Source organism: Salvelinus namaycush, chromosome 1, assembly GCF_016432855.1.
Source record: "Salvelinus namaycush isolate Seneca chromosome 1, SaNama_1.0, whole genome shotgun sequence".
NCBI classification, from domain to species: domain Eukaryota; kingdom Metazoa; phylum Chordata; class Actinopteri; order Salmoniformes; family Salmonidae; genus Salvelinus; species Salvelinus namaycush.
In genome coordinates, this window is record NC_052307.1 from 61169756 (window position 1) to 61241844 (window position 72089).

The 72089-nt window shown below is 42.8% G+C and overlaps 3 protein-coding genes across 5 annotated transcripts; 2 read left to right on the plus strand and 1 right to left on the minus strand.

The window, feature by feature from the left end:
* The first annotated feature begins 9564 nt into the window (after positions 1 to 9564).
* Positions 9565 to 11179, plus strand: LOC120046620 (trans-1,2-dihydrobenzene-1,2-diol dehydrogenase-like). The gene is made up of 3 exons (XM_038992006.1): positions 9565 to 9707; positions 9866 to 10016; positions 11035 to 11179. The coding sequence occupies exons 1-3, from the start codon at positions 9597 to 9599 to the stop codon at positions 11142 to 11144; spliced, it is 372 nt and encodes a 123-aa protein (XP_038847934.1). The 5' UTR covers positions 9565 to 9596; the 3' UTR covers positions 11145 to 11179.
* A 237-nt stretch (positions 11180 to 11416) lies between these two features.
* LOC120046606 (pyruvate kinase PKM) lies at positions 11417 to 32156 on the minus strand. Of its 3 annotated transcripts, none has more exons than XM_038991989.1 (11): positions 32031 to 32156; positions 26446 to 26624; positions 25752 to 25843; positions 19347 to 19478; positions 18629 to 18815; positions 18170 to 18440; positions 17879 to 18029; positions 17578 to 17730; positions 15784 to 15950; positions 14137 to 14318; positions 11417 to 12569 (listed from the first exon to the last, which is right to left on the minus strand). In XM_038991989.1, the coding sequence occupies exons 2-11, from the start codon at positions 26600 to 26602 to the stop codon at positions 12463 to 12465; spliced, it is 1599 nt and encodes a 532-aa protein (XP_038847917.1). In that variant the 5' UTR covers positions 26603 to 26624; positions 32031 to 32156; the 3' UTR covers positions 11417 to 12462. The 3 variants fall into 3 exon arrangements, 2 of the variants coding, with proteins under 2 accessions (XP_038847917.1, XP_038847908.1); XM_038991980.1 differs by lacking the exon at positions 15784 to 15950 and adding an exon at positions 16291 to 16457 and having other exon boundaries at positions 32031 to 32155; XR_005476828.1 differs by lacking the exon at positions 11417 to 12569 and adding an exon at positions 16291 to 16457 and having other exon boundaries at positions 14209 to 14318.
* Positions 32157 to 40103: 7947 nt separating this feature from the next.
* Positions 40104 to 54438, plus strand: LOC120052457 (protein mono-ADP-ribosyltransferase PARP6-like). Its single transcript, XM_038999383.1, has 21 exons — positions 40104 to 40214; positions 40810 to 40904; positions 41097 to 41157; positions 41256 to 41346; positions 43023 to 43089; positions 44130 to 44279; positions 46982 to 47132; positions 47979 to 48032; positions 48431 to 48526; positions 48731 to 48823; positions 48929 to 49054; positions 49239 to 49304; positions 49482 to 49549; positions 49683 to 49731; positions 49850 to 49962; positions 51182 to 51254; positions 52917 to 52986; positions 53633 to 53712; positions 53821 to 53884; positions 54011 to 54095; positions 54310 to 54438. The coding sequence occupies exons 1-21, from the start codon at positions 40104 to 40106 to the stop codon at positions 54410 to 54412; spliced, it is 1866 nt and encodes a 621-aa protein (XP_038855311.1). The 3' UTR covers positions 54413 to 54438.
* Positions 54439 to 72089: the final 17651 nt, after the last annotated feature.

Here is a 72089-nt window from a genome sequence, read left to right on the forward strand (position 1 = left end):
ATATTACTAGTGCTTTACCTATTGGGGATATATTACTAGTGCTTTACCTATTGGGGATATATTACTAGTGCTTTACCTATTGGGGATATATTACTAGTGCTTTACCTATTGGGGATATATTACTAGTGCTTTACCTATTGGGGATATATTACTAGTGCTTTACCTATTGAGGATATATTACTAGTGCTTTACCTATTGGGGATATATTACTAGTGCTTTACCTATTGAGGATATCCTACTAGTGCTTTACCTATTGGGGATATATTACTAGTGCTTTACCTATTGGGGATATATTACTAGTCCTTTACCTATTGAGGATATATTACTAGTCCTTTACCTATTGGGGATATATTACTAGTGCTTTAACTATTGGGGATATATTACTAGTGCTTTACCTATTGGGGATAGCCTACTAGTCCTTTACCTATTGGGGATATTTACTATGCTTTACCTATTGGGGATATATTACTAGTGCTTTACCTATTGGGGATATATTACTAGTGCTTTACCTATTGGGGATATCCTATTAGTGCTTTACCTATTGGGGATATATTACTAGTCCTTTACCTATTGGGGATATATTACTAGTGCTTTACCTATTGGGGATATATTACTAGTGCTTTACCTATTGGGGATATATTACTAGTGCTTTACCTATTGGGGATATATTACTAGTCCTTTACCTATGGGGGATAGCCTACTAGTCCTTTACCTATTGGGGATATATTACTAGTCCTTTACCTATTGGGGATATATACTAGTGCTTTACCTATTGGGGATATATTACTAGTCCTTTACCTATTGGGGATATATTACTAGTGCTTTACCTATTGGGGATATATTACTAGTGCTTTACCTATTGGGATATATTACTAGTCCTTTACCTATTGGGGATATATACTAGTGCTTTACCTATTGGGGATATATTACTAGTGCTTTACCTATTGGGGATATATACTAGTGCTTTACCTATTGGGGATATCCTATTAGTGCTACCTATTGGGATATATTACTAGTGCTTTACCTATTGGGGATATATTACTAGTGCTTTACCTATTGGGGATATATTACTAGTGCTTTACCTATGGGGGATATCCTATTAGTGCTCTACCTATTGGGGATATATTACTAGTGCTTTACCTATTGGGGATATATTACTAGTCCTTTACCTATTGGGGATATATTACTAGTGCTTTACCTATTGGGGATATATTACTAGTGCTTTACCTATTGGGGATATATTACTAGTGCTTTACCTATTGGGGATATATTACTAGTGCTTTACCTTGGGGATATCCTATTAGTGCTCTACCTATTGGGGATATATTACTAGTGCTTTACCTATTGGGGATATATTACTAGTGCTTTACCTATTGGGGATATATTACTAGTGCTTTACCTATTGGGGATATCCTATTAGTGCTCTACCTATTGGGGATATATTACTAGTGCTTTACCTATTGGGGATATATTACTAGTCCTTTACCTATTGGGGATATATTACTAGTGCTTTACCTATTGGGGATATATTACTAGTGCTTTACCTATTGGGGATATATTACTAGTCCTTTACCTATTGGGGATATAGTACTAGTGCTTTACCTATTGGGGATAGCCTACTAGTGCTTTACTATTGGGGATATATTACTAGTGCTTTACCTATTGGGGATATATTACTAGTGCTTTACCTATTGGGGATATATTACTAGTCCTTTACCTATTGGGGATATATTACTAGTGCTTTACCTATTGGGGATATATTACTAGTCCTTTACCTATTGGGGATATGTACTAGTGCTTTACCTATTGGGGATAGCCTACTAGTGCTTTACCTATTGGGGATATATTACTAGTCCTTTACCTATTGGGGATATATTACTAGTGCTTTACCTATTGGGGATATATTACATAGTGCTTTACCTATTGGGGATAGCCTACTAGTCCTTTACCTATTGGGATATATTACTAGTGCTTTACCTATTGGGGATACCTACTAGTTGCTTTACCTATGGGGATATATTACTAGTGCTTTACCTATTGGGGATATATTACTAGTCCTTTACCTATTGGGGATATATTACTAGTGCTTTACCTATTGGGGATATATTACTAGTTGCTTTACCTATTGGGGATATCCTACTAGTGCTTTACCTATTGGGGATATATTACTAGTCCTTTACCTATTGGGGATATATTACTAGTCCTTTACCTATTGGGGATATATTACTAGTCCTTTACCTATTGGGGATATATTACTAGTGCTTTACCTATTGGGGATATATTACTAGTGCTTTACCTATTGGGGATATATTACTAGTCCTTTACACTATGGGGATAGCCTACTAGTCCTTTACCTATTGGGGATATATTACTAGTCCTTTACCTATTGGGGATATATTACTAGTGCTTTACCTATTGGGGATATATTACTAGTCCTTTACCTATTGGGGATATATTACTAGTGCTTTACCTATTGGGGATATATTACTAGTGCTTTACCTATTGGGGATATATTACTAGTCCTTTACCTATTGGGGATATATTACTAGTGCTTTACCTATTGGGGATATATTACTAGTGCTTTACCTATTGGGGATATATTACTAGTGCTTTACCTATTGGGGATATATTACTAGTGCTTTACCTATTGGGGATATATTACTAGTTCTTTACCTATTGGGGATATATTACTAGTGCTTTACCTATTGGGGATATATTACTAGTGCTTTACCCTATTGGGGATAGCCTACTAGTCCTTTACCTATTGGGGATATATTACTAGTGCTTTACCTATTGGGGATATATTTACTAGTGCTTTAACCTATTGGGGATATATTACTAGTGCTTTACCTATTGGGGATATCCTATTAGTGCTTTACCTATTGGGGATATATTACTAGTCCTTTACCTATTGGGGATATATTACTAGTGCTTTACCTATTGGGGATATATTACTAGTGCTTTACCTATTGGGGATATATTACTAGTGCTTTACCTATTGGGGATATATTACTAGTGCTTTACCTATTGGGGATATATTACTAGTGCTTTACCTATTGGGGATATATTACTAGTGCTTTACCTATTGGGGATATATTACTAGTGCTTTACCTATTGGGGATATATTACTAGTGCTTTACCTATTGGGGATATATTACTAGTGGTCTACCTATTGGGGATATATTACTAGTGCTCTTACCTATTGGGGATATATTACTAGTGCTTACCTATTGGGGATATATTACTAGTGCTTTACCTATTGGGGATATATTACTAGTGCTTTACCTATTGGGGATATATTACTAGTGCTTTACCTATTGAGGATATATTACTAGTGCTTTACCTATTGGGGATATATTACTAGTCCTTTACCTATTGAGGATATCCTACTAGTGCTTTACCTATTGGGGATATATTACTAGTGCTTTACCTATTGAGGATATATTACTAGTGCTTTACCTATTGGGGATATATTACTAGTCCTTTACCTATTGAGGATATCCTACTAGTGCTTTACCTATTGGGGATATATTACTAGTGCTTTACCTATTGGGGATATATTACTAGTGCTTTACCTATTGGGGATATATTACTAGTCCTTTACCTATTGAGGATATATTACTAGTGCTTTACCTATTGGGGATATATTACTAGTGCTTTACCTATTGGGGATATATTACTAGTCCTTTACCTATGGGGGATAGCCTACTAGTCCTTTACCTATTGGGGATATATTACTAGTCCTTTACCTATTGGGGATATATTACTAGTGCTTTACCTATTGGGGATATATTACTAGTCCTTTACCTATTGGGGATATATTACTAGTGCTTTACCTATTGGGGATATATTACTAGTGCTTTACCTATTGGGGATATATTACTAGTCCTTTACCTATTGGGGATATATTACTAGTGCTTTACCTATTGGGGATATATTACTAGTGCTTTACCTATTGGGGATATATTACTAGTGCTTTACCTATTGGGGATATCCTATTAGTGCTCTACCTATTGGGGATATATTACTAGTGCTTTACCTATTGGGGATATATTACTAGTGCTTTACCTATTGGGGATATATTACTAGTGCTTTACCTATTGGGGATATCCTATTAGTGCTCTACCTATTGGGGATATATTACTAGTGCTTTACCTATTGGGGATATATTACTAGTCCTTTACCTATTGGGGATATATTACTAGTGCTTTACCTATTGGGGATATATTACTAGTGCTTTACCTATTGGGGATATATTACTAGTGCTTTACCTATTGGGGATATATTACTAGTGCTTTACCTATTGGGGATATCCTATTAGTGCTCTACCTATTGGGGATATATTACTAGTGCTTTACCTATTGGGGATATATTACTAGTGCTTTACCTATTGGGGATATATTACTAGTGCTTTACCTATTGGGGATATCCTATTAGTGCTCTACCTATTGGGGATATATTACTAGTGCTTTACCTATTGGGGATATATTACTAGTCCTTTACCTATTGGGGATATATTACTAGTGCTTTACCTATTGGGGATATATTACTAGTGCTTTACCTATTGGGGATATATTACTAGTCCTTTACCTATTGGGGATATAGTACTAGTGCTTTACCTATTGGGGATAGCCTACTAGTGCTTTACCTATTGGGGATATATTACTAGTGCTTTACCTATTGGGGATATATTACTAGTGCTTTACCTATTGGGGATATATTACTAGTCCTTTACCTATTGGGGATATATTACTAGTGCTTTACCTATTGGGGATATATTACTAGTCCTTTACCTATTGGGGATATAGTACTAGTGCTTTACCTATTGGGGATAGCCTACTAGTGCTTTACCTATTGGGGATATATTACTAGTCCTTTACCTATTGGGGATATATTACTAGTGCTTTACCTATTGGGGATATATTACTAGTGCTTTACCTATTGGGGATAGCCTACTAGTCCTTTACCTATTGGGGATATATTACTAGTGCTTTACCTATTGGGGATATCCTACTAGTGCTTTACCTATTGGGGATATATTACTAGTGCTTTACCTATTGGGGATATATTACTAGTCCTTTACCTATTGGGGATATATTACTAGTGCTTTACCTATTGGGGATATATTACTAGTGCTTTACCTATTGGGGATATCCTACTAGTGCTTTACCTATTGGGGATATATTACTAGTCCTTTACCTATTGGGGATATATTACTAGTCCTTTACCTATTGGGGATATATTACTAGTCCTTTACCTATTGGGGATATATTACTAGTGCTTTACCTATTGGGGATATATTACTAGTGCTTTACCTATTGGGGATATATTACTAGTCCTTTACCTATGGGGGATAGCCTACTAGTCCTTTACCTATTGGGGATATATTACTAGTCCTTTACCTATTGGGGATATATTACTAGTGCTTTACCTATTGGGGATATATTACTAGTCCTTTACCTATTGGGGATATATTACTAGTGCTTTACCTATTGGGGATATATTACTAGTGCTTTACCTATTGGGGATATATTACTAGTCCTTTACCTATTGGGGATATATTACTAGTGCTTTACCTATTGGGGATATATTACTAGTGCTTTACCTATTGGGGATATATTACTAGTGCTTTACCTATTGGGGATATATTACTAGTGCTTTACCTATTGGGGATATATTACTAGTTCTTTACCTATTGGGGATATATTACTAGTGCTTTACCTATTGGGGATATATTACTAGTGCTTTACCTATTGGGGATAGCCTACTAGTCCTTTACCTATTGGGGATATATTACTAGTGCTTTACCTATTGGGGATATATTACTAGTGCTTTACCTATTGGGGATATATTACTAGTGCTTTACCTATTGGGGATATCCTATTAGTGCTTTACCTATTGGGGATATATTACTAGTCCTTTACCTATTGGGGATATATTACTAGTGCTTTACCTATTGGGGATATATTACTAGTGCTTTACCTATTGGGGATATATTACTAGTGCTTTACCTATTGGGGATATATTACTAGTGCTTTACCTATTGGGGATATATTACTAGTGCTTTACCTATTGGGGATATATTACTAGTGCTTTACCTATTGGGGATATATTACTAGTGCTTTACCTATTGGGGATATATTACTAGTGCTTTACCTATTGGGGATATATTACTAGTGGTCTACCTATTGGGGATATATTACTAGTGCTTTACCTATTGGGGATATATTACTAGTGCTTTACCTATTGGGGATATATTACTAGTGCTTTACCTATTGGGGATATATTACTAGTGCTTTACCTATTGGGGATATATTACTAGTGCTTTACCTATTGAGGATATATTACTAGTGCTTTACCTATTGGGGATATATTACTAGTCCTTTACCTATTGAGGATATCCTACTAGTGCTTTACCTATTGGGGATATATTACTAGTGCTTTACCTATTGAGGATATATTACTAGTGCTTTACCTATTGGGGATATATTACTAGTCCTTTACCTATTGAGGATATCCTACTAGTGCTTTACCTATTGGGGATATATTACTAGTGCTTTACCTATTGGGGATATATTACTAGTGCTTTACCTATTGGGGATATATTACTAGTCCTTTACCTATTGAGGATATATTACTAGTGCTTTACCTATTGGGGATATATTACTAGTGCTTTACCTATTGGGGATATATTACTAGTCCTTTACCTATTGGGGATAGCCTACTAGTCCTTTACCTATTGGGGATATATTACTAGTGCTTTACCTATTGGGGATATATTACTAGTGCTTTACCTATTGGGGATATATTACTAGTGCTTTACCTATTGGGGATATATTACTAGTGCTTTACCTATTGGGGATATATTACTAGTGCTTTACCTATTGAGGATATATTACTAGTGCTTTACCTATTGGGGATATATTACTAGTCCTTTACCTATTGAGGATATCCTACTAGTGCTTTACCTATTGGGGATATATTACTAGTGCTTTACCTATTGAGGATATATTACTAGTGCTTTACCTATTGGGGATATATTACTAGTCCTTTACCTATTGAGGATATCCTACTAGTGCTTTACCTATTGGGGATATATTACTAGTGCTTTACCTATTGGGGATATATTACTAGTGCTTTACCTATTGGGGATATATTACTAGTGCTTTACCTATTGGGGATATCCTATTAGTGCTTTACCTATTGGGGATATATTACTAGTCCTTTACCTATTGAGGATATCCTACTAGTGCTTTACCTATTGGGGATATATTACTAGTGCTTTACCTATTGGGGATATATTACTAGTGCTTTACCTATTGGGGATATATTACTAGTCCTTTACCTATTGAGGATATATTACTAGTGCTTTACCTATTGGGGATATATTACTAGTGCTTTACCTATTGGGGATATATTACTAGTGCTTTACCTATTGGGGATAGCCTACTAGTCCTTTACCTATTGGGGATATATTACTAGTGCTTTACCTATTGGGGATATATTACTAGTGCTTTACCTATTGGGGATATCCTATTAGTGCTTTACCTATTGGGGATATATTACTAGTCCTTTACCTATTGGGGATATATTACTAGTGCTTTACCTATTGGGGATATATTACTAGTGCTTTACCTATTGGGGATATATTACTAGTGCTTTACCTATTGGGGATATATTACTAGTGCTTTACCTATTGGGGATATATTACTAGTGCTTTACCTATTGGGGATATATTACTAGTGCTTTACCTATTGGGGATATCCTATTAGTGCTCTACCTATTGGGGATATATTACTAGTGCTTTACCTATTGGGGATATATTACTAGTCCTTTACCTATTGGGGATATATTACTAGTGCTTTACCTATTGGGGATATATTACTAGTGCTTTACCTATTGGGGATATATTACTAGTCCTTTACCTATTGGGGATATAGTACTAGTGCTTTACCTATTGGGGATAGCCTACTAGTGCTTTACCTATTGGGGATATATTACTAGTCCTTTACCTATTGGGGATATATTACTAGTGCTTTACCTATTGGGGATATATTACTAGTGCTTTACCTATTGGGGATAGCCTACTAGTCCTTTACCTATTGGGGATATATTACTAGTGCTTTACCTATTGGGGATATCCTACTAGTGCTTTACCTATTGGGGATATATTACTAGTCCTTTACCTATTGGGGATATATTACTAGTCCTTTACCTATTGGGGATATATTACTAGTGCTTTACCTATTCGGGATATATTACTAGTGCTTTACCTATTGGGGATATCCTACTAGTGCTTTACCTATTGGGGATATATTACTAGTCCTTTACCTATTGGGGATATATTACTAGTCCTTTACCTATTGGGGATATATTACTAGTCCTTTACCTATTGGGGATATATTACTAGTGCTTTACCTATTGGGGATATATTACTAGTGCTTTACCTATTGGGGATATATTACTAGTCCTTTACCTATGGGGGATAGCCTACTAGTCCTTTACCTATTGGGGATATATTACTAGTCCTTTACCTATTGGGGATATATTACTAGTGCTTTACCTATTGGGGATATATTACTAGTCCTTTACCTATTGGGGATATATTACTAGTGCTTTACCTATTGGGGATATATTACTAGTGCTTTACCTATTGGGGATATATTACTAGTCCTTTACCTATTGGGGATATATTACTAGTGCTTTACCTATTGGGGATATATTACTAGTGCTTTACCTATTGGGGATATATTACTAGTGCTTTACCTATTGGGGATATATTACTAGTGCTTTACCTATTGGGGATATATTACTAGTGCTTTACCTATTGGGGATAGCCTAGTACCGCAGCTAGCAATTGTAGAGAACACTAAGGTCATATCTTTATATTCCTCCACTTTTTTTATTTTAATCCTTGTGTCAACTCCCTGCTTCTGATATATATTCCTGTGGTATCAGTATTAGTCTCTTCCCTGTTGTTTTTAAACATAAAAAAATGTACCTTTTATTTAACTAGTCAAGTCAGTTAAAATGAAATTCTTATTTACAATGACGGCCTACACTCTGTTGTCTGTTCTGTTGCCCTCTTTGGGTTCACTCAGAGGTCATTCCATTGCCACTGAGGTTTAAATTACAACGGTCTTCTTTCCAACCGTTTAGCTTGAGGTTTACAATGGTTAGCTTGTAAAAGTTGTGCAACAGCTGTTTTAGTATTACCTACTGAATCTGTAAATTCTGTCATTTTTAACCATGCCAGTCTTTCTAGTTTTTCTTAGATTAGGCTTCACTCTCACCTCTTATCACTTTTACTGTAGGAAAATATTTCGTAGTGCTGTTCAGGTAGTCCAAACGTGGAATGTTAATTATTCCCTGCAACGACAGTGCTACTAAGCAAGTGCATGTTCCATACAATGCAGTGCTGTAGACCAGTGTTCACTCTAGTTTGAATGGACAATATGGTCTGTGGAAATGACATGATGGAAGGACAACTGAAATGTTAGAGGGAGGGAAAGTGTATCAATATGTGTTGAACATGTTAACAGGTGTATTTCTTTATCAGCCATGTCATTGTGTTTGTGCTAGGTGTGGATGAAGGCATGGTGGTCACCCTGAAGTTCTCCAGGAACAGATTGGCAGTGTTCACCTGCTCTATTGCTGTGGAGCTTCCCAACGACACTGTTATCGTTGGCACTAAGGGAACCATCAGGGTAGGTTCTACGAGGGGCACACTCCTCCAAAAACACATTTGATACGTTGAATCAATGTCGCATCATAGCTAATTCAAACCGCCTACTAATCATAAAAAGTCTAATTATACAGTATGTATTCTAATGGTGGTGTACACTGTATGTGTTAATTCACCTAGGTTCCTGAGCACATGTGGTGTCCTACCTCCCTGCTGGTGAATGGGAAGGAGATTCAATACCCTCTGCCTGAGCCCTACCTGCCCCTCAACTTCATCAACAGCACTGGGATGCGCTATGAGGCAGAGGAGGTGCGCCAGTGCCTGCTCAAAGGTACACTGATGAGACCATAGATATAACATTGTTTTTTCTTTAGCAACTATTCCCCATGTATGTGTGCGACATGGATTGCCTTTCAACTAGCTCCCCGCCTCCCCTAAATGTTGAAGCAGTTACAGACCCAAGTCTTGTTTACTCAGTATGAATTCACAACAAGATGGCAGCAAACCATCTGAAATGCCCTTGACATGTAACTGACATTCAGCTAGCTCAAGACTTCTGTAATGTTTCCTGAGACTACTCCACAGACAAAACAAACCACTGGCAAATTCAACAATGGGCCTTTTCATGAAATAATAATACAAATATATGTGTGGAGAAACAATATTTGTGAGATGATTTACATACTGCCCCAACAGATCCAGAGATGGCGCAATCTCTATTGCACTCCACACTACCCTTTCCCACCTGGACAAAATAAACACTTATGAGAATGCTGTTCAATGACTACAGTTCAGAGTTCAACACCATAGTGCCATCCAAGTTCATCACTAAGCTAAGGAGCTTGGGACTATACACCTCCCTCTGCAACTGGATCCAGGACTTCCTGACCCCAGGTGGTAAGGGTAGGCATCCTGTATTCCCTGTTCACCCACGACAGCGTGGCCGCGCACAACTCCATTAAATTTGCCGTCGACGCGACGTTGGTAGACCTGATCACCGATGACGATGAGCAGTGTGGTGCCAGGACAACAAACTTTCCCTCAACGTGGGCAAGTCAAAGGAGTGTATCTTGGACTAAGGGGGGGGGGGGGGGGGGTCGAACACATCCCCATCAATGGAGCGGTATGAGAGCTTCAAGTTCCCCATTGTCCAAATCGCTAAGGACCTATTATGGTCCAAACACACCACGGCAGTGCATGTGACCAATAACATTTTATTTGATGTGTTCCTCAGAAAACAGTTGTACCTTCAGTGCAGATGTCTTCTGATGTAAGCTCTGCCTAATGGTTCCTGGCAACGTAATTCTGTCAGACAATGCAATCTCCGGTGATTCTCTTGTGTCCTGTAGGCCTAAAGGAGAGCCCCAGGATGTCCCAGGCAGACTCTCTACTCCTGGCTGACGTGATGGATGAGGCACGCAGGCAGGTGGGGGTGGTTTACAGCCAGGACTGCCAGTGACCAGACCTTTGTTTAATAAAATGATCCACTTAAAATTGTCTTTGTCATCAGAACACTTAATTGACTTTCCCTAATATCATGGAGTCCTTGAAGTAATAAGACCACATTAAGAAAATGAACTGAGGCACATTTGGGGTGTAAATGTAATGTTAACAGTTCGTCAGTGGTGAGTAGCTCCGAGCCAGTCCGAGATGGCACGTACACAAGCCAGTCTGTCTGACCTTATGAACCCAGTTAAGACTACTGTTATACAAACATGACAGGAACAAGACAGGTGCTCATCTCTTTTAATGATTAAAATCATCGTAAAGGACAACTCCTTACACCAGTTAACATTGTATTACCCTTAACATGTTACACCCTACCCTCACAATCAAAGAAGCAGATGGACATTTAGACACACACTAGGTCACCGACAGACAGGAGCAAGAGGAAAGAAGAGGGTGAGGGGGGGTCCAACTCATTCCTTTATCCCCCCCACAGTGCCCTCAAAGTACTGAATTCATACATCATTCATTTGAGAGAACCATGTAGCAGCTTACATACATACAGTGGTTCTTAAGTGCCAACTTAGTTATGACCAAAATGTAAGGGCTTTCTAAGAATACTTCAACACAAAAAAAGTAACTTGTCAAACTATTATAGGATTTCTCTATGGTTATACATAGTATTGGATGCCCAGAATCTAAAGTCAAGTAAAATACAGAATAACATTGTCTACAGTAGATTGGGAGTGCAGAGAAAGTATACAGAACACAATGTAAATACAGACAGCACAACAAGGGGCTATGTTTGGGGGAAGAGTTTAACTGTGACAGGGCCTTAAAGCGTTGTTCACGTCAGGTTGCCACCATTTTGTTCACATTATAGGAATTGGAGTGTGTGTTTTTTTGTTACAAGTTACAGTATAGCAGGCTCTCTTAAGGTGTGCCCCACCTGCCTCTCAAAACAGAGGTGCCCGGGACACACAGACCGGCAGGTTGTAGCTCTTTCAGTCTGGTTTGAATGTAAGAGTCATACATGGTTTTGTTTGTGTGAATAAATACAGCTGTTTCTGGTGTGCGCGTACAGATATCCTGGAGACGAACAGACCACACCTACGTGAGGGGAACCCTGGAGTGGATTGTAGTGGGGAGATTACCTATTGGTCGAGTCACCACCACTGGCCTGTTCTTGGAGAGGAAGAAAAGGCCAGGTGTTTGTTGTGGGCTGTATAAGTCTGTCTGAGCCCTGGTGTTGGGACAGGGAGCGGTGAGCAGAGGGACAAGGAGGGCAAGACAGTGGAGGGGTGAGAAGGGGAAAGGAGGGTAGTCATAATTCAAGGAACCACGACCACACGCATGGTGTTGGTATAGCCAGAGCCTGGGCGCCAACCGGTCAGGACGATCACCACATCTCCCTCCTTGAAGAACCCTCGCTCCTTGCCTGGAAAACAAAGAGCACAGTTGTCAACACAATACTCCTACTAGTGTTGTCACCATACCAGGATTTTGACTTCGATACCAGGTTTAGTATTGCGATACAATGGCAAAAAAAAGAATACATCTATAAAGATGATCCAAAGTCAAAGACTAGCACTTGATCCAGACAGAAACTAGTCTACTACACTGATCTGGCAAATCTCTGGGCATCTCGAGTTCAAGATTACATTTGGAATGTTTAAACATTTGTCAATTTATTTGAGACAGTCATGTATGAATCAATTATACAATCAATTTGACTTTGGTGAAAACAATCCAACTACTTAAAACATGACATTAGTCATTTATTTGAATAGTAGGTCTTGATAAACTGTAAATCAAGATGTAGCCTCGGCCTGCTCACTGGATGCTTTGAGTTGAGCTTCTTCTGTCCGATTTCACTTTGTCACCTGGGGCTACAATCCGCTTCCCTGTGGGACTTATTTTACTGAACAACATTTGCATAGAAGTAGTAATCTTTTAAAAAGGTGCAAGCTGTTTCTAAGACAGTCATTTATAAGGCACCTGCAGTCAGTTCGGCGAGGGAGAGACGATTAACCCAGTGAATGTTTTTGGTGACAATCAGATTCAATTTTTTTTTTAATGCATATGATCACAAACAAAAGTTCTAGGGTAGTGAATTGATTTTAACTTAAGCTGTAAACTAGCATGGAAAGTTAGTATCGGAGTGCATTCCCTTTCAAGATAATTCGACACATGGGCTCCGATACATTGTAGATTGAAACTATTCTGTGCGATTCGGTTTGATTAGAGGAACGAATCGATGCGGTGTGATACGACACTAGCATTTGTTGCGTAAACACATTCATTTTCCATTCTAAATTAAAATCTGCTGCTAATGGAGCTCATGAGCTGAACCTGTCAGAGTTGACTCAAATGCATGCAGTGAAAAACAAAATCTGAAACCAAGAAATTAAACAAAAAACTGAATTTGGGAGAAGTTTTATAGGGTCCCCCCCCCCCCTTGAGTGGTTTATTAACCATTATAAACTAGGTGGTTCGAGCCCTGAATGCTGATTGGCTGACAGCCGTATAACCACGTGTATGACCGAACAAAGGGTGCTCTAATTACATTGGAAACCAGTTTATAATAGCAATAAAGCACCTCAGGGGTTTGTGATAAATGGTCAATATACCACGGCTAAGGGCTGTGTCCACTCCGCGGTGCGTCGTGCGTAAGAACAGCCCTGTGGTATATTGGCCATTACCTCATCTCCTCGGGCCTTATTGCTTAACTATTTTACCAGGTATATTGACAGAAGTGTAATATTTTCTCTTGTACACTAATGACATGGAAGAGTTGCAGGGGAGAGAAGAAGTGTGCCTATTTGAAACCTAGGATTTACATTTTTTTTTTTTTAAAGTAGCTCATGATACAAAGAGGTTGTAGACCCCTGGTTTAGACCGTTTGGAGTGAGCTTTTATTCTGGTGAACACTAAAATACCATAAATATCCAGGAGATCATCTTACAGCTCATGAAAAGATCTTTGTAATGGCTGTGGACTCTCACCCATTTCCATGGCGAAGTTGACCCTGAGGTCGACGTCCTCGGCCCAGACGTCGTGGGCAGGCTTGTTGTAGAGGACGGGGAAGATCCCGCGATACAGGTGGGCCTGGCGGGCGGTCTGGCCATTACGGGTCACAGCAATGATGGGGGCGCGGGGCCTGTACCTGGAGATCAGGTGGGCTGACCTGCACACAGACAACACAGCTCAGACTGTCAGCCAAGGACACACCCAAGGCCTGCTGCCATTCCCATTTCAGATACTGGCAATATGGCTTGAACAAAGCCTACACAAATCTATAAAAAAGGGGGTAGATTTCTGAAACTTCTAATTAAAATGTATTTCTGAAATATTAGGAAACTAATGATTTGATTAGTAGAGGACCTACTATAGTAAAATAAATGTTTGCGTAAACCTATAGTGTGCATTGATGTAATTCAAATGATCTCCCATTGACATGCCAAGTCTAAGGATGTGTCTCATTGTGAACATTAAACAAGCCAGTCAACATTTCATCCTGTTGGTTCTGTTGGGGTTACAAAGACAGTCACTCTAGATTGGTCAAAGTCAGCACAATGAGAGTTAAAAATATTAGGAAAATGTCAAGGTTGAGCAGTCAAAAGGGTCGGTTGATGTGAGGGTGAACACAATTGAATGACTCCTGCAGTGTTTTGGCAATACAGCCGCAGAAATCTATACCCTGAAACTGTATGGCTCTACCAATGTAGGTGTTCCCAATCATGTTGAGGACTCTTAAAACAAATACAAATTTTCTTATTGTATTTATTATCTAATTCAGTCTCTACAGAGTGGCCTCTGTCTGTGCAACCCATAATACTCCCCACCCACCCTTCTACAGCTCACATTACTGTCTCCACCCACACAGAGGGGTGACATCTATCTGGGACCATGCAACCGTTCCCCACCAATCTAAAGTAGGGGAATAGGATGTTAAGGGTCAGAGTTGCATGTTCTGTGAGTCCCTTACCTCCTGCTGCCTGTCCCTCTCCTCCCTCTTACCTGCTGCTGCCTGTCCCTCTCCTCCCTGCCTTCCTCTTACCTGCTGCTGCCTGTCCCTCTCCTCCCTGCCTTCCTCTTACCTGCTGCTGCCTGTCCCTCTCCTCCCTGCCTTCCTCTTACCTGCTGCTGCCTGTCCCTCTCCTCCCTGCCTTCCTCTTACCTGCTGCTGCCTGTCCCTCTCCTCCCTGCCTTCCTCTTACCTGCTGCTGCCTGTCCCTCTCCTCCCTGCCTTCCTCTTACCTGCTGCTGCCTGTCCCTCTCCTCCCTGCCTTCCTCTTACCTGCTGCTGCCTGTCCCTCTCCTCCCTGCCTTCCTCTTACCTGCTGCTGCCTGTCCCTCTCCTCCCTGCCTTCCTCTTACCTGCTGCTGCCTGTCCCTCTCCTCCCTGCCTTCCTCTTACCTGCTGCTGCCTGTCCCTCTCCTCCCTGCCTTCCTCTTACCTGCTGCTGCCTGTCCCTCTCCTCCCTGCCTTCCTCTTACCTGCTGCTGCCTGTCCCTCTCCTCCCTGCCTTCCTCTTACCTGCTGCTGCCTGTCCCTCTCCTCCCTGCCTTCCTCTTACCTGCTGCTGCCTGTCCCTCTCCTCCCTGCCTTCCTCTTACCTGCTGCTGCCTGTCCCTCTCCTCCCTCTTACCTGCCGGTCTTTGTGAGTACGACGAGGGCGCTAGCACAGCACTTGAATGAGGATTCCACTGCGCCACAGGCCACGGCCTCAGAGGGGTCCCGGGTCAGGTGGGTGGTGCGTCGCAGCTCCTCAAACAGCTGTCTGTGAAAGGTGGCTGCCTCAGCCTCCCGAGCAATCTGAGTGTGAGGGTGTGCCCGAGGCATGGGGGTTACACTCAGTCACACCACCACGAGGCATGCCTCGCACCTGAGAGGCATGGCAAACGCTTATCTAGTCCTGGTCCATTTCATTTACGGAGTTAGGTGGATGTAACGGCTGTCAATCAGAGGCACTACCAGATATATAGCCTATTCTTATAATGGATTCAACTTTTAGTGGTCTCCAGTTTGTTGTGACCGTAAAGACCTGTAAACGTGTGCCATGCCCTTTCATTCAGTACCTGTCTCTCCCTACTCTGGCTTCTCACAAACCTCCTGAGTCGCCCTCCAAACAGCCGTGCTACAGCCACCTGCCTACCTTCCAGAGTTAGTGAGCACAATGAACGCAGAGGACAAGATCTTAAAGGACGCCTCCACGGCGCCGATGGCGATAGCCTCGGCCGGGTCGGTGGAGTGTGGTGCGGCACGCCGCAGGTCCTCGAACACCTGCCGATGAAACATGGCTGCCTCTGCCTCGCGAGCGATCTGGCACAGGCGAGGGCAAGATGTAGCAGACAGACAGGAAGAACACCAGACAGATATAAGGAAAGAGTGATAGGAGGAGACGAGATAGAGGGAGGGTAGGAAGTTAAGGTGAAAGGAATAGGATGAGGAGATGGAGAGGTATGCAGAGGGAAAGGGCAGAAATGTAGGTTTAGTCAGAGTGCAGTTTAGTGAGACAAGAACAAAACATTCATGTTAAAACACATCCAATGGGCCACCGCAGCCAGTCCATTTAGCTAACACATCACAGCATTATAAAAACACTAAACTACTTTTATGATCCTATGGTAATTCTATAGTTAGTATCGGAATATAATTCTACATACCACCCAAACTGACTTTGCTCATTCAAACTAGTTAGCTGTGAAGAGGTTTTATGAGATGGGCAGGTGACTATAGCCAACTGGTGTTATAACATGCACGTCTTGCACAGTCACACATGAAGAGACAGTCAAACAGGAAATGAGAGGAATAAGAAACATTTTTCAAAGTCCAATAAAAAAAACTAAACAGAGACCATAAAATAGAAGCTGTTAAGACGCAGAGTTAGTCTGAGCGTAACATCAGCCCTTGTGTAGGACAGTGCCTTCAGTTAACTCACAATGCATTCTTAAGAGGTGAAAACATGTTAAAGCGTGAAGGACTTGGTGCTGCAGTGAACTCATAGGCAGCTGCTCAAGGACTGCTGAGTCACTCCTGCCTGCATCCAGAGAGGAGTGCAGCAGCGGAACTAGAGTCAGCTGTTAAAGGCCTGAGTAGAAGAAAATGAGGGCAGCGTCAGTCACATTCTCCACCCATGTCCTACACTCTGCACTATTAAAACCTAGTGAGCAACCATTCTATGGATCATTATGAGGCAATATAATACCAGCTGAATCCAGACTGCTTTTGCTGACCCTGACAAACATCACATGACATAAAGTGAACAAATAAAAAAGTGGAAATGAGTGTTTTAACTTCCATCAGCAACATGACTTCCAGTAGCTCTGACCCTGCTGTTGATAAGTCTACACAGTGTAGGTCAGGACTAGTGCTAGTCGAGGGCTGATGAGCCAGACTTAAGGACAGTACTGGAGGCTAATTGTAGGGGCCACTGTCTCACCATGTGCTGTGTGCGGACAGCCTCCAGGGGGTAGTCTCCCTTGGCGGTCTCTCCACTCAGCATGATGCAGTCAGCTCCATCCAGCACGGCGTTGGCCACGTCACTGCCCTCGGCACGGGTGGGCCTGGGCTTCTTGATCATGCTCTCTAACATCTGTGGGAAGAACAGGGGTTCACAATGTCAGGCTACCAACAGTGTAATAACACACACAACAAACTGTAGCATCCCTGTGGAAATAGAAATGTCTCTCGTTCATATTTATATATATAAAAAAAAAAGCTGTCGTCACAAGTAAACTGACCTGTGTGGCGCAGGTGATTGGCTTGCCGGCTCTGTTGCAGCGGCCAATCATCATCTTCTGGGCCAGGAACACCTTCTCTGTGGGGATCTCAATTCCCAGGTCTCCACGGGCAACCATGATGCCATCACTGGCTTCCATGATTTCATCAAACCTGCACAGGGGACGGGAATGTTTGTGAATTTAGTGCTGGAACGTAAAGATTTTGGGCACTGGCCAGTCGAGCACAATTTCTACTAGCCAAGGGTCCAAAATCAGCTTGCATTTCTGTGCATTTAATGCCATCACACAGACCTGCGCACTCCCTCGTGGTTCTCCAGCTTGCTGATGATCTTGATATTCTTGCCCTTCTCTCCCAGCACCTTCCTGACAGCGTGCACGTCGGCTGCTTTACGGATGAAAGAGGCAAACACCATGTCCACTCCTTGCTCCACGCCGAAGGTCAGGTCAGAGATGTCCTTCTCAGAGACAGCAGGCAGGTCCACAGCAGCACCAGGCAGGTTCACACCCTTCTTACTGCCCAGGGTCCCTCCATTCTCAATCTCACACATCAGGTAGTCACCACCTGGGGACACACATTGGAGAGGAGACACTTAACCGTTATCTCCAGGCAATAAAGAATAGTAAAGGACTTTGTCCATCCTCTAACCACCCAAAGGTTCAGTAAGTGAGGAGATTCTAGGGCTGATAGATCCTCAAAGGAATATTCTCTAGTCTATTCAGCTCTTAAGTGGGAGCCAGACATGGACTCACCAATTTCCTTGACCTGGAGGGACACGAGTCCATCGTCGATGTAGATCTTGCTGCCCTGCTCCACCACCCTGGTGATGTTCTTGTAGTCCAGCCACAGATTGTCTTCATCACAGTTCTCCTGGTAGGCATCATCCAGGGTCAACTTGATCATGTTGCCCTTCTTCAGCTCCACCTCAGATGTACCACTCTGACACACACAAAGGACCATGGATGAGTCTCAATTGGTCACCATGACTATGGGGGTTCAACCACTCAATGAAGTAAGTGGCTCATTGAAGAGTTTGAAATCTCTCAAGCTTGTAGTAGTCCAATATATCTTTACCACAAGCCGTTCAATATTTCATACAGATGTAGGTTCTTAATTTGATCACCCAGTTGCAGGAGAACTTTCCTGCAATGCAGGAAATGTAAAACTTGTTGTATATATATTTGAGGTTAAGGCGTATGAAATTTGTAATTCCACTTTAATTTCAGGCTTGATTTTGCCTTAAGAAAAAAGGATCAACCCCTACAAAAATGCCAATTAACTATAATCCACATTTCCCGTTGCTGCAGGATTATTTTCCTGCTGTAGCAAACTGGCTCAAATTAAGATCCCACATCTGTACTCAATATTTAGTTAAACAAAATGAGTGTAGTAAACATTTGATAGGGCCTCCAATCAGTTGATGTGTGCTGGGAACATGGTAGTTAAGTGTTGTTGGTTGGTTCTACTCACTCCCTTGATAAGTCCAGTCCTGATCTCAGGTCCCTTGGTGTCCAGAGCAATGGCCACGGGGCGGTAGTGGATGCTGCCAGGCTCAAAGCTCTCACAGGCCTCACGCACATTCTTAATAGTCTCACAGTGGTACTGTGGAACAGAGAATAAGAACAAAAATAAACGTTATATAAGAAGGAAATCATTTTTGAACAGGCCTGCACATTTAACACTAAAGCAACAACGCGTCAGCCAGATAGACATTTTATTTCAGTGACAATGTGAGAGATGGCCCAGGCATAGGAAAACTCATGTCGGAGGGTAGAAACCTAGTGTAGGTGTAATGAGTCACGCAACTGAACATAATCAGCTGACAACATATCAGGGCAGGGCAATAAGAAGATAATGTATAATCTTATAACCAGTGGTATAAAGTACTTAAGTAAAAATACTACTTAAGTAATTTTTGGCAACTTTTACTTTACTACATTCCAAAAAGAAGATGTACTTTTTACTCCATACATTTTCCCTGACACCCAAAATAACATTACATTTTGACAGTAAAATTGTCCTATTCACACACACTTATAAAGAGAACATCCCTGGTCATTCCTCCCACATCTGATCTGGCAGACTCGCTAAACAAATGCTTCATTTGTAAATTATTTCTGAGTGTTGGAGTGCGCCCCTGGCTATCCGTCAAAAATAAAAAAGTGCTGCCTGGTTTGCTTAATATAAGGAATTAGAAATAGATAATTACTTTTGATAAGTACATTTCAGCAATTCCATTTACTTTTGATTCTTATTTTTAAAACCAAATCCTTTTACTCAAGTAGTATTTTACTGGGTGACTTGAGTCATTTTTTAATCAAGGTCTCTTTACTTTTAGTCAAGTATGACAATTTAGTACTTTTTCCCCCACCACTGCTTATAACTACTACCAACAGGGTCATAAACATGACGCAATCCAGGATGTGGTCTAGAGTCTTGACAACTGTTACCAGTAGCGCAAACATCCCATCTAGCTACCCTCTGTATAGGTACCACTGAGAAATTTCAAATGGTTTTCAATTAAGGCTAAGATGTTCTGAAGCGCAATAGAAAACATTCTCCCCGGATTTCTAGGAAGAGGTCACTTAAAACTGGTCATATTTTCAGCTACAACATACAGTACAGAGTAATTATTTTATGTAAACAGTGCGAGTCAAGAAGCCAAATGCATTTGGCAGAGGTTGACTTTAACTGTTAACCGATTGCCCTGGGCAGGTAAACTGAACAGTAGAGCAGGGGGAAAATCTACCATGTGGCTACCCGATTGGACAGGTAAAATTGATTCTACTGTTACATTTGTTAATGTGCCTTAGCGACTCGCAACAAAAAATTAAACCAAGGCCAGGCCATTAGTTATTTCCCCTACAATGCCGACCGCTAGCTCTAGACACGCGCTCCCATTAGGCCTGCAGAAATACTGACTATAAAACATATGGGATACACAAACTACATTCCTTGCTAAATCATGAACGCTTTATCACAAATAAATGGTCTGGTGGATTGAAGTAGGCCTGTCCCCCAACCACGAGCTGCATTTTTTTAAATAACTGGTGTGTCTATTTTCCAGTGCTATTTTGCAAACTGCTAGTGTGCCATTAAGCAATTGGTTACAACCCCCCTAAACCTAGGCAGGTTTCAGACTGAAATATGAAAGGAATTGGTCAGAGTATTGTTTTGAGAATCATTAGTCTATTTTGTTATATAAAAGCCTGCCCACCAAGTTTAAGCTCAAATCAAACAAGGAAAACCAATTACCACCACATCTGAAGAATTTAAGCTCTTTATAATGCTGTTAACTGCATGTCTCAACTCCCAATACTAAGGGAAAAACACCCTGTTAAACTAGAGTAAACAGTGAGAGAGATGCACCTATTTCAGTAGCGCGAGTCGCAGATCAAGTGGCACTTGCAGTCCTTCATTTAGGAAATCACCAAGGAAAATGTTTCAGTTTAGACAGAATATTAATTTGATTTAGCTGCCCAGTGCGCTAGCTAGGAAGTGGGATTACAGCTTCATGAATTTGCCAGATGAGCAAGTGGCCATGAAAGCTTAATGTCAACCCCTGATTTATGGCTAGTCCCCATTTCAGATTAGACTACACACTCAGTGCAATACCCTTTATCAGTTGTAAACTTGTGTGGTTAACACAAAACTTACTTTATTCAGACAGCATGACCTGGATATTTACAAATAGTTAAATACACTACTACAACCTGCCTGTCCACATGTACATTACAACTATACTAATGGTCTTGAATGGCAGTGCTAGCGTTGCCCTTGGAGACAGCTGCCCCAGATGGCTCATGCTGCTTCTCCCCATCTGGGTAAAAAGTAACCTGAGCTTTACCTAAGCACTTAATTGGCAGGTAATCACATAGGGCTTACTTTTCATTCCCTCCTTCCCAGTTATTCTGCTGTTACTGTATCACCACAAACAGCCAAGAACTACATTCTCAGCATATGCCTTAGAGCAGCTAGTCAGACAAAGCAAGGTCATCTGAGAACTGGGTATAGTTTCAGCAAGTGGATGTCATTTCATGAAGATATAAATAAAGATGTGGAAGTGCACTTCCTAACATTTTGATAAGCCTCCATGATACAGTAGAGGGCCAGGAGACAGACAGGATGACAAGGTGAGTGGCTCAGGCCCCCTGCCTGAGAGTAGCAGGTTAAGACACAGGAAGAGGAAGCATCTTTTGCCTGCTGAGTGACCTCTACTGAACAGGGAATTGAAGCAGGTGACTGTGACGGAGTGGGAGGGACTCCACCTGTTGCTCCAGGCCTGCACCCTGGGCGGGGTGATAAAACTACAAGATGAAGGCACAGATTAAGTATTTTTAGTGGCACAAGCAACCTCAGGTAAGGTTTCCACTGCTGTCTGCCTGCTCCATTTCACAGTTTAGGGCCTACCTTTGATCCTGAGCAGACAACTCCACACTGACTCTACCCTTGAACTGCACAGCCTGGTTGGCACAGAGTACATCTCATATTCAAATGACATCTTCTGAAGGTAGCTGATGCTTTGCAAAGAAGCATGCCTGACAGACAATGACGACATTGGAGCAGGGAGGCGGTCAAAATGGCGGCTTGAACAGACGCTTTAGCGAGTTGCGCACCAAACTTCAGAAAGATTGTGGAGAAAAAATAAAAAGTTTCCAGACATTCCTATTATTGTTTTTATTTGCTCAAGATATAAGAGCTTTCCAGTGACTGGAATGATAAGTGGATCATTTATTATGGCATGTCCATGCGAAACCGTGACAAAAAGAGGAAGGAAGAAGCTAGCCGTTCTATTGCTAAACAACGAGAGGAACTTTCTTATAGACGACTGCCATAACTACGCTTGCCCTATGGATGACCTCACGCATTCAAAGGCTGTTGAAGATGACGAGTTCCCCTCTTTACCGGTTACGCCGTGCAAACCTCCACCCTCCTAATAATTCGTTTTTTTTTTTAAATAACAAGGGACAGACATCTTGGCTTGTCTCCTTACTCATCAACTCCAGGTCTGATGCCATTGAGAAAATGGTAGGGTCAAACACCATGGTAATCAAAGGCTGGAAAAAGAGTTTGCATGTGGTGAAATCAAGGATGTGAAAATGAGTAGCTAAAGTTGAAAAGCGTGTGGAAAAAGGTGGAACAGAATAACAATATCTACCATAGACATCTCACTAATCTGGAGCAATACACAAGATGGATCCTGAGACTCTATGGCATGCCCAAGGTGGAGAATGAGGATGTGCGACGCGATCCACATCTGCCAGGAAGTTACGCCTGTAGAGAAGAACAAAATCGGTGATCCCGTCGATGTTGTGCATCGCCAAGAAGAAAAAGCAAAACGATTCAAGACTAAGGGGTATCAATTCTCTTCACTGCCAGATTCTACAGTGATGCGGTCTGGAAAGCGGTTAGAAAGAATGTGTTCCTTCAGAGCCACAGTCTGCGTGTTGACAAGCATCTCAACCCGGAGGACATAGGAACAAGTTGTGGCCAACGATCAAGAATGCATGAAATGCTGCCTACTACGGAGGACGAGGCTTCAGCAACAGTTTGGAAATCCATATTCCTCCCTAGAACCTCACCAGCAGGAACAAATTGATGGTGTCACCCATGGTATTCTCATTGTCCTTGCACCGAATACCTAACAAGCCTCGGGTGACAATTTCTCAGCACGACTCAGGTACCTCAATCATTTATTAGTTTTTTTTCTTGTATGACCAGATGGCAGCCTATTATGTTTACAAACTCACGAAGACTGAAAGTTGTATAAAAATAAGAAACCTGCATACAGTAACTGAGAGGCATACAGATCTGTTATGACTTACATTACTGTTATTGTTCTATGTAGTTATTAATACTTATTTCTAAGTGAGAACGGTCTTAAGAATGTACACACTACCAGTCAAAAGTTGACACCTCATTCAAGGGTTCTTTATTTGTACTAATTTTCTACATTATAGAATAATAGTGAAGACATCAAAACTATGAAATAACACATAAGGAATCATGTAGTAACCAAAAGATAAGTGTTGAACAAATCAAAATATAGATTTTATATTTGAGATTCTTCAAAGTAGCCACCCTTTGCCTTGATGACAGCTTTGCTCACTCTTATTAGAGCGGCATATGTTAGTCTAGAGATACCTTTACAGTAAAATAAGCAGACACCAGATGCTTTTCTCATTTCTGTGGAGAACCCGTACCCATTACATTAGGAAAATAATGAACACTTACGAGTATGGTGAGCTGAATTTACTGGACTTTACTAATTTAAATAATACTTAGGAATTGATTTATCCAATTGATCTTAAGAAGAACTTTATTCCTCATCATGTCTTCTCTACTTTCGGTGGCCTTCACTTCATGTTGGTTTGCAATTATAATATTGACAAAGTTCCAGTGAAACTCTGCTTTTCATCGGCAGGTTCTCGTCAATTTCTCCACACATTATATATGGAATAAATTAGGACATAGTATAAAATTACTTATACGGTTTTTAGAATATTAGTTTCTGAAATAACATCCTATTGGTGAGCCAACTTGTAAATGCAGAGGGTAATTCTTATCACTTTACAAGAGCCCTGTAACACCTCATGATTTTGCAATTCTTTTAGATGCCATTCCCTCAGGTGTTGCTTTATTATTCAGGAACGTGTCAAGACCTGACACTCAGAACATACTTACTATTAACCCTTTTGACTCATCAGTAGCAAAGATTTTTCTTCTCTTTTGGTCCATTCAACAACAGACCTATATGAGCCTTGTTTCAGCAGGATGTTGTATCTATACCTTATGTCATGCCTTATTGGAATGGATTTATTGATAATGGTCTTGGATGTTGCCACACACATACCTACTTATTAACTAAATTAAGGAAGTTCCTTTCTAAATCCTTCATAATTATTAATCCTGCCAACCACCATACAAAGAAGTTTAAGAAAAACACTAATTCACCATTGTACCTTTTGTAATGACCACCCAGAAACGGTGTTGCATTTTTTTTTTTGGCATTGTATTGCTGGAATCAGTAGATTTATAATTGGAACACATTTATGAGGATTTTACACTATTATGGAGAGATGGACAGCTTGGATTCTTTAAGAGAAATAACACCGATGGACAGCTTGGATTCAACTTAGAAATAAGTTGAAACAATTAAGTAATTCATTTCATATTCAAAATGTAAATTTACAAACACATTTTCTTAAAATATAGTTACATGTAATTTTGTAAGACAATTAAATACACTACCAACAAAAAATCTGTTAGAATAAGTTTTTATGTCCCTTAAGGTCCTTGTGTAACATGATATTGTACCCCCTAGCCCAATTGTCCTTTGTATGTGTATATGACACACACACACACACACTTGTGTTCCATGTACTTTTGTATTGATGTTTTGTTGAAAAAAAATGTCCTTGACCTAAAGATCATCAAAACAGCCTGTGTAGGTTTGTGCTATTCAGTAGAACTGGGAATTGCCAGGGACATCGCGACACGATATGTATCGCGATTCGATACTGCGATTTTATTACAATTCAATGTTTCAAACATATTGCTCACCATATGTCTGCTGCAGAGGGACAAGAGGGAGCAACGAGAAACATGTTTTGATCAGTCATGGAAATAATTGCTGAAAAGAAATTTGCTCCCAATTTAAAAGCTATGAATGGAAAATAGACGTGTTGGTGCAGGTTCAGCCAACTAGCGCAAAAATAGAGATTGCCAAAACGATACATCGTGAAAATATCCTAATATGTAACTATCGACCCCCCCCACAGATATACGGTTTAGGTCTGGATCCAGTCTGTGTAGAAGTGTGTGATCATCCTCCACTGCAAAAGTCTAGGTGTCTAGACATGCTAGGGAACCCACCTCGTGAGATCCATGGGAGAAGTTCATGCGAGCGATGTTCATCCCAGACTTGATCATCTCCTTCAGCATGTCCACAGAGCGGGAGGCTGGCCCTGTTACGACGGAGGTGGGTTTAAACATCAGCACACACACACGTGTGATGGCATACAGTGGGTATTTCACAGCATCATCCTATAGTAGAGGGCCTTTAAAATACTGATGTAAAAATATTATAGGCCTACAGACATTTGAATGCTAGCATCCATTGTGTGTGTGTGTGTGTGTTAGGCGAGATACCTTGAGTCACTCACTGTTGTGCAGCACGTGCCAGGTGATCTAGTTACAGTATGGAATTCACAACTAAATGTTTGCCATCTAGATATCTTATAACTATTAAGTTAATTGTCTAAAAATGTCCTAAATGCACTCAAGTTGTGCATTTGGTTTACTAATTTTGTAGCTAGTTAGCCATCTAGCTGAAGCTGAAAATAGTTTAGGTCAGAGACATTTTGACAATACGTTCGTTAGCATTTTCTATGGGATTTTACATGTACCCGTTAGCATTGCTAACCTTCGGATTAGAGGCTCAGTGAAGTTTGAAAATAGCAGCCCTTGTGTTCAGTGCCGGTATTACCGAATATCCCAGGATGGCACAAGGTCGGTATGACAATCTAGATACCGCCCAAGCCTAGTGTGTGAGTGCGTGGCCACTAACCAATAGTGCAGATGATGCCAGTGTTGCGGGCGGTGGTGGGCTCAGAGTCTATGTCCAGCAGGCACATGTGCTCCAGGAAGGTGTCGGCCATGGCAGCGCCGAGCTGCTGCGTCTGGACGAAGGCAGAGCCCATGTCTTGAGACTTTGAACCAGGCATGATGGCAAAATTTGAAGAAGTCCTGGAGGAGGAGAGAGAGATGAGGTGATATGAAGGGCGTACTAAGACAGTAAGGTGCTAATGGTTCACTCAATTCAGTGTCTCCAATCTCAGGCATTATCAGGTCATGGACTGGACTGCCACATTAAACACACATGACCACACTGGTTCATGAAACCAACTTTAGAGCCACCAGTCTAGGAATTAGCACACAACAGCTTATTGAGGCACAGTGTGTGGCTTTGAATCAATTGACATCTGTGCAAATAACCGTTTGTTTGTGGAATGAGGAACCTATTCAAAAGAATACTACATCTGAAAAAACAGGAAGTGTGATTGAAGCCCTTGCCTGCCGGTTCTCATGCTGCACCATAGACAAAGACATGGGCCTAGATACGATTGATCTATAACATAGCCTGGGCTACAGAAACATGTCGAGGTTATTCCTAGCCAGTAATATTCTTTCATTGAGGAGCACATTGAGCTGTTTGCACATTGTGTTCTCCCCCTCCCCTCATCTGAGGTCACCCATGGCAACCGCAGCCCTGACTGGCAGTGCTTTCATTATTTCCTCCTAGCCCAGGACAGATCACTTTCAACATGGCTCAATACAGAGCTGTTGAAAACAAGGGGACATTTCGAGAAGGACTGCATCAAACCCAATAGGTTACTTCGTAGCACCATAAAGTTATCTTGCTCAAGACTCTTCCCTTTCTAGTGTCATTCTTGACAGTATTACACAACAGGCTCTTTGTACAGGTACTGTATGTCAGGCCAAATTCTCAGTGGCTTTAGGGCAGGCAAAAAAAAAGTAAATGTGGTAGCTCTGTGTAAGGTGGAGCATCTCTTTAAGAGTGTGGCGTCCGAGTCAACTCTGCTTCAGGGGCTGTTGCCCTGGTTACATAACCAAGGAATGTGGCAATAGATGTCATACCTTCCATCTGTGGTATGTAGGCTGAGGGGGATCACTGGAGGGCTGCCCTAGACAAGTCAGGGTTACCAAACTGGACTAGCGTAAACACTAACCAGTGGAGAGTTTAATTTAACCCAGTCTAAATTATACAGTGACACTCACATGAACAGAGAACAAACTCACTGATTGCTTCTTCAAGGTGGAGCTTCTAGGAAATACTAAGCTTTCTAATAGGCTACATCTGTTATTCTACCTTGTTGCAGTGAACAGTTTCACTATTCTGGCAGAACTCTAAGACACTACTTAAAACAGATGAGAATCTGCAGAATGCATAGGGACAGAGAGAGCATGTCATCTTCCTCAGTAGCCCCGCTTACTGCAAAGCCCACAGCACAATCGTATCACATAACTCCCCTCAAAATTACTAGGCTAGTTTGAATTAGCCGAGGCTAAATTTGTTTGGCTAATGTTAGCCAATGTTGCCAAAACAAGTGATCAGTCATGGAGATAAAAGCTCTGAAGGAAAAATACTGGAGTTTTGGTGCAGGTACAGTCTGCAAAAATAATGTGATAGTCAAAAATATCCCGATATGTAACTGTAATCGACCCCGTCCCCCCGCTATTATTTAGGGCAGGCAACCCTCTAGAACCAGGCCTACACTCAGCTCATCTCTTTCAGTGTGTAAATGAATCGGGGCAGGGCCCTGCCAAACAGCAGCAGTAAAACCCAATAGGCAGCAGCTCAGTGACATCAGAGCCTCAAAGGCAGCAGCCCAGTGTTGTACGTGAGCATGGTCACATCCTGCTCTCTCCAGACTCCCAACTGCGTACACAGCATGAGACAGCAGGGGCAAGGTGTAGCCCCCAGACAGAGTAGAGCACAGTGTAGACTGCAGAGGGAGGAACAAAAATCATACAATGGCTTGTCTCAAATGAGGCCTAGATTCTTATCCCTGGAACACACTGTTTACAGCAAACTGCAGAACGCACAACAGGGTCATTTTATTTGAGGGGGTGAGACATGGGATGGGCTCTTACGTCCACTGTCAACACAAAGGCTGGTAAGGTAACCAACAACAACTGACAATCTCAAGAGGTTGACCATGACGTCTCAAGATCAACATTTGCTAATGAAATATGCACATATAAATCAGTGCCATAGGCTACATAAAATGCACATAGTGTAAATTGTATAATGCAATTGCTGTTCATATGGTCACTATGGCTTTACTCCTTCCTTCAAATGAACAGGGACATGTTCCGAATTATCCTACAGCCTGAGGGAGTCCTGACATGACCCAGCCTGCTATGCTTCCGCAGGAAACCCTTCCTACCCTGTGACTAACATAACACAGCTAGGCTGATGATGGCTCACCAAACGATGCTCTACAGTCCAAGGTCATGCCAGGCCAGTCTGATCCACCCTTTCACTGAGAGACACCATACATAATACATAACCATACAGCCTGTGACAAAGATGTAAAGAATGTTAGGGCTGACCTGGGGCCAGTGACACACACCAGTAATAAACCTAAGGGACCCAGATGCATGTCTAACTTTAGAGCTGCCCTGTTGCTATCAACCTCCCCAATCCCACTGGAACAGAATATGCTTCCCCGCTCTCCATGTACTTCCTCTCTGCCTACGTACTGCCCCCTCCCCCTTCCCTCACTTTCACACATCCATGCCATGCACACACTGTGCGATGTCTCCACTGTGCATTGGCAGCATAGCCAGAGTTTGCCTTACAGGAGTGACATCACATGACATCCTAGGCGCAGCCATGACGACCCTGACGTAGCCAATAATCCTACACTGGTGACCTCAGAGAAGCCCAGCTCTCTTCCCCTGTGCTACATTGATTCAGTCTCATCATCCAGCTATGTGGCTTTACGTACCAGTAGACCTTTCTGTTCCTCCTGGGGACGTACAAAAACGTAGCTGCTACAGCCCTCCAGAGGATCCCCAGTCTGTGTGACCCCCGGTCCCCACAGAGCGCAGCAGCAGATTTAACCGGACAAGCAGGAACTCCCGGTAGAGTGACTCGCCTGCCTACGCATGGCTCAGGAATAAATCCTCTTCTCTTCAGTGAGGATAACGTGCTGCAGTACACACAGTCCAGGCTGCTGCATCCATGGAGCAGGCTGCGTGCCCTGATACTGCGGCTATACATGAGACCTTCAAACCTGCCGTTTACAGCAGCCATGTTATGCTGGCAGCACTAGGTCATATTACCCCTAGGGCTCTAAAAATGGTGGCTGTGTATTCTAATAATAACACATGGTAAGCCTGTGTAGAAGACAAAACACTAGCCTGGGATTAGTGCATTGCATGCTGCCATTGGGTGGCAGTAGTCATACATCACTGGGTGGGTGACACATTTGCATTCTGTGCTGCATTGCATTATACAGCAGATAGTATCCATGTTCTGCTGCGCTGCAGCCTAGCGTTACTCAGCACCTGTAGCCACTATGCTAGTCTCACATTGCCAGACATAGCCAAGAGCAGGAGGCAAGGCTACCGCGATGCATGGCAGACTGCATGAAAGTGACACCAGCTGCAGCAGGACTACTGCAGCAAAACAAATGCAGTCAGTGTAGGCCTACACCCCTCAACACTGCAGCAGGTTAAGGACAGTTCACAGAGGAGCCACGGCTAGATTTCTTCTTAGTCAACTCAATTGCAGTTGAGTAGGAGACCAGGAGTATGCTGTGCAGAATAGTGAGTCATAGGTGGGGTTTTCAACCTGGGCATTCTGAGTTTTTATTTCACCTCATTGAGAACAAAACTTCAGAGGAAGAGGTGCCTAGTCATTCTAACTGTGCACCGTTAGGGGCTATTGCATGATATTTGAAACTCTGGAAAGTTACAGCAGAAAATGACTAAAAGGTGACACCATAGTTGGAGTATTTTATACATTTACTGTGGGGCCTGCAGCGTACGTGCTCCCAGCCCAGTACTCCGGGTATGCAGATTGCCAGATAGGGCACTGACGTATACATTATAATCTAGGCCTAACACCCCTACGAGAAGCACTATGTTGGAACATACCATAGTATAGCCACTCCTGTCCCCACTGACAACACATGATTCCTAACCTACTGAGAAGTGCTCCTATGCCCTAGCATCCCAAAATAGAAGTCAGCTCCCTCAAGTGACCTGGCTGATGCTGTGTAAATTATAGGGCCAGGGTGGCTTGTATTTCCTCCTACACTAACACAGGGCTCAGAGCCAGAAGAATCTGTTACATAACAATGGCTGAGCATCTCAGGAAGTCCTAACTAGACGTAGGAGGAGCACTAAACCTTAGTTTGAAGCCTAAATTAGTTCTGAGACTGACTAACCACACACATTTCTGATATGAAATTTTCAAATTGTTCAAGTTAGTCTAGACAGGCTTCATCATCAAAAAAAAATAAACTGAAGGCCTACATGACCATTTGATTTGGGAGGTAGGAGAGATGGAAGAACTGACCATGGAGGTCAGGGTTTGATGCAGGCTAGCTGATAGAGCTACAGTATTGATGTATGACTAGTCAATAAACAGGCACTGCAGAAGAGGGATTCTAGAAGGTTGCACCAACTCCCCCCAGTGTCAACAAAGCCAGTCCATTCAGACATAGTTAGGGCCATATAAAATTGTGTTTTTTGCTGTCTGCTTTCACGGATTTTATAGGGCCCTAGAGTTTGACAGGTCAGTGAGGCCACACTACTATAGTAAAGGTGCTTGTTGTAGACTTATTTCCAACAAAAGGACACTAGACCACTGAATGTCAGTGTGAATAACAGTTTTGTTCAGGGGGCCAGGGAGGACCGCACATATCTGATCATTATTATTAAAAACAACCGATTCATTAAATTGGTAACATGAGAATGGTCAGTCATCCGTTTGCAGTACAACGCATCCACTGATGCGCCACAGGGCACGTCTCCATTCTGCGTCACATTTTCACGAATTTAAGATATCGCGAAGATTAACTGGCCAATGGAATTCCAAGTTCATCGGGCAACCACACCCACCACGCGAGACAAGACAAACGCGCTCGTATTTTACTTTTCTCCCCGCTTTAAAATACATGTTTTAGACTGATACCATGTTAGTTCATGACAAATAACTCCTCATAAAAATAGTAGTTAACTAGTAAGTTCACCCGTATGAATGGTTAACTGGAGAAAACTGCATCACGCTGAGTTAGTCACTGACAAACGACACCATTCTTTGTATGACTACAACAAACGACACCATTCTTTGTATGACTACAACACCACATGGTTTGTAAGATTAAACGGTGTAAGATGGTTCAAAGTGACCACTACTGTTATCTCTAACTAGGTAGCTAGACAGTCATCTTTTGGGATCCATCCCTTGCCTGGACTATGCCACTAAAGAAACCAGCTGGCAACACAAAATATGATAACGTCAATTGAATTAAATTGTAATTTGGTGACAGCAGTACAGCAAAACAAACGTACATCATGTCATTAGCTAGCTACAACTCTTGTGATGATACTCACCTTCTGTCGATGAACAACTGCTAGACTGACGTATTACTCTTACACCCAGAAGCTCAAGGTGATCTCCTAAACTGAAGCGGAACTATTTTTGTTCGATGCATCACGTATCCATCCGCGATAAATAAGTCGCTATTACAAGTATATAATGAATTCAATCGAAAGATATGGTTTCAATAATTCATACATATTTAGAATGTATTTATGTATGATTTCTGATGTATTCTTTGGAGAAAAAAACACCCGGTTAACTAGGGCTTGGAACTATAAACCATGGGGAAGTTTACATAAAGGAACATAATGAAAGTGCGGTGATGCGATACCGCTGATGTCCAATCAGGAACGAGAAGTATCTCTGAAGCATGGGGCCGACATGTGACTCAGGGATGCGGTATAATTTCTTGAACATCTCATCGGAATGGGTACCATAGGGTTTTATATTCAATTACCTGCATTTCAGTGACACTATGCTCAATCTCACTGTATAGTCAATAGCATAAATGTATACCCATCATGGTGGTTGGAGATGTGAAAATCCCAGGAAAGACACACCTAAAATTGCACGTACATCCTCGAAGCCGCAGTGTCTCATGGGATGCCCATGACTGAAAGGTTATATTATTGTGTAAGTAACAAATGTGTCAGAAAATGATCGTGTCTCACGCTCTCAAACAAATCAGTAGTTCAATCCTTTCCAATCTCCACTCATCTCACCCAGACACATAGTATCTGATGATGATGACGATATTTTACATAATTGTAGTTACCATCACGATACTACTAATCATGCAAGGCAGTTCCACAACATGCCACTTTAACAGTTCACTTTTTAATTTAGAGAATTCAGAGGGGTCTGTCATCAGCACAAGTATAACCACAGATAGGAGACAGTACCTTTGGTATACTGTAACAGTTGAGGATGAGATGATTTATAATCAGCAGCTCCCTCTAGTGTTCATTATGAAGAAGAGATTAGCTGAGGTTTAGCTTGCTGTGGCTAAACTACAATTGAATATTCCTTCCCCCAGCACAAACCTTTGATAGTTTCCCTCTAACCTTTTCTCTTACTTTTATATCATGCAATATATTTTGGGTAAAGGAGTTATATAAACAAAAACCCTTTCACTCAATCTGACTTGTTGTATTCCTACTCAACTCAAGCTCTCATCACAGATGGGAGTGAGACTACAAATTCTGCCTAACCCTCATCAAGCCAAATTAGAGGAAAATTCCTACCTGTTGTCACTGGCGAAGTGTTCTAACTGTGTAGGGATTGTCTACATGTCATCATGTACACCATTCAGTCATGGAATGTAACCCCTCCCTCTCTGTCCGCTCCTACGGTAGTCCTCACCTGAACTCAAAGGTAACATGGCTGCAGCTGCTGCCACTGTTGGCTTCTCCCTGGCCAGACTCTGGCTGTGTCCTGCACTCTGCACTCATAGGCTCTGCTCCCTCAGACCAATGGACACCTGCCCAGGTGAGGGACATTCCCTCCAACCCAATCACCTGGCCCCGCTGGCCAAGCCCCCACCAGTCACAGGGCATTATCATCTCACACACCACAGCCATGAGGTACAGTAAGATAACCCTCACCCTGGTGAAATCCTCAGTCAAATCCTATAGATATATAGATATTAGATAAGCGGCTGTGATGATATATTCAAATTTTGATTTGTTAGATTATATGTTTTCTGACTAAGATGATAGTTTATTTTCATATCATGTAAAATCTTCATCAGGTTTTTATAATATTTTATTGAAGTGATTCCATTTTTGATAAAGACCTAGAAAAGCAATATTCACTGCAGAACTATCTATTCTATGTCTATGGCAAGTCTCCCCTGTACGCATACAGCTAGAGCCATCCTTTGAGAAGGTGTGTACATTTGTCCTGTATAATTATGTCTATTGAAAGGGTCATGCACTGTGCATACTCCCCCACCATAGGCTCTTGAAGTATAGTGCATTCGGAAAGTATTTAGACCCCTTCCCTTTTTCCATATTTTGTTACTTTACAGCCTTGGATTAAATACAACTTCACCTCAAAAACCATCACACAATACCCCATGATGACAAAGCGAAAACAGGTTTTTAGAAATGTTTGCAAATTGTATTGAAAAAATGTGTTAAACAAATCAAAATATATTTTACATTTGAGATTCTTCAAATAACCTCCCTTTGCCTTGATGACAGCTTTGCACACTCTTGGCATTCTTTCAACCAGCTTCACCTGGAATGCTTTTTCAACAGTCTTGAAGGAGTTCCAACATATGCTGAGCACTTGTTGGCTGCTTTTCCTTCACTCTGCGGTCTGACTCATCCCATATTCCATATTTTGTTACGTTACAGCCTTGGATTAAATGACAATGTTCCTCATCAATCTACACACAATACCGCATGATGACAAATCAAAAACAGGTTTTTAGAAATGTTTGCAAATGTATTAAAAAACAAAACAAAAATACTTTATTTACATAAGTATTCAGACTCTTTGCTATGAGGTTCAAAATTGAGCTCATGTGCATCTTGTTTCCATTGATCATCCTTGAGATGTTTCTACAACTTGATTTGAGTCCACCTGTGGTAAATTCAATTGATTGGACATGATTCTGAAAGGCACACACCTGTGTATATAAAGTCCCACAGTTGACAGTGCATGTCAGAGCAAACCAAGCCATGAGGTCGAAGGAATTGTCCATAGAGCTCCGAGACAGGATTGTTGAGGTACAGATCTGGGGAAGGGTACCCAAAAATGTCTGCAGCATTGAAGTTCCCAAAGAACACAATGGCCTCCATCATTCTTAAATTAAAGAAGTTTGGAACCACCAAGACCCTTACTAGAGCTGGCCACCTGGCCAAACTGAGCAATTGGAGGAGAAGGGCCTTGGTCAGGGAGGTGACCAAGAACCCGGTGGTCACTCTGACAGAGCTCCAGAGTTCCTCTGTGGAAATGGGAGAAACCTTCCAGAAGGACAACCATCTCTGCAGCACACCACCAATCAGGCCTTTATGGTAGAGTGGCCAGATGGAAGCCACTCCTCAGTAAAAGGCACATGACAGGTCACTTGGAGTTTGTCAAAAGGCACCTAAAGGAATCTCAGACCATGGGAAACAAGATTCTCTGGTCTGGTGAAACCAAGATTGAACTCTTTGGCCTGAATGCCAAGCGTCATGTCTGGAGGAAACCAGACACCATCCCTATGGTGAAGCATGGTGGTGGCAACATCATGCTGTGGGGATGTTTTTCAGAAGTTCACCTTCCAACAGGACAACGACACTAAGCACACAGCCAAGACAACGGAGGAGTGGCTTCGGAACAAGTCTCTGAATGTCCTTTAGTGGCCCAGCCAGAGCCCGGACTTGAACCCAATTGAAAATCTCTGGAGAGACCTGAAAATAGCTGTGCAGCGATGCTCCCCATCCAACCTGAGAGAGCTTGAGAGGATCTGCAGAGAAGAATGGGAGAAACTCCCCAAATACAGGTGTGCCAAGCTTATAGCGTCATACCCTAGAAGACTCGATGCTGTAATCGCTGCCAAAGGTGCTTCGACAAAGTACTTGAGTAACTGAGTGACTTGCCTAGTTAAATAAAGGTTTAATAAAAATAAATCTATAAAAATTAAAGGGTCTGAATACTCACACTACCGGTCAAAAGTTTGATAGTCCCACTAAGCCCAAACCAGATGGGATGGCGTATCACTGCAGAATGCTGTAGTAGGTATTATGGTTAAGTGTGCCTAAAATTGTAAATACATCACAAACAGTGTCACCAGCAAAGCACCCCCACATCATAACACCTTCTCCTCCATGCTTTAAGGTGGGAAATACGCATGTGGAGATCATCCATTCACCCACACTGCGTCTCACAAAGACACAGCGGTTAGAACCAAAATTCTCCAATTTGGACTCCAGACCAAAGGACACATTTCCACCAGTCTAATGTCCATTGCTCATGTTTCTTGGCACAAGCAAGTCTCTTCTTATTATTGGTGTCCTTTAGTAGTGGTTTCTTTGCAGAAATTCGACCATGAAGGCCTGATTCACACAGTCTCCTCTGAACAGTTGATGCTGAGATGTGTCTGTTACTTGAACTCTGTGAAGCATTTATTTGGGCTGCAATTTCTGAGGCTGGTAACTCTAATGAACTTATCCTCTGTAGCAGGGGTAACTCTGGGTCTTCTATTCCTGTGGCGGTTCTCATGAGAGCCAGTTTCATCATAGCGCTTGAAGGTTTTTGCGACTTGCACTTGAAGAAACTTTCAAAGTTCTTGACATTTTCCACATTGACTGACCTTCATGTCTTAAAGTAATGATGGATAGTTGTTTTTCTTTGCTTATTTGAGCTGTTCTTGCCGTAATATGGACTTGGTCTTTTACCAAATAGTGCTATCTTCTGTGTACCCCCCTACCTTGTCACAACACAACTGATTGGCTCAAACGCATTAAGACGGAAAGAAATTCCACAAATGAACTTTTAAGAAGGCACACCTGTTAATTTAAATGCATTCCAGGTGACTACCTCATGAAGCTGGTTGAGAGAATGCCAAGTATGCAAAGCTGTCATCAAGGCAAATGGTGGCTATTTGAAGAATTTAAAATTTAAAATATATTTTGATTTGTTTAACACTTTTTTGTTACTACATGATTCCATATGTGTTATTTCATAGTTTTGATGTCTTCACTATTATTCTGCAATGTAGAAAATAGTAAAAATGAAAGAAAAACCCTTGAAGGAGTAGGTGTTCTAAAACTTTTGAACAGTAGTGTATGTTGAATACTTAAATTTGCAAAAATGTCTAAAAACCTGTTTTTGCATTGTCATTATGGGGTATTGTGTGTAGATTGGTGAGATTTAAAAAAATATATATAAATTGGGAAAAAGTCAAGGGGTCTGAATACTTTCTGAATGCACTGTATGTTCTATCTTTGTCTTCAGGCAGAACATCTTTATAAGGGTCACTGCACTTTGGAATTCCTGCCATAACACATCAGCAAAGAGTGAGACAGCACTCCTTACTAAGAGTGGACACACAGCAGAGCCAAACGGACAGTTCGTTCAGAGCCTAATCTGTCTGTGATATTGGTCAGTACTTACCACGATGCAGGGAGCTAACCAGGATAAACACTGATTAAGACTGTTGCACAGAGGCTAATTGCCATTGGCTCAGACACTGACTCAGCCACTGTACAATATCCTAAACAATATGCTGCTATATAATTGCTATACACACTGCAATACATTAAATACTGTACCAATGCTTCTACATTTCATGAGTTAATTAGAATGTAATATGTTTCATGTTTTGTGGTTTCGTTCCTAAGTTTTCACTGTATATATTTTTTTTGTTTCATCTTTTAGAAAAGGCGATTTGTGAGCGTAACAGACAGAATGGTCCTAAAATGGTATCAGACAACAGACATGAACTTCTTTCTCAAAAAGTGATTGCTCTGGTAGAGACACAGGCTTAGAAACAGACTCAGAAACACACACACACACACACACACACACACACACACACACACACACACACACACACACACACACACACACACACACACACACACACACACACACACACACACACAGCACTAACAGGACTGCCATTTTCCTCCATTTTTCTCTACCCCTTCTCCCTTTAGCAGAAACACAGTCAGCTGCAAGTCACATGACCAGCTGCTAGCTCCAACTGAGCATGCTCAGGCCCCTCAGTGTTGTCAGGCAAAAACTAAGACGGCAGTACGAGCAGAGATCTGCAATAGATAAACACAGACATAGAGCAGCCACCTGGAAGCAGAGAGGCTGATACGGACAGGGAGAGAGAGGGAGGCAGCCATTTTGGCATTTACAATTCTCACTGTTGTTTTTAAGTAATTTTATTTAAATTTTTCATTCAGGGGGGACATAGCAGGGATATAAAAGCAGGTGTTCCCTTTAAGAGGGAAAGGATCAGGACCAAGGACAGCATCCTCCATCTCCATCCTCCATCTCCAGCTCCTGTATAGGTAAGTGTGCCGGACGGAGGAGAGGTGGGGGATGGGTAAAGCTGCATGCCTCTGCGTGTGTTTAATTCTCATTGAAGGGATGAGGGGAGGGGGTCAGTTTGCTCTATCGGTATGTGAGACGACAGAGAGAGGCGAGGGGGGTGGGGGGTTCGGGGACATGGCAATGCAGGTGGGGGAATACGGGAGGAGGAGGGGGGGGGGGGCTTTCCAAAAGAGGATTGCTGAACATCCAGGAGATGTGGAAAACCATTAATAGCAAAAGAACACATGATAAATACACTATAGTTGAAATGGAATGTGGTCTCGCTAGAGGCAGCTTCTGGTGAAACAAAATGGCTCAGTTTTGGGGAGAGATGAGGTCGCTGAACTGAGTAAGCACAGAAGAAGAAAGGAGAGAGAGGCAGAGGAAAAGAGAGACAGTGTTTCTTCATTTGTATGGACTCACACGTATCTGGTAGAGGAGGCATCGTTGGATTTGTTGTTGACTCTAACAGCCACAGGCTGTGTATGTGTTGTGAGTGTGTGTTTATTAGCGTGTTCTGTGATAACAACCTGTATTCAACTATGAGCATCGTACAGCTGACAGGAGTCCATTACCATTATGCAGTTTAACTGATATAATCTTATTTTTGTGTTGGATGTGTCACTCTAGATCTTTTGTCGTCTATGTTGTGATTTTGTCCAATGTTGAAAAGGTATTGCCTTCAGTGCATGTTGTGTTTAGCTTAGGGGACACAATGTCTGATGTGTTTACACCTGAATGTAAAGATATGGCAGCTGAAATATGTGGAGGGAAGTATGCTATCATCTCTAACGCTATTATGCTTTTGTTGGGAGCTGTTAGGGATATATCATAGATTCAGTTTATAAAAGTACACACCTGGTACCATCTAGCACAGTGATCTCATCCTCTGAGGTCATTGTGAGGTCTGAGAGCTTAATGGCTGGTGATGATGAAATATCACAATTTTAGGATGTTGAGAAAATGTAAAAAATGCCCAGAGAGAAATATATCCATCCCTGGCTTTAACTCCTGATTCAGCCAGATAAATATTTTGCACACTTTCAATGATTATTCCTAACAAAGACTATTCCTAAACTTGACAGTGCAGGTAATACAATGAAGTGATTTTTACCAAATGGACTACCCTTTCCTTACCTTTTGTACACAGATTGAAAAGATTAGATGAAGATTCTGTTGGATATTCAGATTACCTAAACATAAAATTGTGCACAAAGCACAACACATAAAGCCTCTCTCTCCCACACACTCTCCGTCTTCACTGTGATTAATGGGACGGTGACAGATGGCAGAAGTGGCTGTTGCTAGGATACATGGCAAGGTGGAGTGCAGATGATTGAAAGAAAAAGGGAAAAGGAGGCCACCATTAGGAAGTGGCAATGCGGAAAACGTCATTGCATCATTGTTTAGTGAACTGTGTTTATTTAAGGTAGATGCTTTGTGAAAATGCTGAAATAAGAGACATACTGTAAGCTTATTGTTCTTGTTTCTCCTTCCTGTCATGCCAAATGATTAGTTACCACAGTTTGAGAGGAAGTCCGAGTGACCAGGCCAGACTTCAACCTCAGTCCCTCCACCTACATGGAGCTCAGCTGTTATGGATGGGAGAAGCCTAACCCTGTCTGAGAAACCCCTATGAACAACAGACCCAATGGTGAGACGACTCTTATAACACCATATCCAATGGTAGTATCATAGTCGTAATACTGTAGTCTCTGTTTATCATCAGACTGCAGTTATCATAATAGATACAGTCAGAATGGCTGATGTATGTAGATATCTAATAGATATATAAGGCGTGATGCCTTGCTGTCGATAACTACTAAGCCAAACGAAAACATAATAGTGAATCGTCATACATGTTTTACAAATAATGTATTGAATGTCTTTGGCTTATTTCATGTCTAGTTGTACTTTGTTAATCCAAATGGATCTCCGTCCATCCCTTTGACGTGACATAAAAAGCTTTATTTTGAAGTCTTTGAAGAACTGGCAGCTAAATGGACAGAGAGAGAGAAAGGATGGGAGATGGAGCGATAATAACTATAATGGCGTTTCACATCTGTCACATCTGTCTGCAGGACATCAGAGGCCAGTCGTGGACTGATGAGGAATCAGATGGGGAGAATGAGTCGGAGCAGTTCCTCTATGGGATCCAGGTACCCAGGCCGTCATGTCATCCTCCCAGGCCTCCTATCCCTCCCAGAGGGCAAACCGGACAAAACTGGTTGAAAGGATGTCTTAATGACGTCATTTCAACCAGTTTTGCCCGCTAGGCTCTTTGGTCCAATACAAACAGAATCAACACATGGGGTCTACAGAACTCCCCTAGGGGTCTACAGTAACTGCAATCTTGTTACATCAAATCCCATGTGACATACACAATGTCTTAATCTTTCAATCAGCTTTCTACATAAAGTTATCTCTAAAGGATTGAGGTGAAAGTACTGTAAATTCAGTCCGGTTTTAATTCTCCAGTGGATTCAGACCATCTACCGAGACATGAGAGCCTGTTTGTAGGCACTAATATATGTGTGTGAGAACGAGACAGATAGAAGACGGAACTAGAGATAGAGACATGCCGATACAGTCCTGTGAGACAGCAGAACAGGAGACTGCCCCTGTACATTTTCTAATACTACAGTCATTGTATACATGAGTATCAGTGCTAGCTCATATTACTGTACATGGATGCTACAGCAGCATCTCCATGGATAATTCAGTGGTCTGACTTGTGCCCCTCCCGGCCTGCAGGGGAGCTGTGCTGCTGACCTCTACCGACACCCCCAACTGGATGCAGACATCGAGGCAGTGAAGGACATCTATACCGACAGTGCTGTCTCTGTCAGGTACTACAGTACACACACAGTCTCCACAGCCAAGTCTCTAAACCAAGACCACAAACTGTTATTGTCATTATCAGTAAATACTTTGCTACAGAGAACATCAGACCCACTGAGATGTCAAGTTTCTTGGTGCGGAAAAGCTTTTCAGTTTATGTGATTATTACATCTGAATGTTTGCTATTCTTCCTCTTTCAGAGAGTATGGAACCATTGATGATGTGGACATTGACCTTCAGATTAATATCAGTTTCTTGGATGTGAGTTTTCGTTTTTATTATCTTTGGGCATTCCAGTATTACAATTCAGCATAGTAGAAAGTGTATGTGTATATCATATGTGTGTGTGTTTGTTCCAGGAGGAGGTGGCAACAGCCTGGAAGGTCATCCGAACAGAGCCCATCATTCTGAGACTACGGTTCTCTCTCTCCCAGTACCTAGATGGACCGGGTGAGCAGAGCCCCAGTGGCTGTGCGTGTGTGTGTCCATGCGTTCGCCTGCCTGTGTACAGTTGAAGTCGGAAGTTTACATACACTTAGGTTGGAGTCATTAAAACTCGTTTTTCAACCACTCCACAAATTATAGCATTGGCAAGTCGGTTAGGACATCTACTTTGTGCATGACACAAGACATTCTTTCCTCCAATTGTTTAAAGACAGATTAGTTCACTTATAATTCACTGTATCACAATTCCAGTGTGTCAGAAGTTTACATACACTAAGTTGACTGTGCCTTTAAACAGCTTGGAAAATTCCAGAAAATAATGTCATGGCTTTAGAAGCTTCTGATAGGCTAATTGACATCATTTGAGTCAATTGGAGGTGTACCTGTGGATGTATTTCAAGGCCTACCTTCAAACGCAGTGCCTCTTTGCTTGACATCATGGGAAAATCAAAAGAAATCAGCCAAGACCTCAGAAAAACATTGTAGACCTCCACAAGTCTGGTTCATCCTTGGGAGCAATTTCCAAATGCCTGAAGGTACCACGTTCATCTGTACAAACAATAGTACGCAAGTATAAACACCATGGGACCACTCAGCCGTCATTCCACTCAGGAAGGAGACGCGTTCTGTCTCCTAGAGATGAACGTACTTTGGAAAAAGTGCAAATCAATCCCAGAACAACAGCAAAGGACCTTGTGAAGATGCTGGAGGAAACAGGTACAAAAGTATCTACATCCACTGTAAAACAAGTCCTATATCGACATAACCTGAAAGGCCGCTCAGCAAGGAGGAAGCCACTGCTCCAAAACCGCCATAAAAAAAGCCAGACTGCAGTTTGCAAATGCGCGTGGGGACAAAGATCGTACTTTTTGGAGAAATGTCCTCTGGTCTGATGAAACAAAAATAGAACTGTTTGGCCATAATGACCATTGTTATGTTTGGAGGAAAAAGGGGGAGGCTTGCAAGCCAAAGAACACCATCCCAACTGTGAAGCACGGGGGTGGCAGCATCCTGTTGTGGGGGTGCTTTGCTGCAGGAGGGACTGGTGCACTTCACAATATAGATGACATCATGAGGGAGGAAAATGATGTGGATATATTGAAGCAACATCTCCAGACATCAGTCAGGAAGTTAAAGCTTGGTCGCAAAAGGGTCTTCCAAATGGACAATGACCTCAAGCATACTTCCACATTTTTGGGCAGAACTGAAAAAGCTTGTGCGCGCAAGGAGGCCTACAAACCTGACTCAGTTACACCAGCTCTGTCAGGAGGAATGGGCCAAAATTCACCCAACTTATTGTGGGAAGCTTGTGGAAGGCTACCTGATGCGTTTGACCCAAGTTAAACAATTTAAAGGCAATGCTACCAAATACTAATTGAGTGTATGTAAACTTCTGACCCACTGGGAATGTGATGAAAGAAATTAAAGCTGAAATAAATCATTCTCTCTACTATTATTCTGATATTTCACATTCTTAAAATAAGGTGGTGATCCTAACTCACCTAATACAGGGAATTTTTACTAGGATTAAATGTCAGGAATTGTGAAAAACTGAGTTTAATGTATTTGGCTAAGGTGTATGTGAACTTACAACTTCAACTGTATGTGTGCCTGTTTGTGTTTAATCAGAGCTGAGCTCTTCACTCCTATGGGTTGCGAAATAATGAGTTATCTATTCTCAGAACCGTCAGTGGAGGTGTTCCAGCCCTCCAATAAAGAGGGCTTCAGCCTGGGCCTGCAGCTCAAGAAGTGAGTCCTACCCAAGTCATATGCCACTCAGCACGATTACTCATTCTGGTTCAGAGAGGCTATCCATGGGTCCTACACTAATTTCACAAGATTTCCACCATTTTCAATGACACCTATACAACTTACACTTAATATGCAAAAGTATGTGGACACCCCTTCAATATATATAAAATTCAATATGTATAAAATCAAGCACACAGCCATGCAATCTCCATAGACAAACATTGGCAGTAGAATGGCCTTACTGAAGTGCTCTGGAACATTCAATGTGGCACTGTCATAGGATGCCACCTTTCCAACAAGTCAGTTCGTCAAATTGTTGCCCTGCTAGAGCTGCCCCGGTCAACTGTAAGTGCTGTTATTGTGCAGTGGAAACGTCTAGGAGCAACAACCGCTCAGCCGCGAAGTGGTAGGCCACACAAGCTCACAGAACAGGACCGTTGGGTCGAGTGCACAAGCCTAAGATCACCATGCCCAATGCCAAGCGTCAGCTGGAGTGGTGTAAAGCTCGCCTTCTCTGGAGTAATGAATCACGCTTCACCATCTGGCAGTCCAACGGACTAATCTGTGTTTGGCCGAGGCCAGGAGAACGCTACCTGCCCGAATGCACAGTGCCAACTGTAAAGTTTGGTGGAGGAGGAATAATGGTCTGGGGCTGTTTTTCATGGTTCGGGCTAGGAACCCCTTAGTTCCATTGCAGGGAAATCTTAACATCCAATGACATTCTAGACGATTCTGTGCTTCCAACTTTGTCGCGACAGTTTGGGGAAGGCCCTTTCCTGTTTCAGCATGGCAATGCCCAAGGGCACAAAGCGAGGTCAATACAGAAATTATTTGTTTAGATCTGTGTGGAAGAACTTGACTGGCCTGCACACCAACTCCATATTAATGCACATGATTTTGGAATGAGATGTTCGACGAGTAGGTGTCCACCTACTTTTGGTCATTTAATGTATATTATGGACTTAAATGTACAGTAGAGTCAATGACATCTGCTAATTGCTAATTGATTGTGACTGGTTGTGCTGTGTGCCCTATAGGATCCTGAGTACGTTCACGTCCCAGCAGTGGAAGCATCTCAGTAATGAGTTCCTGAAGGCCCAGCAGGAGAAGAGACACAGCTGGTTCAAGGCCGGGGGAACCATCAAGAAGTTCCGCGCAGGACTCAGCATCTTCTCTCCCATCCCCAAGTATTGCTCCTATTACAGCTTCTAGTACTATCCCGGCTACTATTACAGATTCTAGTACTATCCCGGCTACTATTACAGCTTCTAGTACTATCCCGGCTACTATTACAGCTTCTAGTACTGTCCCGGCTACTATTACAGCTTCTAGTACTATCCCGGCTACTATTACAGCTTCTAGTATTATCCCGGCTACTATTACAGCTTCTAGTATTATCCCGGCTGCTATTACAGCTTCTAGTACTATCCCGGCTAGTATTACAGCTTCTAGTACTATCCCGGCTACTATTACAGCTTCTAGTACTATCCCGGCTACTAATACAGCTTCTAGTACTATCCCGGCTACTATTACAGCTTCTAGTACTATCCCGGCTACTATTACAGCTTCTAGTATTATCCCGGCTACTATTACAGCTTCTAGTATTATCCTGGCTACTATTACAGCTTCTAGTACTATCCCGGCTACTATTACAGCTTCTAGTACTATCCCGGCTACTATTACAGCTTCTAGTACTATCCCGGCTACTATTGCAGCTTCTAGTATTATCCCGGCTACTATTACAGCTTCTACTACTATCCCGGCTACTATTACAGCTTCTAGTACTATCCCGGCTACTATTACAGCTTCTAGTACTATCCCGGCTACTATTACAGCTTCTAGTACTATCCCGGCTACTATTACAGCTTCTAGTACTATCCCGGCTACTATTACAGCTTCTAGTACTATCCCGGCTACTATTACAGCTTCTAGTACTATCCCGGCTACTATTACAGCTTCTAGTACTATCCCGGCTACTATTACAGCTTCTGTACTATCCCGGCTACTATTACAGCTTCTAGTACTATCCCGGCTACTATTACAGCTTCTAGTACTATCCCGGCTACTATTACAGCTTCTAGTACTATCCCGGCTACTATTACAGCTTCTAGTACTATCCCGGCTACTATTACAGCTTCTAGTACTATCCCGGCTACTATTACAGCTTCTAGTACTATCCCGGCTCCTATTGCAGCTTCTAGTACTATCCCGGCTACTATTACAGCTTCTAGTACTATCCCGGCTCCTATTGCAGCTTCTAGTACTATCCCGGCTACTATTACAGCTTCTAGTACTATCCCGGCTACTATTACAGCTTCTAGTACTATCCCGGCTCCTATTACAGCTTCTAGTACTATCCCGGCTACTATTACAGCTTCTAGTACTATCCCGGCTACTATTACAGCTTCTAGTACTATCCCGGCTACTATTACAGCTTCTAGTACTATCCCGGCTACTATTACAGCTTCTAGTATTATCCTGGCTACTATTACAGCTTCTAGTATTATCCTGGCTACTATTACAGCTTCTAGTATTATCCTGGCTACTATTACAGCTTCTAGTACTATCCCGGCTACTATTACAGCTTCTAGTATTATCCTGGCTACTATTACAGCTTCTAGTATTATCCCGGCTACTATTACAGCTTCTAGTACTATCCCGGCTACTATTACAGCTTCTGTACTATCCCGGCTACTATTACAGCTTCTAGTACTATCCCGGCTACTATTATAGCTTCTAGTACTATCCCGGCTACTATTACAGCTTCTAGTACTATCCCGGCTACTATTACAGCTTCTAGTATTATCCCGGCTACTATTACAGCTTCTAATACTATCCCGGCTACTATTACAGCTTCTAGTACTATCCCGGCTACTATTACAGCTTCTGTACTATCCCGGCTACTATTACAGCTTCTAGTACTATCCCGGCTACTATTACAGCTTCTAGTACTATCCCGGCTACTATTACAGCTTCTAGTACTATCCCGGCTACTATTATAGCTTCTAGTACTATCCCGGCTACTATTACAGCTCATAGTACTATCCCGGCTACTATTACAGCTTCTGTACTATCCCGGCTACTATTACAGCTTCTGTACTATCCCAGCTACTATTACAGCTTATAGTACTATCCCGGCTACTATTATAGCTTCTAGTACTATCCCGGCTACTATTATAGCTTCACATTCATTATCCTGGTCAGATTTCATCATCACTGTCATCTCAGTAGTCAATGGGTACATTTTACCTCCATTCAATAATACAATTATTGTGAATACTCTTGATTAATATAATATTTAGATTAAAACGTTTACATGGTTTGCAAGAAGAACGATTTCGCTCACAATCCGCTATACATGTACAGAGCATAATCAGCCTCCCTGATGGAAAAATGTAGAAAATTGCCAATCAAAATAAACATTCTATCACAGCGAACATGTTATTTTTGGGAAGCCTATTTGAGTTTGGACGTATAACATTTGTATGTGTAAACTATTTTAAAGACTTTTTCCCGAACTCACTTCACTCGAGGGAGGCTCTGATTGATCGTGATAGCACACGCGCAGATCAATAACAACACAGGAACGCCAATAAAGGTTGTTTTAACCGGGTTATGCTTACTTTGCTTGATCTTACGCAGATTAAGATAATCAGAGTAAGGTGTTTACATGACTAGTGCCAAACTTGGAGTATTGCCATAATCAGCTTAACATTGAATTATTAGTGTGCATGTAAACATACTCACTAATTGGTTGCTCTGAACTTTTGTGTTCCTATAATTTTCTTGCGTAGGTGTCTGAATGTCTGTCTGTATGTGTATGTACTGTATACTTCCAGGTCTATCCATTAATGGTCTCTGGGTTGTGTGTGTGTGTCTGTGTTCCCAGGTCCCCCAGCTACCCTCTGATCCAGGACACGGTTCTGAAGGGGAAGCTGAGTGTTCCAGAGCTGAGGGTGACCCGGCTCATGAATCGTTCCATCTCCTGCACCATGAAGAACCCCAAGGGGGAGCTGTTCAGCTACCCCCCCAACAGCCAGGTCGGAGGCCACCTCGCCTCACCACCACCATCACACACCCCTCTCCTGACTGGCCCTCTTACCCCTATACACATCAGCACAGACAACACAATATTTTTTATTTTTTATTTGTTAAGTTTACAACAAAAACATCTCAGAAGTGAGAAGAGATGCATTGCACCAGATTTAGCTAACAGCTAACTTACATCTGCAGGCCCTTGGCAGGTGAACATATAAACATGAAAACATTGTATACAAAAGGTCAACATACATACATCAGACATGTTCAAAACAGCAGTCAAGACATGCAGACACGTTTCAAAACAAAGGTCAAGACAATACACATAAACGTCATTCCACGTATTGCTGTTGGACCTGATGGTATTTGAGTTGTGAAACCCAAAAACACATGTCTAAATATTGCTCAGAGCCCAGTTATTGCGCCTAATGAAATTTCACGTGTGTGTGTTTTGATGTGTATTCTATTGCATTAAAAAAATCACTGTGACCTTACAGCTAGCTAGAACAGTCAAACACAATACATCATCCATATCAGAAAGTGCATGAATTCAGAGCAATACTCGTCACAAGCAACTATTTCCCCATTCTATTATCCATAATATCTAATTGTTTTCTCGCTTTGAACTACCTGAGAACTTTGACTGTACCCTCCCCCAACCAACACACCTACAGTACTGTACCTACCTTCCTTCCTGAGCCTCTCCCTACCCATATCTGACATGGCTGGCGCCGTGTCCCATAATGCTTTGTCTTCACTGTACCCATCAGACTGTGGCTGTCCCAGCGGCCAGGGCCCCAGCGCAGATTACCACGAGGCAGCTGATTGAATTGTTTTTCTCATCCCAGGCGGGCGGCCACTGCAAGAACATCCCTACCTTGGAGTATGGCTTCTTAGTACAGGTAGATAAGACCTCAAGGACAAAGCTAGGGCCCTAATAGGCTTTTAGTTCACTCTGAACGTCCTTCCAAAACAACTCCAAAGCGCAAACACTGATAGGACTATCAAGGGTCAAATTACCCTTACAAGAGTTAGAGGACATAGTATGTGCTCAAAGAAGGTCTCCGCCTCAGTTTAATTGATTCATGAAAGTTGAAATGAGGAAATGTTTTATCTATCAAATGATTTAGATTCATGTGCGTGTGTATAATGGGTTTGTTTCAACCCTGGGTAAAGTGACAGACTAAAACGTTGATAAGAGGCCCAGTCAGCTGATGATGTCATGATAGGAGAGTGATATATGGGGCTGGAGGAGAGGAGGGAGTGATTGGCAGGAACACCATGTTTTGTCTCCTGACAGATAATGAAATACTCGGAGCAGAGGATCCCCACTCTCAATGAGTACTGTGTGGTCTGTGACGAGCAGCACGTCTTTCAGAACGGATCCATGTTGAAGGTAGACCACATAAAAAAACATACAGTGTGAAGTGAACGTTAAAATGTAAATGTTTCAATTCAGCTATGAGCAAGTTTCTTTGTTTCACTCAGATTGATGTTTGTTCATGTGCGTGTGTGTGCCGCTTGCCCTGTGTGTGTGTGTGTGTGTGTGTGTGCGTGCGTGCGTGCGTGCGTGTGTGTGTGTGTGTGTGTGGGTGCGCAGCCGGCTGTGTGCACTAGAGAGCTGTGTGTGTTCTCCTTCTACACTCTGGGTGTGATGTCAGGAGCAGCAGAGGAGGTGGCCACTGGAGCAGAGGTGACTTCCTGACTAACAACACACACACTTTCTCTATCCCCCTGTCTTGTCTGTCTGTCCCTGTCTATCTGGTGATAACTGATCGGCTTTCATGTTGATCCCTAGGTGGTGGATCTGCTGGTGGCTATGTGTCGGGCTGCTCTGGAGTCTCCTCGTAAAAGCATCATCTTTGAACCCTACCCATCTGTGGTCGACCCCAACGACCCCAAGACTCTGGCCTTCAACCCAAAGGTTACTACTGTTGCTGTGGTTACACACCACGTTACAGGATGTCTGGTTATCATAATATGTGATAACATTCTGTAACATTACTTTGGGCTCATTGAATGGGTTGTAGATATTAATCCAATGTTTTTCTCTCTCCCTGTCCTTCTGACGCCTGTCTCTGTGGCTCCATCTTGCTCCCTGGTCACAGAAGAAGAACTATGAGAGATTGCAAAAAGCACTGGACAGTGTCATGTCCATCCGCGAGATGACCCAGGTACTGAGGCTGGGGGAGGCTGGGATGAAGGAAGGGCAGTCCTGTGCTGGACTTGGGCTGTGAAAAGAGACTATATATGTGTTGTTGCATTGAATCGTCTCCTTGTCATATTTAGATTTGGTAGTTTAGTGACGAAATGATAGTGGGGTGTGAAATAATGAAAGCTGTCTTTTCCAGGGCTCATATCTGGAGATTAAGAAACAGATGGACAAACTGGACCCTCTGGCTCACCCTCTACTGCAGTGGTAGGTAGAAGGTCTCTGCTTACACCTCCTGCAATCTAAACCTCCAACCCTGTTCTGCTTTTTTCACGAACCTGTTTTTCTTCTCCCAATCCTATCCCGTCCTCTCTCTCCCTCTCTCTCTCTCCCTCTCTAGGATCATATCCAGTAACCGATCCCATATCGTCAAGCTGCCTCTGAGTAGGGTATGAATAACACAGATCTCTGGTGTCTGCTCTTCCTCGTAACTGTTGCCGTGTGTTCTCCACTACATGATTCTCTATACTCTCTCTCCTTCCCTCCGTCTCTCTCTCTCTCCTATAGCAACTGAAGTTCATGCACACATCCCACCAGTTCTTGTTGCTCAGCAGCCCGCCTGCCAAGGAGGCACGCTTTCGCACGGCCAAGAAGCTCTACGGCAGCACCTTTGCCTTCCAGTGAGTCCCCTCTCTCTCCCCTAAGGGTGCCACTCCCCTGTAGTGGTCCCATATACAGTATATGGCAGCACCAACCTCCCCTTAACCATAGACTCCCACATACAGAATAGGTACTATGTTACATTAAGTTTGAGATTACTTGATTCGTCAATTGTGCACAAAGTCCAACCAAAATTAATTCCATCCCTTCCCAAAGACACATCCAGGTTGGAGCAGGGGGCTGCCACACTGGGCGCCAGTGGAGCAGTTATTGTGGGGGGTTAAGTGCCTTGCTCAAGGGCACAATGTCAGGCAACGGCATTTGGGATTAGATACCAGTATCCTCCGGTTGCCAGCTCACTTCCACACCGATTTTCTTTTTCCTGTCAGATCCGGGATTGAAACTTCTAGGCTACCTGCCGCCCAGTCTTATAGACAGAGGCAGCACAAAGTAGAGTCCCACATGTCTGGTAGTTACAGCATCCACCAGCTGACAGCACAGTGAACAGACACCACACCCTGTTTTCCCAGCAGTACTGGGTCCCTGATGTAGCAATATCAGTGTGAGCAACAGACAGCCATGCCCCTGCTGTACAAAAGGCACGAAGCAGAAGCATGCATGGGACTATCTGAAAGCAATCAGAACGGTCTCAGTCCCTCAGGCAGCTAGCTGATTTAAATTCAACAACCACTCCTCTTGAACATTGTCTCTGCTAAGAATAACAGCATGGCTACCCTGTTTCACCCCTGGGGTTTATTTGAGGACAATAAGAGATGAGAGAAGGTATAGTTTGATGTATTCCCACTGAGACTTCTATTCACGTGACATCCTGCTGTTGAAAGGAGAAGGAGGGGTGATGTAATATCATGAGATTTCTGAGCTGTTCCTGTGCTGTATGTCCTCAGCCATTCTGCTGTCTTTAGCAAACAAACATGCCAAGTTTAGAAAATGTGAGAAAATAGAATTACTATCTCATACAATCAGCCAAAAACACAGTGTAAACAGACTTATTGCATTGCCAATAAGATGTAGATATCTCCCGGCATGAATGCTTTACTCGAGGTACAGTATAGCAATATGTCCATAAATGGTGGGCATGCAAAAGTGGAAATAATTATGTTTTGAACGCTCTCTGCACAGCATTGTTGGAGCCTTTAGAAAGCACTGGCCCTGTTTGAGGAAGAAGTGTTCAGTATTCACAACTCTCCTTATCTCTCTCTCTCCCTGCACCTGCTCTAGTGGTTCCCATATAGAGAACTGGCACTCCGTTCTGAGAAATGGACTAGTCAATGCCTCTTATACCAAACTGCAGGTATGTAGATCCAGCAGTTGGCTGAGCTAAGACGCATCCTCCCTTGGACAGAGCCTGTCTGTCCTCCTCACACACAGTGCAGGTTGGCTGTCCAGCTGATCCATTTTGACAGTAACGGATGCCAGGTTTCTCTCTCAATGTATTGGGCGCTTTAAAATGCCAGGCCCACCAGTAATTTTCCCCTGGCATATGTCGAGCACTTCCTGTTTCCTGCTCTGACAGCAGTGGACGCCACGCCTCTTCCTGTCCTGATAGAGAGGCGGAGGGGCTGTGTTGTCTGCTGGGGGGCTGGGGGTTACCAGTCGGCCTGGCTGAAGGCGTGGCTGCCTGGGTTGACCACTAAGAGCACTGAGTAGACTAGGTCAGAGGTTACGACTGCTGCCCCGCCCCATGTCTGTTTCGCTATGAGGATCCACAGAGTGGGTGAGTGGGTGAGGGATCCAAGGAAGGTCAGTAACGGTCATCACCTATACTGTCTCTCTTATTTACCTCTATGCTGAACCTAATGATGTTTAATATGTATATGGCTGATCCTCCTGGCAGTTCAAGACCCTGTACAAGACATTAAACCACATGCATGACAATCTATTTCTATGTCTATAGACTCTTAGGTTCATGCTGTATGCACCTTTGAGACACGCCGTCTCGCTCCTTCCTGTTATTATATTATGCTGTATGGATGGGAGAAGTCAGCAGGGTGTTTGTTGTCAGTGAGCGGTTTATTATGAGCATATTACAGCATTAGAACCTTTGTTGTTAGAGCTTTGAAGACTCGTCGTTCATCTCCTTGTTCTGCGTCCCTCGCTCTCTCCCTCCTCCTCACCTTGAGCGCGTGTTTGTTCATTCTGTCACGCCTTCAGCTCGCACAGCAAATCTCATTGTGTCTCTGTCTCTCTCTCTCTCGCACGCTGTCCTTCAGATACATGTCATCTCTGTCACCTAAACTCAGAAGTGATTCTTCTTCCTCCACTCTCACAAAGTATTTCCGTGGGTGTCACCTCTCCACTGGAGCTGAAACTCCCTCTGCTCTGCCATGGATGTCCATCAAACATTCCCCCGTCTTCATCATCCGTCTTCATCCTCATCCTCCCCTTGTTCTGTCGCCATCCGTTCTGATGTGGTTCCACGTTATTATGGATGATTTACATGAATGTTCAACACAAGACTTCTACATGGACGTGTGTTACCTCACCTCAACACCTTATGAGGTCTCAGTGGGTAGTGGAACAGGAGACTATGTGGTCCTACAATAACCAATGTATTGTACTTTAGGCAGGTTTCTTTTTCTATTGCACTTCACCTCGTGGTTCAACATAGAGCCCACTGTGGGCTACCTTCTACCTTCTCTCTGCACTGCTACCTCTCTGTGTGTGTGTGTCTCTCTTGTATGTGTGTATATATGAGAGTGTGTGTCTCTGAGTGTATGTTCCCCTGGCAGTGTGTCTCTGAGTGTGTCTCTGAGTGTGTGTGTGTGTGTGTGTGTGTGTGTGTGTGTGTGTGTGTGTGTGTGTGTGTGTGTGTGTGTGTGTGTGTGTGTGTGTGTGTGTGTGTGTGTGTGTGTGTGTGTGTGTGTGTGTGTGTGTGTGTGTGTGTGTGTGTCTTGAGTGTGTGCGCTGCTGGTGGGCTCTCAGTGATTCTTCCCCCTGCTCTTTTCAACACAAGCTGCATGGTGCAGCCTATGGAAAGGGTATCTATCTCAGCCCCATCTCCAGCATTTCCTTTGGATACTCAGGTAGGAATTACCCTCTGTCCTGCAGGCTATGGCCTGCTCTCTCTCTCTCTCTCTCTGTCTTTGTCTCTCTGTCTCTCTATCTCTGTCTTTGTCTCTCTCTCTCTGTCTCTGTCTCTCTGTCTCTGTCTTTCTCTCTGTCTCGCTCTGTTTCGCTCTGTTTTTCTGTCTGTCTCTCTCTATGTCTCTCTCTGTCTCTCTCTCACCCCTCGTCCTTCAGACTGTTAGTTGTGTCTGCTCACTTTGTTCAGCTGACTTGTCTCTGTCTCTGGTACAGTCCATCTTCATCTTTGGGTTGGGTTCACCTACCAGTGCTGTCCCTGCACTACATTGTCCTGTGTGTCCACTGTGGGGCTGCTGGTCTGGTCTGTATGTGTCTGGCTCTGTGCATTGCATATCACACACTCATCTGATGTCCTCTAGTTTTGTGTGCATGTGCGTCCAAGTCTAACTGGGTAAGCAAGCAGCCATCTTTAAGTAAGGTTGAGCAATACCCTGACCCTATGCCATCCTCACCTCCTCTGTGTTGTTCCATCAACAGAACTCAAAAGTATGTTCAGCTGTTGACCTGTTCAGCATATGGTAGTATCTCAGCTCCAGTACAGCTCTGACCAGCTTTGCGTTTGTCTACATCCGTGTGTGTGTTCAGGGATGGGTAAAGGACAGCACCGCATGCCCACCAAAGATGAGCTGGTGCAGCGTTACAACCGTATGAATAGCGTTCCACAGGTGCAGTGTCTGATGGTGAGAGACTCATACACGTTTTACTTGCAACCATTTGCCCTGTTGATACGTGTCCGAGCATTACATCATGCTCTGTACTGACTGCTTCCACAGAGCCGTCCTATCCAGTCAAGGTTTCTCCAGAGCCGGAATCTAAACTGCATTGCCCTTTGTGAAGGTAAATACTGTACCACATGAAATGTATAGACTAGCTTGGTCAATTTTGAGCCGTTGTTCTTGGTCATGGGGTGGTGTGTTTTGTTAACGATGACCCCTTCCATGTCTCGCTGTCTGCCTGACTCAGTGATCACGTCCAAGGACCTGCAGAAGCACGGCAACATCTGGGTGTGTCCTGTGTCCGACCACGTCTGCACGCGCTTCTTCTTCGTGTGAGTAACCTCGTCCTGACTCTTATCGTTCCCCTAGAAATCCGTGTGACACGTTGGTTCCGTCTGTTGCCTGTAAAGTTGTTATTGCGTTTCCGTAAGACATTCCACAACCATGTAACAAAATGAGGAACAATAGAAACGTGACGCACAGCAAGACAGCGAACTACCAGTCACATCGTTTCATCGAATGTGAACGGTCACCTCTGTGTTGCAGGTACGAGGACGGCCAGGTGGGAGATGCCAACATCAACACCCAGGAGCCCAAGGTGCAGAAGGAGATCATGCGTGTGATCGGCACCCAGATCTACTCCAGCTAATGGAGGCTCCCTGGTGGCCCTTGGAGGAACAGGTCTGTACTGCAGATAGACCGACAGACAGAACTATAGACATAAATACAGACAGACATTCGGGAAACACAAACTCAGACCAGATGAGGGAGGTTGATGATCTTTACGCCTCATATCTACAGTTCTTTTCCCTCACTTTTTATTCCTCTGCTTTCCGTTCTCCCTGTGTCTGGCTAGCATGTGTAACAGTTCCTACTCTGTGCTCCAGTGAGCCACACCCGTGGGCTAGATAGAGCTGGAGAACACAGGGATGAATGAAGGAAACCTTAGCTGGACTGGTTTGCCACACACACACACACACACACACTCTGAGCTGAAGCGCAAGCGCTCATACACACACACACACACACACACACACACACACACACACACACACACACACACACACACACACACACACACACACACACACACACACACACACACACACACACACACACACACACACACACACACACACACACACACACACACTTCCCTTTCAGCCCCTAGTCTCTCATTTCCTCCTGAGCCACTGTCAAGTCTCATCCACTCTCTTTTATCAGCTGCAAATGTGAGAATCCTTTGTTCTATGTATCTATATTCATCAGTTCTCATTATGGATACCTAGAAGAAGAACAAAGAATCATGTTTTGTTTATTACGTCCCCCTGTGGGTGTTGAATAATGGATCTACATGCATATAGAAGGTTGTTATTGTATTGTGTTTGTTGTAGGCATTATCTCAGTGATCCGTTTATTTCCTATTCTTTGACTAATGACATAAATTAACGGGCCAAGATGCAATTATCTCCCGGGTCAAAGCACTGTTCTACCATGCCTCGTCATGTAGTGGGTCAGTTTGTCTTCAGATAGCACAGACAGAGGGACCTGAAGCCCTCTGGTTGAGTAAAATGATTGTATGTTACACAGGAGAATCCATCACTAGCTAATATTGTTACCAGTCTGTCAGGAGAGACTAGTCACAGACAGACACAGCCACAGCCTGCTCCCTCTGTAGACTAAAGGCTTTCTTGTCTTCTCCTGACGTTTCATTTAGGGAAATTAGACCGGAGAGTCAAAATGATGACACAGAGAATACTGGTGCCCTCTAGACTGCTGAATCTGAGAGAGCATGATGCAAAACCCATAGCAACACTCTTCTTCGAGAAATCGCACTGACAAGAGGAGCTGTTCTGCCATGGCCATAGACTTATCTTTGTGACTTGCTCCATAAAGTACAGTCCATCCCACTCTGAGAGACTAGGGCAGTGACCCCAGGTGAATCCATGCCCTACAGCCCACTACCCCTCCCTACTCAGAGATATAACACATGAAGATATTATATGGCCCTACCCACAGGACACTGGATGTTGTTCAAGTGCTTTACTTACATATTTATGGTTTACCTTGGGGAACGGCAACCCTGTGTATAATTTACTCTGTTTATCAATTAGTTGTATGTATGTGTGGGTTATTCATATTTTCTGTACTATAGTACATTATACTGGACATTGCACTTATTCAACATTTGCTTAGCCCAGATAAAATGTATGATCTCTCTCTCTCTCTCTCTCTCTCTCTCTCTCTCTCTCTCTCTCTCTCTCTCTCTCTCTCTCTCTCTCTCTCTCTCTCTCAGACTGTCTCAAGGTCTACCTGTCTAGTGTGTAGAAAGACAGGGAACCACCGAAAGATTTATATTTGGAGTAAAAGTAAACAAAATAACTAAAATGTCCCTTATGGTAAAATGTCTTCACTAGGACATGCATACATAGTGGCGTTGGTGTTGAACAACAACAACAAGAGTGTATTGTACATGTGAATATGGACCAGAGAAGGAGAAATGTACTGTTGGGAGAGAAATGGCTCTATCTGCACATGTCAAATATTGTTTGTAGAAATGGAAAGACTGTGGGAAACACCTTACAAAGCCTTCAGTATCCAGTGCTCCTTCTAGCTGCGGTATGTAGGGCCCGTTGACAGCTGATACCTATTGTCCCCCCCCCCCCCCCCCCCCATAAAGAGTGACTGTATTCAGATCCCTATCTGTTCTTGTCCTTCTCTGTCAGTGGTGTGTTCATGATGGTGACGACGATGGAAAGATATGATGAAAGGAATGAATAAAGATTTTGCACAATTTTAATAATGGTCTCCTTTTCTTTTCGTAATGTTTAGAGAGTCGTTGATTGCGTTGTGGAACGGAAATGGTGTTGTTACCGTACGACGTTACATGGAAATATGCACTGGTGTCTCGTAGACTGCAGGGGGCATCCTCGCCCCGTGTGACTACCCAGACGTGATTACTGTCCACCATGCCAACTGTTGTAGCAGTGTGTCTCACTACCGTGACGATCAATGGCAGTTTTATTAAACATCTAACTTCATCAATTAAAAATAACATTTTTAAGCTACAGCCATTGTGGTGTACAGGTGCATCGTGGTGATGCCAATAATTGTGGGGTTTGTGAGGTTTTTGGGTTTGGTCAGACGAATGCATTAACAGGAGACCTGTTTGTTGTGCGTGGGGTTGGTAGGTAGGTGCTCCATATGGTGTCAGCAGGGAGCACTTTTCCCTCGTAGAGAGGGGTTGTTAAGACCTGTTCTCCAGCCAAATTCCCACTCTGACTCTCTAAATCTGACCGTAGAAAACTCTCCTCTGAAACTGACTGAGCCCAGCTCTAATATGATGGGTGTTTTGGCACCAAAATGGCTGCTGTGTTTCACAAGTGGTGAATGTGGAGAGAGAGAGCATCGAAGTACTACAGTGAAGTACTTACAGACCCTTGAAAGGCACTTAATGTGTGTATTTGCGGGCACAGTAATTGAGCCCCTCCCTTTCATATTGACCCATTTGACAGGCGCTGTGTTCGGGGCCTTGTGTTTGAGTGAAATGTCTTTATTTCTGTGACTGGCAGATGATGTGTATGGTTCCCATGCTGCTGTGATCTTACACATGCTGCGTCACGTTGGACACAGGCCCTGGGTTTGGCTCATCCCCTCAGCAGTACGGCCAGTTGGCTGTTAGCTCAGAGCCCAGTGTGTGGACTGTGCTAGCCTGCTGTAATACAACAACCGTCCACTGTGGGGAGCTCTGGTGTCGCTCACCTCAGAACCCTCTCTCTTCCTCTGTCCCTCTACCTCTCTCTCCCTACCTGCCAGAGACACACATACTCACACAGACATACACACACACACACACTTACACACACATGCACACACACACACACACACACATCATATCACACAGACGCTGGTTGTTTAGTTTAGTGGGATAAAAAGGCGGTGACGTGAGTCGTGAGGGCAGGCAGAGGGATAGCAGAGGTGTCTGGCCTTCTCGGAGGCGTCACCGGCATGGTCAGCTCTCTGCCTCTCTCTCCCATACCTGTGTAATCAGTGTGACCGTTTGATTCCCGGACAAAAGGAGCAATTAAGGGGAGGTGTTTAATCACCACATTTTTATTGAGCTCGGGGGCTCTTTGTTTGCAGCTCCAGCCCCGTGTCTGGAGTGGCGACAGACAGAGGAGTGACAGAGGAGGTTGCCAGTTTAACAGGGCGCTAAGGGTTTCCTCCCAGTCAGACTCTATATGTCTACGCTGCCTGCACTCCTGGTGCAAGGGGGACAATGGACAGACACACACACACACACACACACACACACATAAACACACGCAGATTCAGATTGGTTAATAGTCACATGTACAGGGTTGCAGGTGTGATTGCAGGGTACAGTGCAATCACACACACACACACACAAGCTCTGGGATAGATCAGCAGCTCTAACGCAATAAAGACCAGCCCAAAGACACTGCACCCAAAGACACTGCATTATTGGGGCGGCAGGTAGCCTAGTGGTTAGAGCGTTGGACTTGTAACCGAAAGGTAGCAAGATTGAATCCCCAAGCGGACAAAGTAAAAATCTGTCGTTCTGCCCCTGAACAAGGCATTTAACCTACTGTTCCTAGGCCGTCATTGAAAATAGGAATTTGTTCTTAACTGACTTGCCTAGTTAAATAAAGGTTAAATAAAATTTAAAATGACACAAGGAGCAACCAGTACAGTAGAAACTGTAACAATGTTCAGATTGAATTGGTGGCCTTTACTTCGTAATATGCTGTGTGTGTGTGTGTGTGCGTGTGCGTGTGCGTGTGCGCGTGCGTGCGTGCGTGCGCGCGCGTGGATTTGAATGATTGTCTATTCCCCGAGGGGGAGTGTGAGGTGAGAAGGGGACATGTTGCTTTAAAATGTCACAAACTGGGAGTGAACAGCACCACTGTGCATATCGACCCAGAGAGAGAAGGGTGAGGGGGTGGGAAGAGCACACCAGCTCTGCTCATAAAGCCAACAGCTGTGTGGGTAATGTTTTGTGACACAGAGCTTTTCCGAGCCCTTCTGTTTCCCCCAGTGCCAGGAGACGCCATATTCCGTTGTCACAAATGTCTCTGCCATTCACCCCCTAAGTCTTAATTATCACTTTGAGTTTTTGGCCACGTTTTGCACATGATGGCATATGGATCCATCTGCATGCTGTATAATTCCACTCCGCGATTTACAAGTGCTGTTTATTACAATCGGCAGCGCCGCCTCTTTAACACTGGCAGGCCTCTCCAGAAAAACATCAGGAACAAAAGACCAGGGCAATCTGGCAGCCACAGGGCTTTGACTACTGCCTCTGCCATGGCCCATCTCCTCCCCTCCTCTCTCTCTATTTCTATCCTCTGTCTGACTATCCTCCTCTCTCTCTCTCTCTCTCTCTCTCTCCCCTCCCCCACATCGTCACTAATTTATCTGTTTTTATTTGCTCTCTCATTTATTCATAACATTTTTCGTAGTTCAGAGAAGTTGTTGAAATTGCCCCCTATCTTGCTTGAAGCAGAGAGGAGAGGAAAGAAGCTGATGTTGATTTTCCCTCCTCCTCCTCCTCCTCCTCCTCCTCCTTCATGTAATTCATTTTGGATTAATTCTCCTGTCTTCTGAGACAATCCTAATTCTTTATTATTTCCACTTCACAGACTTAATGACATCCACACATCACATCCCCGGTCTGCTAACATCACACCCGGCAAACAGACAGACGCTAGCTAGCTTTCCCCTGATTGAACTACCCTCCATGTTAGCTGCTCCAACTCAGTAAGCCTCCAGGCTTCTGTCTGAGTGTGGAGAGAGACAGGACACCCAATGGAAGTCTGTTGTCTGTCAATGTGCCACCTCGGCCCCCTCACTTCATACTGTGGCGCTTGTAGAACCTCGAGAGAAATGAGAAAGCCATACGTTCCATTAACATGCCATTCACAAAAAGCATTGATTCATTTGTATTTTTCCCGATCTTCTTCATATAGTATTGCGCTGTATATCACTTTGTCCATCCCAACAGTCACTTGTCAATTCCTGTGGTATGAGAGCCTGCTCAATGACAGATAGACTCAAGGCGGGTGATCTTGCCTCTCCCTTCTCTCTCTCTCCGTATCTCTCTCGCTTTATACACTGCTCAAAAAAATAAAGGGAACACTTAAACAACACAATGTAACTCCAAGTCAATCACACTTCTGTGAAATCAAACTGTCCACTTAGGAAGCAACACTGATTGACAATAAATTTCACATGCTGTTGTGCAAATGGAATAGACAAAAGGTGGAAATTATAGGCAATTAGTAAGACACCCCCAAAAAAGGAATGGTTCTGCAGGTGGTGACCACAGACCACTTCTCAGTTCCTATGCTTCCTGGCTGATGTTTTGGTCACTTTTGAATGCTGGCGGTGCTCTCACTCTAGTGGTAGCATGAGACGGAGTCTACAACCCACACAAGTGGCTCAGGTAGTGCAGTTCATCCAGGATGGCACATCAATGCGAGCTGTGGCAAAAAGGTTTGCTGTGTCTGTCAGCGTAGTGTCCAGAGCATGGAGGCGCTACCAGGAGACAGGTCAGTACATCAGGAGACGTGGAGGAGGCCGTAGGAGGGCAACAACCCAGCAGCAGGACCGCTACCTCCGCCTTTGTGCAAGGAGGTGCACTGCCAGAGCCCTGCAAAATGACCTCCAGCAGGCCACAAATGTGCATGTGTCTGCTCAAACGGTCAGAAACAGACTCCATGAGGGTGGTATGAGGGCCCGACGTCCACAGGTGGGGGTTGTGCTTACAGCCCAACACCGTGCAGGACGTTTGGCATTTGCCAGAGAACACCAATATTGGCAAATTCGCCACTGGCGCCCTGTGCTCTTCACAGATGAAAGCAGGTTCACACTGAGCACATGAGCACATGTGACAGACGTGACAGAGTCTGGAGACGCCGTGGAGAACGTTCTGCTGCCTGCAACATCCTCCAGCATGACCGGTTTGGCGGTGGGTCAGTCATGGTGTGGGGTGGCATTTCTTTGTGGGGCCGCACAGCCTCCATGTGCTCGCCAGAGGAAGCCTGACTGCCATTAGATACCGAGATGAGATCCTCAGACCCCTTGTGAGACCATATGCTGACACATGCACATTTGTGGCCTGCTGGAGGTCATTTTGCAGGGCTTTGGCAGTGCTACTCCTTGCACAAAGGCGGAGGTAGCGGTCCTGCTGCTGGGTTGTTGCCCTCCTACGGCCTCCTCCACGTCTCCTGATGTACTGACCTGTCTCCTGGTAGCGCCTCCATGCTCTGGACACTACGCTGACAGACACAGCAAACCTTTTTGCCACAGCTCGCATTGATGTGCCATCCTGGATGAACTGCACTACCTGAGCCACTTGTGTGGGTTGTAGACTCCGTCTCATGCTACCACTAGAGTGAGAGCACCGCCAGCATTCAAAAGTGACCAAAACATCAGCCAGGAAGCATAGGAACTGAGAAGTGGTCTGTGGTCACCACCTGCAGAACCATTCCTTTTTTGGGGGTGTCTTACTAATTGCCTATAATTTCCACCTTTTGTCTATTCCATTTGCACAACAGCATGTGAAATTTATTGTCAATCAGTGTTGCTTCCTAAGTGGACAGTTTGATTTCACAGAAGTGTGATTGACTTGGAGTTACATTGTGTTGTTTAAGTGTTCCCTTTATTTTTTTGAGCAGTGTATATCTCTCCCTCCTCTCCCTCCTCTGCCTCTCTCTCTCTCTCTCTCTGTCTCTCTCTCTCTCTCTCTCTCTCTCTCTCTCTCTATCTATCCCCTGGCCTTTCTTTCTACCTGTCTTTCTCAGCATCGTGCCTCTCTGTATGTCATGCTTATGTTCTCTCCTCTCTCTGTATGTCTGTCTCTGCTGTTTTACGATCCTCTCCGTATCGCTCTCCCTCTTTCTGTCTGTCATGCTTATGTTCTCTCCTCTCTCTGTGTGTCTGTCATGTTGACTTGCTCGGCGTGTCTCTCTGTCTTTCTCTGGTGACTGCAGCGCGCTGAAGGCTGACCCTCTGAACTAGTTTCCAAATAAAGCTGTGCATATTGCGGGTCCCAGCCTCCACCTCGTTTCTCCTTTGCCCTCCACAATCTCCCTTCCCGAAATCCCCATCAACGGGCAGGAATTTCCCCTGAGCTCCTGTTCCTGACACTCCGGGGAGACAATAGAAAATGTGTTGTCTGGTCCCTCCCCATAGCACTCCCAAATTCAATTACCCTCCTGTAATCTGACAGCTCCTTCATGACTTGTACTGAGAGAGGAAGTGTTTGTGGTGTGTGTGTGTGTGTGTGTGTGTGTGTGTGTGTGTGTGTGTGTGTGTGTGTGTGTGTGTGTGTGTGTGTGTGTGTGTGTGTGTGTGTGTGTGTGTGTGTGTGTGTGTGTAGAGAGAGATAGAGAGAGAAAGAGAGAACACATTGTTTATCTTTGTTGATTGAATTTGCAATGTTTTGCCTAAAGAGCTTCAGTAGACATCATCTGCAAGCAAACCACTGTTACTCCCCAATTGCCATTCATCTCCCAATGACCTCAGGTTGTTGACAACATCATTCCAGCTAACAATTCTAGGGAGAGAAAACGTTTTTGTAATGTTACCCGTAATGTTCCTCTAATGTCTGATCGTCCAGTTTTCCGTTAGTTAGGGGAACATTATATCTATGTTAGCAAAAACCTTCGGATAAACTTTTTTTGCATGTTTTGGCGTTAGAGTTGTCAAATAGAACATATCCAGAACGTGGTTACCATGTTCTCAGAATATACAATATTAATGTTCTAGACATGTTTCATGGGACGTTGCAAGAACATTCATATGTCCAGTTTTCTGAGGGTTAGGAGAATATATTCCATCAACCTCACACCAAACATGCACAGAACATGGTTGCCACGTTCTCAGAACAGATCTTAATGGTAGAGAGAGAAGGGATTGGCTTGGGAGAGAGAAAGAAGGATTTAACTATATTGCAGTGTAATTGTATTTATTTTTGTGACTTGCAAACAGGCTGTAAGATGAAAAAGAGTTCTAGACAGATTAGGAGAGGATGTCGAGTCATTATTATTACTTGTTTGTCATTATAGCTAAGATTAAATGGTTGTTATTGGTAAGAGTGGAGAGGGGCTCTATCCGGGGGATTGGGTGACTGGAAAGGGCATCAGACACTTCTCTGAAGTGTGTGAAGGGCCTCCATGCATCCCACTTCATTCTTTCGGTGGACCCACTCTCCCCATGTAGACCCCCACCAGCCACTATACTCAAATGTAATTTACAAGGTAATACAAACTGACCACAGTACTAAAGTGGCAGTCTTCCTCCAATGTATGTACTGTACAATGTCATAATCCACAGTCTTTTGGTACATTAGAAGAGGAGTTGAAGCTTTAAAAGGCACAGCGCCTCAAAGTACTTTGCTTTATGTTTTTTTGTGTGTTCTCTTCTAAATGTCTGCTCAGCTCACACACTCTATACATGTTCTGTATATACTAACTTTGTATTTATACTATGACTCTCCCATTCCATGGAATGTCCACCTCCCTCAAATGACTTCTGCTAAAATGTTTTATCTGCTTCTTCAATTATAGACGGAACAGACAAGGTTAACTTTGATTCTACAGTATTGTAAAATCCAACTTATTACATGGAATGCGCACAAGCTTCATGATGGGGAAAAAATAGCATATGGTTCTTGAACACTTAAGGCCAGGCACCACAGGCAAACATTTTTATTTTGCTTCCAAACTTTCATCAAATGTACACATAAATCGGCAATAATGTATATAAATACTTGATTTGTATAATTTTATCCCAACTCCGTCAACTACACCTACCATAAATGTCGTTCTTGATATCATGTTTCATGTAGACCGCTATTTTATTCAACCGCTATTTTATTCAACCTCTATTTTTTAAAAGCTCCATGTTGAATCATATATCATTCAAAAGCTTGTTTTCTGGCGCGTATCGTTATCTAGTCCATACATGATTATATTCTTTGTAGACGTGGTGCTTCATGTTGAATGATAAGTAACTTCCTGACATCCGATTGGTTACTGATATTTAAAGGCCCTTTCCGGCAACCTGATTGGTTAAAATGCCTTACCCGCCACGCAGCACTTCCTCGTTTGAAAATATCTCCCGCGAAGAATCAACGTAAAAAGAGACAAAATTAGAACATTTCGAAGAATATACCTACAGAATGTGAATAAAAACAGGCGATCTCAGTTAGCCAATGCGAGAAAAGCAGTAAATGAAAGAAAAAATCTGTCTGATCCGCCGATCGTGAGGAGGTAGCCCGCAGCAGCGCGTTGAGACGCAAATGATTTGAGATGAAGATGACAACTATGTTAGCAGCGATCAACCAGACTGCAGCCAGATCAACAGTGGTTTTTATTCCACATGTCTCAAATAAACCAACATGTACATGATTTTATTTGCCCTAAATGTCTAAACACTGGACTTAAAATCACCATAGACTTCACCAACCAGTGATTCTGCAATTATGTCATGAATGTGCAGACTGTGAAGGTGATCGTGATGCATTTAGGAGTGTTGACACTTCCTCCAGGCTGCAGGAGTGCTCCAGGGAAGATGTGGCATTTTATATAAATGTGAGGATGGTTCTTCTAGCCCACGAACTTGGACTTGGTTATGCAGCTCTAAAGAAAATAAGCAAAGTCCTAGGGATTCCTTCCTTGCTTCTCAGCTCATATCAGAGACATGACAGGTAAATAAAAAGGGAGAGTAGCCCATTATTGTCAGGTGACTTGCTGTGTATAAATAATATTTATTTCCTTTCTCCAGCAAATGTATTCAAAGTGAATAAAACAGAGTGATAGGAAAACAGAACTATACATTGAGACTGTAACATAGGCTTACAGTGTCATAGGGCTGTAGCCTACATGCTGATATGCTAATATTTAGTCCTGCAGTTATGTCTGTAATGTCGACAGACATAATAAGTACTTTCCCCCCCACTTTAGTTGCAGAGATTCAGAAAGGGCTACAGTCAATGTTCTGCACATTTCAACAGTCATACAAAATCTTTGTATGTGATAAATTGAGCAAAGTGATATGAGAATTTGCCCAAAACTGCATATTTTCCCAAAAGACCAGTATTCAAAGCATATGCTCTATTGCTTGAAACAAATGTATTAAACGTGCTAATGTATTTGTAAAATGTATATTTTATGTTTATTTGTCAGTTTAGAAGTGATATGTGAATAAGAGTTTAATTAATGTGACATACTGTAAATGGTCATATTTATGGAAAGTACATTTTAATTGCATTAGCCTATCATTATCATTATTATTTTAGCAGGCGAGCTAAATCATACATTCAATAACATTGACAGAATTCAAGGAGCCTCCAAAGAGGCTTAAAAATGTAGTCTCTACAAATAATCTACAGGACACCTGGAGATTACTATTCCCAACTACAAAAGACTACTCCTTTTTTCTCTCAAAGTAAGAAAATATATAAAAAAATGTACTACATTTTTATTTAAAAAAATATACTCAACAATTTACTGGGTTAAGAAATCCATGACATATCAGTGATATCAGATCATTCTCTGTTATCATGCTTAATTACACTAATAGAAAATACACCTAGCAACAGAATATGGAGAATGAACAGAGCGCATCTTGAAGACCCAAAATGTATTAAATACCTAAATAACCTTTACCATTACAAATGTAGACATACAGGATAGAGAAAGCTGGCCCCGATATAATTTGTGATGCTTTTAAGGCGTACATTAGGGGAATGATAATCTCATACACGGCAAACGTTTAATCTGAATTAGAAATTAAAAAGCCCATAAAAAAATCTTTACAAGGTTAAGAATAAAATAAAATGTCTGAATTTAAGCAGGAATATGATACTTTACTTTTGAAGAGAGCCAACAACTACAGGTTAAACTCAAATAAAGCATACTACTTAATGGCAAAAAACCTGGTAAGCATCTCGCAACCCTCACAAAACGAATACACGCCAAACCAGTTATAATCCTAAAAGATACAGATGCGTTAATTAGAAACAACAGGATTATATGAAAATCTCTATAAATCAGAATTAAACAACAGTGGAACTGATCCTACAGCCTTCTTAGACTCAACTGAAGCAATTATCAGCAGACATATTAGATATACGAAATATTAAGAAGGCTTTCCCATAGAATTGTATTTAACATATTGGGACAAAGTAGAGCCCCTATTTAGATTTTTTTGCAAATGTATTAAGAATAAAAACTGAAATATCACATTTACATAAGAATTTAATATTGAACTAAAATATCACATTTACATAAGAATTCAGACCCTTTACTCAGTACTTTGTTGAAGCACCTTTAGCAGCGATTACAGCCTCGAGTCTTCTTGGGTATGACGCTACAAGCTTGGCACACCTGTATTTTGTGAGTTTCTCCCATTCTTCTCTGCAGATCCTCTCAAGCTCTGTCAGGTTGGATGGGGAGCGTCACTGCACAGCTATTTTCAGGTCTCTCCAGAGATGTTCGATCGGGTTCAAGTCCAGGCTCTGGCTGGGCCACTCAAGGACATTCATAGACTTGTCCCGAAGCCACTCCTGCGTTGTCTTGTCTGTGTGCTTAGGGTCGTTGTTCTGTTGGAGGGGGAACCTTCGCCCCAGACTGAGGTCCTAAATTGAATTTATTTTTGGTAACAGACATATACAACAAAATGTACAATGTGGACCCAGAGGATATCACTTGAAGGTATTAATTAAAACGCTTGTTCCCAAAGTGGTCCTCGATGGTAAAGTGGTCCTGAGGGCTCTGGAGCAGGTGTTCATCAAGGATCTCTCTGTACTTTTCTCCGTTTATCTTTCCCTCGATCCTGACTATTCTCCCAGTGCCTGCCGCTGAATAACATACCCACAGCATGATGCTGCCACCACCATGCTTCACCGTAGGGATGGTGTCACGTTTCCTCCAGACTTGACGCTTGGCATTCAGACCAAAGACTTCAATCTTGGTTTCATCAGACCAGAGAATCTTGTTTCTCATGGTCTGAGAGTCCTTTGGGTGCCTTTTGGCAAAGTCCACTCTGGTTGTCATGTGCCTTTTACTGAGGAGTGGCTTCCGTCTGACCACTCTACCATAAAGGCCTGATTGGTAGAGTGCTGCAGAGATGGTTGTTCTTCTGGAAGGTTCTCCTATCTCCACAGAGCAACTCTGGAGCTCTGTAAAAGTGACCATCGGGTTCTTGGTCACCTCTCTGACCAAGGCCCTTCTCCCCCAATTACTCAGTTTGGCCGGGAGGCCAGCCCTATAAAGAATGTTGGTGATTCCAAACTTCTTCTTTTTAAGAATGATGAAGGCCACTGTGTTCTTGGGGACCTTCAATGCTGCAGAAATGTTTTGGTACCCTTCCCCAGATCTGTGCCTCGACACAATCCTGTCTCAGAGCTCTGCGAACAATTCCTTTGACCTCATGGCTTGGTTTTTGCTCTGACATGCACTGTCAACTATGGGACCTTATATAGACAGGTTTGTGCCTTTCCAAATCATGTCCATTCAATTGAATTTACCACAGGTGGACTCAAATAATGTTGTAGAAACATCTCAAGGATGATCAATGGAAACAAGATGCATTTTAATTTGGAGAGTTTAATTTGGAGTCTCAATTTTGAGTCTCATAGCAAAGTCTCATAGCAAAGTTGTATATATATATATTTTTTAAGGTGCAAACATTTATGGAAACCTGTTTTTGCTTTGTCATTATGGGATATTATGTGTAGATTGAATCAATTTTAGAATAAGGCTGTAATGTAACAACATTTGGAAAAGTCAAGGGATCTGAATACTTTCCGAATGCACTGTAAATTTCCTAAAGCAAAAACATACAAAAACAATACATTATCAGATGAAATTGCTTTATAAAGGGGCACAAAACAGGGATGTCCTCTCTCCCCCTCCTGTTCGCACTGGCAATTGAACCACCTACAGAAAGAATTAGACAGGACCCAAACGTAACAGGTATCAATATTGGTAAACATAAATATTAACTATACTTATTTACAGACGATCTCCTGATATACCTGACCAATATTGAAAACTCATTGCCCCCCCCTGCAAAAATATTTTAAGAATACTGTAAAATGTCAGGATATAAAATGTACGTGGAAAAAAATTAAATAATGACAATAACAGCAATCCTTTAAGTGGACGACTAAAATATATATAAATACTTAGGATGCTTAATAAGTGACAACAAACAACAAATATATTAAGATAACTTTATCCCATTACTCAACAATTTGAAAGCACTCCTAATGAAATGGAACAATTTTCCCATAAATCTAACATGCAGAATAAACTTATTCTGTGGCATGGCTCCCAAAGATTTTATACTTATGCTCGGTCATACCAATTACCCCACCAAATACATATGTATTTTTTAAGTATACTTGTTCATAGCAGACTTTATACAGTATGGGCAAATAAAACTCATAAAATAAAAAGGAAAGTTTTACATCTTAAGTCTGAGGTTGGTTTTAACCTTCCAGACTTGGAATTGTATCAACTCGTCAACCAAGGCTTTTACTTGCCACATATAGTTAAATGCACTAAAGAGGAACAATGTGTACATATTGAAGATGCGCATGCTCATCCCTAGAATCTTTCCATGTGTTTATTTTCAAAGATAGAGTTAAGAACATTAACAACTTCCTAGTTAAAAACATTATAACAATATGTAAGAAAATTTAACATATTCTACAAGAACCAATATCACTCCCTAAAACTCAACCCTATGGAACAATCCTTGTATAGTTTTTCAGAATTCACCAATAAATTGGTGCACATGGAAAACTAAAGGCATAGAAAAACCTTACATTTCCATGACAGCATTAAAAAGCAATTTTGGATTGAACAATGTAGATATTTTCAAATACATACAACTTAAAAGTTGCAAGTCAATTAGTTTTGAAATATTTTGTACATTAGAGAAATCTTGAAGGAACCCTGTTTGAGTCAGAAAAGGATATTCATATGATCGGTAGCCTATACAAAACCGTGCAGAGAGCCTATCCAACTGACAATCTCTTAGAAAAAATATAAATGATTAGAACCAAAACTTAAAAATAACTGATATTGGCACAAGATGGAGGGAATGTTGGAACATAACTAACAAAATTACAGTTAACAAAAATGTATGCTTAATCCAGTATAAAGTAAATATAGAATTTGATACAAGAGATAAAATTCACAAATTCTACAGTATAACGACAGAGTCATGTTTTAAGTGTAAAACTAACAATGACTCAATAATCCATGCCTTCTGGGAATGTTATGAAGTCCAAAACTTATGGGCGGCGGTAGAAAGTTGGCTGTTAGAAGTATTACAATGTAAATCTACTTTTAATCCGTCTGTCTGCATATTTCAAGACATGCCATATGAAGGTGCAGTGATATCCGATGGGTTGGAATTTTTTTCTTCTAGTCAATCATCTTGAAAAAACGTATACTTAAAAACTGGAAATCAACCAATCCTCTGTCGTTAACACAATGGAAAGTTAAAACGCTTTATTATCTAAATGTTGAAAGTTTCTGGGCGATGGAGAGAAACAAGATGGTGCAGTTTGAGGCCATGTGGAGGAGAGTGATGAGAGCGCTGGAGATGTGGGTGTGAGCATGTGGGTCAAAGACAATATCTTAATGTTCTAGACTTGTTTCATGAGAACATTCATGTGTCCAGTTTTGTGAGGGTTTGGAGAATATTCCATCAACTGCCCACCAAACATACACAGAAAATGGTTGCCATGTTCTCAGAACATAAGCTATACGTTTTCTAGACGCTTTTAATGGCAATGTTGCAAGAATATTTCTGTGTATCAGTTCTCAAGACGTTGCCTGATGGTCCCAAAGAAAAGTTCTTCCCCACCAAAAAATGGCATTACACAACACGCCTTGTTACTGTCGCCGAGCCAATCAAGGCCCTGATTGGTGAACCACTGATCCATTCATAGCTCTTTGTCTGTTGGCAAGGTTAGGGAAACTCACACACGGTGCTTTTAACATACAGTGTTTTCAACTTACATATTTGACGTACATGATTACATTGTGCATGTTCATTTATGCAGTAATTATTATTCAGCATGTCCTCACCTGGGATTTGAACTCACAACCTCTTGGTTCACGGTGCTCCGCTACGCCACCATGTCTGTGTCATGTATCGGTTAATCTGACTATTCTCATAATTGATTTGATTTACTTATAATTTAAGAGCTTTCAGTATAGTTGTGTAATGTTGGTGGGGAGTGTTAACCTGTTTTAATGATACTCCTGAATCACTATGATCAATAAAATAGTTTTTCTTGAGTGTACTTTTAACAAAACTGAGATTTACTTAAAAGTGCATTCACCCTTTTGCTTACACCTATCAAATTGTTTAATCTACTTAAGTGCCTTCGGAGGATTGTGCGCTGCCCTATCGGACTCCCGTTCATGGCCGGTTGTGACACAGTTCGGGATCGCCCCCGGGTCTGTAGTGATGCCTCTAGCGCTGCGATGCAGTGACTTAGAACGCTGGCCACTCGTGAGGCCCCATTATCTTATATTCTGAGAACATGGCAACCATATTCTGTGTGTGTTTGGTGGGACTTTGATGGAATATTCTCCTAAACCTCAGAAAACTGGACACATGAATGTTCTTGTAACATTCCCATGTATCGTGCCTAGGACATTCATATCTTAAGTTCTAAGAACATGGTAACCACATTCTGAGTAAGTTATAATTGACATTAAGGGAAAGGTCTCTTGGAAACATTCCTTGCACATCAAAGGAACATTCCTAGAAAACATTAGACAATGACCTAGTAAGACTCTGAAAGGAAAGTTCTCTAAAGTTGTGGGAACGGTTGTTGTTAACTAGGAGGTTGTAGGTGTCAAACCGATCTCAGAAACCTCTCTCTCAAACAGCCTGAAAATAATCCCTGAAATATCGTATGATAGACTGAGTAGCCCTGTACTTTCTCACAGACACTATCCCTTCTCTACTTTTCCTCTCTCGATTTCCTCCTCTGGAGCATGGCAGGCACGCTCTGTGCTGACCTGAGAAGGAGTGACATTCAGAGGCCGGTCCCCTGCCTACAGCACTGACATTTCTGCCAGACTTTGATGGCGCCTTTGAACAGAGATGTGTGGAGGGAAGAGCTGCCTGTCTCCCCTTCCAGCTCTGTTCTCTCTGCTCAGAGTGAGATGTATAGCTGCCATGCTCCTCTACCAACTACCCTCCTCCCTCTACACAGACACACACACTCACAAGCGCATACGCGCTCGCACGCACACACACACACACACACACACACTCACACACACACACACACACACACACACACACACGCACACCCTTACCCCCCTGCTGAGGTGCCTTCAAAGACGCCCATGTTGCCGCTCCCCCTTAAAGCTACCCCGCGTGGAAGGGAGGCATAGCCTGGCCCCACTCCCAACTTCAACCCCCCCGAACCCCCCAACAACCCCCAAAACCTTTTCCCCTATCCCCACCCCCACCCCGTGGAGCGTTCAAAGAGACCCATGTTGCTCCTTCCACAGCTCCTCTTCTCCATGCCTCTATGTTTCCTCATCCCTTAGACACAATATTGCTCTCCCTCTCTTTGTTTCTGAGCTGTGACTTTGGAGAGACAGAATGCTGAAGTGAGCAGAATAAGAACAGAAATGGTATGACAGCATCGCTTTTGAAAATCAAGTGTGATGCAAGGAAAGAGCTGCATGTAATTCCATGCTACAGTATTCACTGGCTTGGCAGGTCTGATCTCTCTTCTGACACTAGGGGGAGTTGGGCTTTTTCATGAGAGAGAGAGAGAGAGAGAGAGAGAGAGAGAGAGAGAGAGAGAGAGAGAGAGAGAGAGAGAGAGAGAGAGAGAGAGAGAGAGAGAGAGAGAGAGAGAGAGAGAGAGAGAGAGAGAGAGAGAGAGAGAGAGAGAGAGAGAGAGAGAGAGAGAGAGAGAGAGAGAGAGAGAGAGAGAGAGAGAGAGAGAGAGAGAGAGAGAGAGAGAGAGAGAGAGAGAGAGAGAGAGAGAGAGAGAGAGAGAGAGAGAGAGAGAGACCATGTCATAGAGGTTGACGATAAGAATTGAGACAATCAGTTTCTGTCTTTTCTCTCTCTTTCTCTGTACCTCAGTTCCCTTCCCTCGGTTTTGTATTCTCAGTAGTGAGACACACTGGAGGTTGCAGACTGAGTTTAAAACGAGAGGGGAGACATAGAATGACAGACCCCAGACCCAGACATAGAATGAGTCTACCTAGCCCCTCCTGTACACCCCCCTCTCCCCC

Coding starts and splice junctions, on each gene's coding strand:
- LOC120052457 (XM_038999383.1), top strand. CDS start 40,104: ATGGCGTTTCACATCTGTCACATCTGTCTGCAGGACATCAGAGGCCAG. Junction 48,824..48,928: donor AGGTGGCCACTGGAGCAGAG/GTGACTTCCTGA, acceptor GTTGATCCCTAG/GTGGTGGATCTGCTGGTGGC. Junction 53,885..54,010: donor CTGCATTGCCCTTTGTGAAG/GTAAATACTGTA, acceptor TGCCTGACTCAG/TGATCACGTCCAAGGACCTG.
- LOC120046606 (XM_038991989.1), bottom strand. CDS start 26,602: ATGCCTGGTTCAAAGTCTCAAGACATGGGCTCTGCCTTCGTCCAGACG. Junction 18,441..18,628: donor CCTCCAGGTCAAGGAAATTG/GTGAGTCCATGT, acceptor GTGTGTCCCCAG/GTGGTGACTACCTGATGTGT. Junction 18,030..18,169: donor AACCACGAGGGAGTGCGCAG/GTCTGTGTGATG, acceptor TCCCCTGTGCAG/GTTTGATGAAATCATGGAAG.
- LOC120046620 (XM_038992006.1), top strand. CDS start 9,597: ATGGTGGTCACCCTGAAGTTCTCCAGGAACAGATTGGCAGTGTTCACC. Junction 9,708..9,865: donor GCACTAAGGGAACCATCAGG/GTAGGTTCTACG, acceptor TAATTCACCTAG/GTTCCTGAGCACATGTGGTG. Junction 10,017..11,034: donor GCGCCAGTGCCTGCTCAAAG/GTACACTGATGA, acceptor TGTGTCCTGTAG/GCCTAAAGGAGAGCCCCAGG.